Source organism: Hylobates moloch, unplaced genomic scaffold (assembly GCF_009828535.3).
Source record: "Hylobates moloch isolate HMO894 unplaced genomic scaffold, HMol_V3 SCAFFOLD_12, whole genome shotgun sequence".
NCBI lineage: Eukaryota > Metazoa > Chordata > Mammalia > Primates > Hylobatidae > Hylobates > Hylobates moloch.
In genome coordinates this window covers 17,315,765-17,387,853 of record NW_026652287.1, presented here as the reverse complement: position 1 = coordinate 17,387,853, position 72,089 = coordinate 17,315,765, and the positions used below count along the sequence as shown (strand labels likewise).

General features: G+C 44.4%; 1 pseudogene; it reads right to left on the bottom strand.

The window, feature by feature from the left end:
• Positions 1-50,955: 50,955 nt before the first annotated feature.
• LOC116479393 (ubiquitin-like) lies at positions 50,956-51,339 on the bottom strand (annotated as a pseudogene).
• Between the last annotated feature and the right edge of the window lie 20,750 nt (positions 51,340-72,089).

The window sequence follows — 72,089 nt, the reverse complement described above, 5'->3', positions numbered from 1 at the left end:
CACAGTAATATTTAAGATAACACACGACTCTTTTCCTTTATTCACCTCCCTTCCTGCTCTGCAGGGTGCCAAGTTAAGGCTGCCAGGACTAAGCTGGCCTCAAGGAGATGGGTTGTGTCCAGGAAAGAATATATACTCAGAAGACCCAAATCTCAGCTGGAGTCCTTCCCCTGCCATTTACCAACCCTCCAAGAAAGGAAAGTCACTGTTCTTTTAGATTTCATCTCTATAAAAAGGGGCTAAAATGCCAACCTTACACGGTTATTGTGAGGATCAGAGGAGACAATGGTTATAAAGTAGTGGCACATAGTAGGTCTTCAAATAAGTGTTGCTTCCCTCTTCCCCCTAACTATTGGATATTTACATTAGAAATTTTTGTAGAAATGAAGGTAAATTTAGCAAATATTCTGGACAAGGAACCAGAAATACCAAATCCTGGTAGTTGCTCCTTCCCAAAAGAGTGTCATCACAATGCCAGACGTATGGGAAGCAAAATAGCATTGTGTTATTAGTTGAGGCTTTCGTGATAAATCCCACGGCAGGGCTTAAGAGTCACTGGGGCTGGGTCACACCACTGTGAACAGTTTCTTTTCTAAAGCTTGCAGTCTAAACAGCCTCAGGCCAAAGTCAACCTTGAATCTAGCTCTCTTTCACCTTGTATTGCCTCAACTATAAACTGACACTAGACATGCAGGGGCAGGGAACAGTTTCAAAGAGGTGAGGCTGTAGCTCTGTGTTACCTAGCCAGAAAGACATAAAAGAGAAGAAAGACAAACAGACAGAGGATAATGCCCTCCCCTAAAAGCTCCAGCCCTAGAAAATGAAACCCAGCCAGAGTCCTCAAAGATTACAAATCAGATCCAAGTTATTCCTGGTAATAGAGGCAGTGTTTCTTGCCCTTGTATCTGATGAAGAGCATGGCGGTGGGGTGGGGAGGAGCCTCAGACTACACTTAGAAGGCTCCAATTGGCCTAATTACCTAAAGACTCATCCTGTGATAATTCCAGGCTGGCTTTACAAAGCCCTTGAGGATGTAGGTAGCTTTGTACAGTTATCTACCTCCAGTACAGCTTCTTGAGTCCAACCCGGGATACTATGATCAGAAGGTCCAGCGTGGGCCCTGGGAATCCGCATTTAACAAGTTGAATGCACAGTCAGGTGCAGGAGAGACTCTTGTGGTTGGTGATTTGTTTATCCAGTTGTTTAGTTGATCTTCTGATGACTCATCCATTTCTCAGTCTGTTCCTATTTATGTTTTCCTCCTGGGTCTTGCCATTGGCCCTTTCCTTAATAACGTCTGCTTCTTCTTGGGTCCAGTGCCATGGCCTCCTCTTAAGAAATCTTTCCCTTCCTATCCACTTGACATTCAAAGCCACCATCTTGGTGAAAGTGGATTTTAGTAGGGAATACCATTTCTGGTTATGTATCTTTGAGACGGTTTTGTGACTTAGGAAATGTGTGTCTATCTGACAACTGAGTATGTTGGAAAAGTCTGGTAAGAACTTATCATGGAAATATGTGCATAATAAGAGCTCAGACATAAGGTTAAGGATCAAAGAACAACAGACCAAATGTGTAAATTCATGCATGCACACACACAGAGAAAATACAACCAAAATATGGAACATTCTGTGCATGCACATGAAACCCATATGGACCACAGAAAAGTCAATACACACATTGACCTACATTTCTCTAGGCAGGCTGCAACCCCCACAGAGGCATCTAGTTTCCTTCCTCGGGGTAAGACAATAGAATAGCAGCATGCAAAGCCCACCAGCATAATTCACTGTAACTCCCATTCTTTGCTCACATTCAACCTTAATCCATCAGCCTATCCCTGACCTTTTACTCTAAATTCCTTCTTTAACTACTCTATCCTTCACCACCTCTCCAGCCATCCTTAATCCTCCTCCATGGTACAGGAGGATTATTAAGTGAATCTCAGGGATGACATGACCACATCTTTCAAGTAAAGTCACCTTCCAAGGCTATCTATAGAAAACATTATGATGAGAGAGAGAGAGAGAGAGAGAGATCAACTGATGATCTGTCTATCTATAGCACAGAAACTACAAGCCATCTCAGGAATATCAATACAAGTAAAATATCCTAGGCTTTTCTATTTAATGTCTACCTCCAAAATGCTCAGTCATGTCAGAGATAAGGAGAGATGTCATCTGCAGTCTATGACAGAAGCATGGAGGTACACAAGTACATGCGTTAAATTGGAAAGTAATGTAGAGATGGGAAGGAGTAAAGCAGTACATACACGTGTGCCCCATGTGTGCCAGCCTCCTATGCTGTCAGCAGAGCTCCAGCTCCAGGTGCCAAGAGGAGACTGTGCTGTCTCAGCTACTGTGTGCTCATCTGCATGTGTTCTATTGCAAAGAGACATGTTGGAGATGCTCCTTCAACAACTTGCACTGAGATGTGTTTCTGCCCAGGGGTCAGGCATAGCAGTGCCCCCATAGATTTCCAGACCCATGAAATGTTAAAATGGAAAAGCACTAGAGTGTCCCAAAGTATAGTCTAGGGAATATCAGCTGCATTGCATGTAAAATCATATAAAGGAGGGAAACAGAGAGATGGGAAACTGCCTCAAATAAAGTGAAACTTGTTTCTTTCTTACAGGACTTTTCAGAAGCTTTAGTGTCTAAAGTTCATTGTGAATTCTGAAAGGGAGATAGAGGAGTCAATGCTTCCCAAGTTGACTTGAGCACAGAATCTATTTCTAAGATTCTGCTTTCAGGACAGCTGTCTTGTGAAACATTTTGAGACAAAATGCAAATTCAATCTAACTCTTTTCACCCACTCGACAGGTGGAAAAACTAAGGTCCAAGAACAAACAGATTAGTCGTAAATGGCACACTGGTAGTCATAAACAGCACACTGGTCAATGGAAGCCCATGTCTACTGACTTCTGGTCTAGGATCACATCTTCACATGTCTCTCATGACATATGAGATTCTGGGTGAGGAATTTAAGGCATTCATTTACTCAGTGAGTGTTTCTTAGGCACCAGTTCTGTGCCACCTTCTGGGCTGGATTCTGGAAGCACAAAACAAACAAACAAACAAAAAGGCATGATTCCTGCATTCAAGGAGATTATAATTTACTGGAACACATAAGAAAGCAGTCAATTATCGCACAGGAAGTCCCTGCTTAGTTTCAATATGCACAGTTCCATATTCGTAGTTCCAATATGCATAGATTCTACTTATTGCAAATTTTAAATAACGTCAGTTCCCCAATGACATGGTTTAAATTTAAGTTACTGCAGTATATTAATTGTGTGATTGTATAAAATACAACCTTTGCTGCCTTTCAGTCACAGCAGAAATAACAGATGTGTATATTGAGCAGTGACTGATCATGCCACTCTGTTCCAAGTCTGCAGGCAGCTGGTCACTGTGGGTCTGTTATTCAGGTCAGACATGGACAGCAAAACATGTCACTGTGTTGCCTCCTTGTCCCTTAGGGATCAACCTGCATGTCATTTTATACAACTGTATCATCAAAAGAAGGAATTGACCAACAAAGATGAAAGTGAAGCAAGAAGTCTGGTAATGTTGGAAGTTAAATTTACATAAAATGTAAACAGTTACAGAAAACAGATAGCCGACTGTGGAAATATGGACACTGCCGCCATGTGAGGGACTCTGGATAGACAGCTAGTGGAACTTGGTGAAGGTGAACTTATTGACATAAATGAGGAAAGTGATGAAAAAGCTGAAGGTGTCCTAGAAAAGGTAATATTAGTAAGAAATTTCACATTAAAGGAACTCTTGGAGATATTCCACAGCATTGAAAGGGCAAAGAATAAAATGCTGGAAGTGAATTCAAATCTTGAAAGGAGACTGACTTGTCAAGGTGTTGAAGAGACGTTCACTTTCCTTACAGATCAAGTGAACGCAAGCGTTGTTCAAACCACTAGATAAGATTTTAACAAAGAAATAAAACATAGTTCTCAATATTTTTTGTGTTTTAAAGTACAGGGTACAAAATAAGAGTTTTAATTGTTTGCATTTTTCTATACACTTACATTCAACACTAAAAGGATTTTTTACTGTTTGGAGAAAAAAATCAAAGGTCACGGCACAATTGTAATTTTTCCTATTGCTTAAGATTGCTTTGCATGGTTTCAGCCCTCATGTTTCCGCACTTTTGTGCAAAGAGAGGGCACCTGTACATAAGCACACGCTAGGCCTCAATTTTTCTGCTTTAAGAGAAAATCCATTAGCATACCAATAGAAAAGCAGAGACACACCCAGATGAAGATGATTCCAGACAGGTTTAGTTTTGAAGGTTCTATACTTAAAAGCAGAAAGATGTAGGTGGAAGGCAAGCACAAAGTGTAGTACAGAAACCTGGAGCTAGTGGCTGCTGACCTGTTACCATCCCTGGGCCCCCAGGGACAATGGAAGGAAGCTAACCAGAACCCAGAAAAGAAAGTGATGTTGAGCAGTGTGCCTCTGTTTGAGGAGGAGGGCCAGCCTGAGAGACTCTCCAGGAAGGGGGGCAGGGGACTGAATACCCCACCCTCACTCTCCTCCTCCTTCCCTATTCCCATTGGCTGAACTCACCGTATTAGCCTGTTCTCACACTGCTGATAAAGACATCCCAAGACTGGGTAATTTATAAAGAAAAAAGAGAGTTAATGGACTCACAGTTCCACGTGGCTGAGGAGGCCTCACAATCATGGTGGAAGGCAAAAGGCACATCTTACATGGCGGCAGACAAGAGAGAATGAGAACCAAGCAAAAGAGGTTTCCCCTTATACAATCATCAAATCTCATGAGACTTATTCACTATTATGAGAATAGTATGGGGGAAACTGTCCCCATGATTCAATTATCTCCCACAAAGTCCCTCCTACAACATGTGGGAATGATGGGAGCTACAATTCAAGATGAGATTTGAGTAGGGACATGCCAAACCATATCACTTACTTGGAAGCCAGAAGGCTTTGTTGACTGTGTATAGTCAGCAAGTGGCAGCCCCTGGGACACAGAACAGGGTACAGAAGGGTAATATAAGATTAGAAGGGCCAAAAGGAAGAGATCTTAAATAGGGCTCTCTTTAGAGAAAATTATTTTATGTAACAGGTAGCCAAAACCTCCCAAATTAGCTTAAACTCCAAAAGGGAATTAGGAGAAGGAAAGACAGCTGTCTGGCAGAAGTCAGTGCAGGAAGGACAGTTTGGCTCTAGGGGGAACTAGAAAGGCATCATGAGCCCAGACAACCTCTCTCCAAGCTTCTGTCTCTGTGATCACCTGGTCTTTGCTTCCTTTTGCCTCTCCATGGCCAAGAGGCTTTCTCTATCCTCCCACATCATAACAGAAATTAGCATCCCATACCATGCAGCCACCAACAGAGACTAGCTAATGTCTCTTTGTCCTTTGAGAAAGAACCTGATTGGCCCAACTTGGTTCTAAAGCTGATGCCTGATCCCATGAGCTGCAACCAGGGAGGATCACATGATACTAGCATGGCTGCTAAGGATCATTCTGGTGGATGAGAGTCACTTTCCCAGAAATGAAGAGTTATGGGCTGGGCAGCAACCCAAAAGGTGCTCATAACTGCACTTGTTCTATTTTTATTCAATAAACTCTTAAATATACAATATTTTTTAATGTGCCAGGCACCATTCTAAGTCTTTCCTTCATTTACAACAACCCTATAAGACACAGCCTATTATTGGCTCTTTCTATAGGTGAGGAAATTGAGGCATAAAGATAGTAATTTTTCCAAGGTCACATAGCTGGCAAGTGGCAAAGTTGAGATTTGAACCCACACAGCATGACCCCAGGATTCATGCTTTTAACTAGTATGTTCTATTATCTCTGAAGTTTAAGTAGAGGGAAACAATGGTCTCTATCCATTTGCTTCTCGAAACTTTTCAAGACTTAAGGTAAAGGGGTACTCCACAACCCTAAAAAGTTGTGTGTTGAACTAACAGAGTAAACTATGAGCCTACAGTGGTGAAGGAATTGATCCTCCCAATCCACCCCATCTCTTCCCAAAACCCCGACTTCTATTTGCAGGTTCAGAGAACAGAAATGAAAGTGAGACCGAGAGAAATAGAATTCTCACTCTACTCACCATCTGAAAATAAGTATCATATAATTCAGAAAACAAAGCATCATAGCAAACTATAAAGAGAAGACAATGCCCAAGAGCCATAGAGTTTAATCTTCCTCTTCCAATAGGTGTTATGACAGCAGATCTACACTGGATCTTGGCACCTTTCCCACATGTTTCTGTTCAAGGGCCCTGAGTCTACTCTGGGTAATTTGGGCCTGTCCTCTTTGAGGCAAACCAGCCTTCTCTGGGGAAACCTCATTAAGTCCCATTGCTGCAATTAGGTGGCAGATGCTGGTGACTCTCAAAACTCCCTGCTGTTCTGAAAACTAAGGAGCCAGCTGCCCACTGGCCATCTCCACTTGGAGGTACCACACAGGCCCTTCAAATGCAACATGTCCCAAACCAACCCCATCATCTTCTTTCCCAGACTCACCTTTCTCTATCGGTCCCCACCTCAAGGAATATCCATCATGTATCCAACCACCAAGTCTGAATTGTAGGAATCATTCTTGACCTCTTCTTCTCCCTAACTTACCTTTCTCACATCTATTTAGTAAGTCCTGCTTATTTGACTTCCTGAATATCCCTGAAATTCTTCCACTTCTTTTTGTCCTCTCTACCACTTTCCCACTTGAGGCCACCATCTTGGTTGCTTGGATGACACCAGTAGTCTTCTAGCAACAACCATTGCCTCTCTTCAATCCATTTCACAAGCTGCAACCAGAGTGACCATTCTGAAGTGAAAATCTGATTATAGCTCAGCTTTTCTTAACTGTCTTCAAAGTTTCTCTATTATTCTTGGATCAAATCCTAAAGTTTCTCTATTATTCTTGGATCAAATCCTAAATCCTTAAAATGGTTTATTTGCCTGCACAATCTGGTGCCCAGTCACCTCTCCAGTCTTCTCTCATACTACCCTTCCTTTCACACAGTGTACTCCATGTAGACTAAACTCTCATTCATTGCACATGCCTCTGGTAGGCAGCCCCAAAAATAGTACCAATGATCCTTCCTCCTGAATTCACACTTGTGACTGTGGACTCAATTCCCCTTGAGTGTGGACTGGACTCAGTGACTCACTTCTTTTTTAATCTTTAATTTTTAAAAGCATAATTTCAACTTTTATTTTACATTCAATGGATACATGTGTAGGTTTGTTACATGGGTATATTGTGTGATGATGAGGTTTGAGTTATGACTGATCCCATCACCCAGGTACTGAACATAGGACTCAATAGTTAGTTTTTCAACCCCTTCCCTCTCTCCCACCTCTAGTAGTCCCTAGTGTCTATTGTTGCCATCTTTATGTCCGTGAGTACCAGTGTTTGGCTACCATTTATAAGTAGTGACTAACTTCTAATGAACAGAATATGGCAAAAGTGATGGGATGTCATCCCAAGATGAGGTTACAGAAAGACTCTGAAATTTATTATATACTCATATTCTCACTCTCTCTCTCCTGCAATGAAAGCAAGCTGCCATGATGCTAGCAGTTCTTTTGAAGATGCCCAAGTAGCAAGAAATTGATACCTCCAGCCAACAGTCAGTGAAGGCCTTATGCAAAGATACATCAGATTCCAAACCCACAATACTGATATAATAAATGTTTGTTATTTTGCTCTATTACATTTTGAAGTGTGGCATTTTTACACAGCTTTGTGTGACTAATAAAACTCCACAGATTCTCTTGTTTCTGAACTACTGCCCATGCTCTTCCCACCTCCTAGATTGCTCTTTCCACTCCTCCAATTGCAGCCCATTTCCCCTAACTCCAATTAATTCTCAGATCTCAGGTTAGATGACACCTTGTCCAGGAAGTCTTCCCTGACTTTCCTCATCATAGTGTGCCAGTAAGCTCTATAAGGGCAGGAACCATGGCTGTCATGATTCACCTTGGATCCCCTGTATTCACAAAAACACATAGATGTATGATGAACACTTCCCAAATGAATGAAGGCCATAGAAAGGCTTTTCCTCTCCATGCTGAGCTGAATTTTTTCCTTGTGCCAAGCAAATGACTCAATATCATGTGGACACTGACTATGTCCTGAGTTTCTAGAAGTCGTGTTTTTAATGTATGCGGTTGTAATACTGACCTCAAATCTAATATTTATACTGACTTTAAACAGCTCCTCTTCTCCTTCATTCTCTTTTTCATTTTCACAGTAACCATGGGAGGCACGATTATCCTCATTTTATGCATATGAAAAGTTAAAAAAGGACTTACTTAAGTTTCATTGACAACCAACTGCAAACCCCAGGTCTCAGAACTGGTCTCCAAACTCAGCATAGAACTGCCTTCAGGAGAAGGATACCAGATGAACATACACCCTAATTATCAAATAATTTTTTCTAAAAATAAATGCAGATTGCTTCCACATATATGACTGATGGCCGTACTTCATCACCCAGGCATGTCGGTAAGCAAATAAACTACAATATGAAATTTCTAATCTCTAAGGGGGGTCAGACAGCAGAATCAAGGAAATAAAGTAAAACATAATTAAATCAGATCCGGAAAAAGGGAAGTTATGAAAAAAATCAGTAAAAAGTAAAGCATTTGAAAAGAAATTAATTTTGATGTTTTCAGATACATAGTGGTAAGCTTATAAATTGTTGGGAAAGAAACTACAGTTTAATAAGCAAAATAGATTTTTTTTTTTTTTTTTGAGACAGGATTTCACTCCTGTCATCCAGTCTGGAGTACAGTGGAGTGATCTCGACTCACTGCAACCTCCGCCTCCCAAGGCCCAAGCAATTCTCCTGCCTCAGCCGGCATGTCCACCATCCCACTAATTTTGTATTTTATAGAGACAGGGTTTCACCATGTAAGATTAATTAAAAAAAAAAAAAAAAAACTTCACACTACAGGCTGGAGTGCAGTGGGGTGATCTCCGCTCACTGCAAGCTCCGCCTCCCAGGTTCACGCCTTTCTCCTGCCTCAGCCTCCCAAGTAGCTGGGACTACAGGCGTCCGCCACCATGCCCAGCTAATTTTTTGTATTTTTAGTAGAGACGGGGTTTCACCGTGTTAGCTAGGATGGTCTTGATCTCCTAACCTCGTGATCCACCTGCCTTGGCCTCCCAAAGTGCTGGGATTACAGGCGTGAGCCACCCCGCCCAGCCTGATTTTTTTTTATTCTATAGAAACTCTACTCACTTCCTACCAGTAACATTTTTAAATCACGGTTTTGAATTCAGTACAATTCAATTGAAAAATCACAATAACACCAGTTTCAGAGTCTGTACAGTGGGGAAAATACTTTGTAAACAATGACTGTTGCTTCTTAAATGCCTGTGAGTAGCTCAGATACATTTGTCTTATGCTGACTGCCATTCAGTTGTTAAAAAGTTTCCAGAATCTGTGCCAAAAACTGGGAAAGTAAGCCAAAGGGTGCAGCAGATACGCAAGTGAGCTTGTGTGGCCCTCATATTTTTAAAATTAGTTATCAGTACTTATTTAGTTTATTATTATTATTATTATTTTTTAAACAGTTTTACTCTGTCACCCAGGCTGGAGTGCAGTGGTGTGATAGGCCCACTGCAACCTCTGCCTCCCAGGTTCAAGCAATTCTCCAGCCTCAGCCTCCCAAGTATCTGGGATTACAGATGCCCACGACCACGCCCAGCTAATTTTTGTATTTTTTGTAGAGACGAGGTTTTGCCATGTTAGCCAGGCTGGTCTCGAACTCCTGACCCCCAGTGATCCATCCGCTTTGGCCTCCCAAAATGCTGGGATTCCAAGCATGAGACACTCCATCTGGTCAGTTATCTATATTTACATATTAGAGGAGGTTCATTAAAATCCAGCTTTACAGCATCTAAACCCACATCCTCTTATGACAAATGCTGGCCAGAGCTCAGTAAGGACTTCCCCTCCTTCCAGGGCATGTGGCTTCTGTTTCTCCAGGATTCATTGCTCCCTGTTTCTTCTGCGCCCAGCCTGTACCAGGCATTTACAGTACTTGCCTGGCTCCTGTGGGCATGGGGTTGAGACTCCTACACTGAAAACGATGACCACCAATTTCTTAAAATCCTATTGGTTGAAACAGAGATTTATTTACTCAAGTGACCTATAGGAAAAGTGAGGTTTTTTGTTTGTTTGTTTTTTAATACAAAATGGAACCTGGGTTGGCCAGGTGCGGTGGCTCATGCCTGTAATCCCAGCACTTTGGGAGGCCAAGGCAGGTGGATCACTTGAGGTCATGAGTTCAAGACCCACCTGGCCAACATGGTGAAACCCCATCTCTACTAAAAATAGAAAAATTAGATGGGTGTGGTGGCAGGTGCCTGTAATCCCAGCTACTTGGAGGCTGAGACAGGAGAATCGCTTGAACCCAGGAGGTAGAGGCTGCAGTGAGCGGAGACTATGCCTCTGCACTCCAGCCTGGGCAACAAGAGTAAGACTCCATCTCAAAAAACAAAAGTGGTACCTGGAACCCATCAGCTGCCTTTTCTTTTGCTCTCTCCCCTCTGCCCAGGCCCCCAACCTCTCCATCATGCATCTCCACTTCTCTCTGTGTCTCTTGGCTATTTTTTTCTCCTCTTATGAGGTCAATTTCTCCACAACATCAGTTGTCAGTGGCCCAAAATGGCCACTTTGATCTGGCATCTATTTCCTGGTCTTTCAAGTTAGCTTTCACAGCTCCCCTGGCACAGTGTCTCATTGTACCAAATCCGATTTGATGAAACAGGAATTGGATTGGCATCGTCATCTATTCCACTCAGGCCAGTCAATTTCTGGTCACAGTTGCTGGTCACTCAATGAATCAAGGTGTCTGGGGCCCTGCCCTAATAACAAGAGCATATTTTATGGCACAAAATATGGCCACTCAGGGCACCAGGGATTCTAGGCAAGACACACTTCCTTCAAGGGTAGGCAGGACTTGACCACCTCCCAAAGCCCTCACCCCTGCACCAATACAGCCACCAGCTTCCAAAACAAGGTCCCCAGTCTTAAGTGATTTGTCTCTCTGCTCCCACGAGGTGTGGCCTGACCAGGACCCGGCTTCCAGAGAGCAGAGTTGTGGACAAAGGAGTCATACACTTTACTTGGCCACCGAGTCCTCTGCCACATGCACGAATGGAAGCAGTTAGTTTCTGTAATGAATTTGTAACGCTCCTTTGCTTGTTTCCTCTCAGTGCCTGATGGCCTTTCAAAACAGTGTGAATCCACTGAGAACCATAATTGTGCTGCTTGTTAGCCAATCTAGGGGTTCATGCCCACTGCATCCCCTGACCTAGACAAGCCATTGTGCCTCCTCTGAAGTGGCCATAACAAATTTGCTTTATTGGCCTGAATTTGGGAACTCATGTTATTTGCCTTTGAGATAGAACAAAGAGACTCTCTATTTTCTCTGGCTCCTCCCACCTTTGAGATGGCCAAAAGCAGAGCATGTTTTCCAGGTTTCAGTTCACCCTGCAGAAACAAGGAGATTCTAGCAGTGTGAGAGGTAGACAGGTCTAATGGTTGAGTACACAGGACCCACCTTGTATCCCAGCTCTGTGACATTCATGCTCTGTGGCTTCGGGCAAGTTGTTTCACCTCTCTGAACTCCACTTCCTCCATTGGTTCAATAGGGAGCATAATACCTCCTTGGTTTGTTGAGAGGATGAAGTGAGAAATGCAAGCAGCCCACATGGCATGAGTTGATGTACAAATACTATTTATCTTTCTCTCCTCCTCAGCAAATATTTATGGACCACTTAGAATGTTCATGAGCTGGGTGCTACATGAAAAAAGTTGAAGCAGCTTAGCATTCGTGTTGGGCCCCGTGGCTCGGCCAATTTCTGGCTGTGTGTCTGGGCCAAGTGACTTCACCTCTCTGAACCTCACCTTCGATGGATGACGGCAATGAAACCCACTTGCTAGGATGGTCATGACCATGTCTGCTATTTGCACCATCGCGTTTCCCATCCCTGGCCAGAGCTAGGAATGTATCAGTTGACTCAATCTGAGTGAGGGCCTCAAAGGGTGAATGAAAACTTTCTAGGACAGAGAAAAGAAGATAGGTGTTTCTAGTGGAGAGGATAGGATGAGAAAAATCACAGAGGCAAATGTATCTGGTATCATAAAGAAATGCTGATAGGTCTGGCATCTTTAAGGCTGCAATTTGTTATCCTTTTTGGGGGAAGCCTAGAGATAGACTTTCGCAAAATCAGATAAAGCTGTCAGGACCTTCCCAGAGGTAGACACACAAGGTTTAGGTGTAGACTTTTAAGAAAAGTTGTCAAATAAAAAATACAAGTGATTCAAACATCTGCATGTTCAGGGGCAGAGGAGAAAATGAAAAAATATAGTGTTTCAGAGAACCTATATATAATGCTTCTTCCGAAAATGTAATAATTTGGGGGATTCTTTAAATTTTTTTCCTCTAAATTCTTTACATTTTACTAGGTACAATGAAATGCAACCGTGGGTGAGATTTTTCAGAAGAAAAACATACCATTGGTTCTAGATAAGGAAAGCCATTTGGGCTGGCCTACCCTTGTTGAAATATAGGACTCACAGTGGCCTAGTCATGCTGCCTCTTTGTCCTGTTTGTCCCCTCTCATTTCCTTTGCAGAATTCATAGTTGTCCTTAGGTACTCTGCCTGGATAGGAAAAAAGATCACTGTCCACTGTAGGTTTAAGTACAAAACTGCAGCCTTTGTTGTGATGACCAAGTAAGGACCACCAATCCTACTGACCACTTCCATGCTTCTCTGAGTTGAACAGAATACATTTGACCAATAAGGGCTAGTTAAGAGTTCCATAATGAATGGTTGAAACTGGAAGCAACATTAAGCTGGAAAGTAAGAAGGTAGTTCATATGCTAATGGCAATTAATTTATGTATATATTTGTACTAATAATGTCAAATTAGACTGTGGTGGGCTAGCATGGAGTCACAACTGGCATTCAAATTGGTTACATTCATGTGAACTGATTGTATTTCAAGATTCGAGCAATGATCAGCAAATAAACTTTTTCTACAATTTCTTGTATGCGAGCAGGACGGTTTTTACTTTATTAAAAAAAAAAAAAAGATTTCTCCCCCCAAGGGCTTTGCCTTCCCCAGGAGTGTCCCAGGTTGAGGTTTTGAAGCCAAGGGCTATAACATGAGGCAGGAAGGATGGGCTGGAACTGTTTGCTGAGGACTTAGGCTTCATGGTGAAGGTGCAAGACCATGGGAGGTTTATATGGGGACAGGAGCCAGTAGTTGGGCTAGAATCTCTCTCCTTCTCTCTCCTAGTCTCTCTCTCTCTCTCTCTTTCTCAACCCACTTCTGTGGGCCTGAATGAAACCCCAAGTCCCTGATTGAACTTTATGGCTGATTATCTAAAAATAAATTTTATGGTCTTAAAATATCCCAATAATTAGGAACACTAAAACCTGGAAACCTACAAGCATCATAGCCACACACTCTTGTGGTGAGTGTTCATTATTTCAGTATGTGTATTAATTTCCTGTGGCTGCCATAACAAAGTACCACAACCTGGGTGGCTTAAAACAACAGATATTTATTCTCTCACAGTTTTGGTGACCAGAAGTCCAAAATCAAGGTAATGGCAGGAACAGTTCCTTACAGAGGCTTGGAGGAAGAATCTGTTCCATGCCTCTGTCCCAGTTTCTGTGGCTCCCAGCAATCCTTGACGTTCTGGGACTTGTAGATGCATCACTCCAAGCTCTGCCTCTGTCTTTACATTACCTTATTTTCTTAGTTCGTTCTTTCTTTCTTTCTCTCTTTCTTTCTTTCTTTCTTTTTCTTTCTTTCTTTCTTTCTTTCTTTCTTTCCTTCTTTCTTTCTTTTTCTTTCTTTCTTTCTTTTTTCTTTTTTGGGACAGAGTCTCACTCTGTCGCCCAGGCTGGAGTACAGTGGCACAATCCCAGCTCATTGCAACCTCCACCTCCTGGGTTCAAGCGATTCTCCTGCGTCAGCCTCCGCAGTAGCTGGGATTACAGGCCTGCACCACCATGCCCAGCTAATTTTTGTATTTTTAGTAGAGAGGGGGTTTAACCATGTTGGCCAGGCTGGTCTTGAATTCCTGACCTCAGGTGATCCACCCACCTTGGCCTTCCAAAGTGCTGGGATTACAGGCGTGAGCTACCATGCCTGTAACTTTATTTTCTATGTATCTCACTGTGCCCAAATCTCCCTCCTTTTTCTCTTATAAAAACACCAGTCAATGGATTTAGGGCCTACTCTAAATGGATGATTTCATCTCAAGATCCATTTGCAAAAATCTCATTCCCAAATAAGGTCACATGCTGAGGTTCTAGTTGAATGTGAATTTTCGTGGGTGGGAGGACACAATTTAACCCACTATGGATGTATCCTTTCAGAAATTACATTACATAGACCTGCCTTTGTAGAGTAGATTTTAAAAAAAGAAAGAAAGAAATTACATTATAGACAGAATTTAATATTTCTCATATTTAGTTATTTACAAAAAAGATCATATTACACATCATGTCAAAGTCACACAGCTAGGAAGTGATAGAATCCAGACTCAAACTCGTGCTTAGGGACCTGCATTCTCAGCGGCTGTGCTCCCCTGTCATTGTGTGCCATGAGAGGTTCTCTTCCTCCCTTTTTGCTGGCCTCTTAGGTTGTGTCCAGTTTGGGCTCTAACATACAATGCTTTATGAATATCCCATACATATAACTTTGTCCTGGTGTGTATTTTTGTTACATAAATTCCTAATCGTGCAATTGCTGGGTCAAAGGGTTTCACTCCTTAATGCCAGGTTCTGCAGGGCTAATTAAAACCCTATTGGTTGATCAGGGGGCCTCCCCCCAGCCCCATCAGTCATCCCATCCTCAGCCTCCTTTTCCTCAGAAGGAGGCAAAGGGAACTAATTTCCCACTTCCTGCAGGTGACAGAAGGTAGTCAGTTTTATGCCACAGACTGGGCTCGGGCAGAGGTCTTGTTTCCAGGAGAGAACAGGCTTCAGATTTGGACAATCTCAGCTCAAATCTTTGCTATGCCTCTCACTAGCTGTGTAACCCTGGTTGAGTCACTCAACATCTCAGAACTTTTATATCATTATATATGGCTGGGCACATTGGCTCATGCCTGTAATCCCATAATCCCAGAATTTTCGGAGGCCGAAGTGGGCAGATTACTTGAGGTCGGGAGTTCAAGACCAGCCTGGCCAACATGGTGAAACCCCAGCTTTACTAAAAATCCAAAAATTAACCAGGAGTGGCAGCGCACACCTGTAATCCCAGCTACTCTGGAGGCTGAGGCCCAAGAATCACTTGAACCTGGGAGGTGGAGGTTGTAGTGAGCCGAGATCTGCACTCTAGCCTGGGTGACAGAGTAAAACTCAATCAAAAAACAAAACAAAACAAAACAAAAAACAAAACAAAAAAAAACAGAAAAAAAAAAAAGAAAGGAGGTCAAAATGTGTACCTACAGAATTGTCGGGACACTTGGAAAGAATGGATATAAAGTCCACAATGCAATGCCTAACACTCAGGCTATTGTTTTTTCTCTGCTCTTATATTTACTTGAAAGTAATACATTTTTTCCCCAGGCCTCCCCACCCCTTCCTCTAACATTTGATGGAGAATGCTGAACCAGGCACATGGGAGGAGACACGCCAGGCTCTAGAACTGCCTTCCATGTGAATGCCTTTGGGTCCGTTCAAACCCCTTCAAACTGAGACTCTCCACTTGAGATTCAACAGCTGAGGAGGTCAACTCACTGACAATGAAGGGCAAGGAGGACATTTATCCGGCTTAGCCTCAGCATAGCTGTCAGGAAGCTAAAGGGTTCTCTCTCTCCCAGAGCTGGAATATTATGTTATCATTATCATTATCATCATAATTTTGACAGTGGAGATGGCATCAGGGAGCCATTCTCACACTCACGCAGATAAAGGCATCACGGACCCAGTCTTGTAACTCTAGAGGAGCACTGTCCCTTCTGAGATTCCACTATTGGACTGGAGCCTGCAGTAGAAACATATGTCTAGTCTAATATTTACTTCATGGCATAGAGGCTGCTTATTAAGCATCTGCTATGTGCCGGGCCTCATGCAAGATGCTAGACACTCAGCAAGCAATACAGACAAAGACCCTTCCCTGGCAGAGATTAGAGACTGGCCAGGAGAGATAGACACGAGGTAAGGGTTTGGTTTGGTTTTTCAGCACATGAAGACAAAATGTGATTTCTGCTATGAAGAGAACAGTGTGTTGTGTTTGAGAATAACAAGGGAAGGAGAATAGTAAAGGATAAGATCTGGGGATGCCCAGTGGATTGAAGGAGGCCTTAGAAAGCCGTGTGACGTTGGGCTAAGTCCTTACATCTCTTAGTCTGTTCCCTGCTATTTATTTACTTATTTATTATAGAGACCGGATCTCCCTCTGTCACCAAGCTGGAGTGCAGTGCAGTGGCATGATCACAGCTCATTGCAGCCTCAAACTCAAGCGATCCTTCCACCTCCGCCTCCTAAGTAACTGAGATTACAGTGTCTTTACAAAAAAACGGAAAAAAATTAGCCACCACATCTGACTAATTTTTTAAGTTTTTTGTAAAGACAGGGTCTCCCTTTGTGGCCCAAACTGGTCTCAAACTTCCGGCTTCGAGTGATTCTCCTACCTCGGGCCTCCCAAAGTACTGGAATTACTGGTGTGAGCTACTGGTCCCGGCACCCCGCAATTTAAACGAGAGGATACCTTAGTTGTCTCCTGAGTTGCTGGGGCGGGAAATGACATCTCTTAGGCAATGGTACCAGCACAGAGCCTGCCCTATGCTTGCCTTTAAGTGGGACTAATTCCACTACATTGTCTGATCCTGGATTTAGGCTTCCAAACCCCCAAGCCCTTGGAACATTACAGTCTGTGCTGAACACTTGGGGAAAACAAAAGGAACCCCAATTTCCTATCACCTCAGGTTAAGTGTTTTGGAGTTTAGAAAGTTCCCAAGTGGGCTTTCCAGAGCAAACCTTAAATTTGGGAAGAGATTCTACCTGACTTTTCTTTTTTTCCTTAAATATTATATCCCAGCAACATGAGTGAAACAGTCCTTATTGCTTTTGCATTGTTGAATTTACTGTTGCTATAGTGACTGCTAATGATAACGATGATGGTAATGACGGTAATGATGATATTGAAGCCTGTCTGCCCAACCAATCTATTAAGCCTTCCCATATAGCATTTGTTACTATCATCTGCACCCTGCAGGCCTTAAAAAGGTTTTCATACTGCATATAGCATATGTAGAGGGTAATGCACTCCCAATTCTTTATTCTGTACAACATGTCAGTCTGAAATGACCTAAGTCAATGTTATTTGTAGAAACTTGTAAGTCACTTGATGGAATCACTTGAAAAGAGAGAGGGAGGCAAAAATATTAACATAGATTTAGTAGATAATCACAAGAATATGATCTACCAAGGGAAAGTGTTAGAATTCTTGTTAATAAGCCTTTGTAGAAGAGACAGAATAAACATAAATCTACAGGACAAATAAAACAAATCTATCGTAATGTGTAGCGAATACAAGAGTGGGTTCTTGTGGGCTAGAATAACATCTCTCATGATGGTGTCATGCTGAGATGAGAAAAAGGGCTGTGTCACCAACAACATAGATGGACGTGAAGGTGATCCATCAGGGCTACTAGGTGAGGCCTGAAAAAGCAACCTCAGTGATGAAAGACACCAGCGTGAAGATGCGTGGGACGAGTTCGAAGGAACAGTTTTTTGAAACGTGATGGGGGTGGAGAATGGCGAGGAAGTGATATTTGTAAATTAATGTATTATGTTACATAGTAAGAAATCTATTTATTTATTTTTATTTTTTATTTTTATTTTTTGAAACTGATTCTCATCCTGTTACCCAGGCTGGGGTGCAGTGGCATAATCTCGGCTCACTGCAACATTTGCCTCCCAGGTTCAAGCGATTCTCATGCCTCAGCCTCCTGAGTAGCTGGGATTACAGGCGTGTGCCACCGCACCTGGCTAATTTTTGTGTTTTTAGTAGAGATGGGGTTTCAGCATGTTGGCCAGGCTGGTCTTGAACTCCTGGGCTCAAGCGATCCACCCTCTTCGGCCTTCCAAAATGCTAGGATTACAGGTGTCAGCCACCATGCCCGGCCACATAGTAAGAAATTTAAAATATAGTTTCTATAACTAATTAATAGATTAAATATTGCAAGTCATTTGATTATTTCATCTTCTCATCCTTATAAACTGGGACATTTAAGTTGTTTAAAAAATTGTAATTTCTTTAGGAAAACAGGTTGAGGCCTAATTGGCATCATCTATTTCATTTTTAAAGTCTAAGCAGGGCTGGGCATGCAGCAGGTAATAGTGAAGAGAATGAATGAATGAATGAATGAATGAATGAATGAATGAGTGAATTAATGGAAAATTTGACCGCTCCCTGTAAGACACATCACCTCAAACAGACTCAACTCCTAGCCATAGAGGAGATTCACTTTCATTTGGAATTAACTTAATCTTTGCATGTAGGTCTTGCCTTTCCCAGAATTTAGCACCCTAAATAGTCAAGAGGAAGCCAACTGGTCCCTCAGCCACAGGGCACTTGGACCTCAACTCCTCCAGAGCAGAGTAATCCAAGCTAGACAAACTCTGCCCCCATCAAAGGAGCTTGGGGTTGCACACAGACAAGAGTTTGGCGTGGGATTCTTGAAATCCTTTCTTTTTGGGAGAAACAAGTACAACTCAAGACTGGGACTGTCGTTTCAGGTTCCCTTGATGACGTAGCATTGAGGCCTCAAAGGATGATGGAGCAAAGCAAGAGATAGAAAGGGAGGGAGAAGGTGAAAGCTTTCACAGGAAGGCAACTGGTAATAATCCAAGCTACCACTATGCACAGAGGCCTCACCTGCGCCAGGCACTGTACCCAAGGCTTTACCTGCACCATCTGGCCAAGACCATTAGCCTCATCCAATGGCAGAGCCAAGCCATTGGGCAATACAGATCAAGGCCACACAGCCAGCCCAGGGAGGAGCAGGGGGTGCACCAGATCTACCTATTTGCAAAGTCTGAGCTTTTAACAACAGTATTCAAACTGCTTCTAAAATTTTGAACTGGCAACTGCAACAGCAATAACAAAATCAGTGAAACTAGCTAACCCATAGACTTACTGTAAGTCAGGTACTGTTCTAAAATGCTTTACACTCACTGGAAACGCTATCATTATCCTCACTGTACAGATCAGGAAACTGAGGCACAAAGAGGTTAAGTTGCCCAATTCAGCCAGGAGCTAGGAACTTTCTCAGGACTGTCCCACTTTTAGTACGGAAAGCTAAGACCCTTCAGTCTCATGCTAACTAGGACAGTTGGTAGCCCAAGCCAGGAATAGGCCCCAGTCAGTGTCGCACCGAAGGACATGCTCTTAACAAGCTCCTGACCCTGCTGCAGGAAGTAGCTTGGTGTAACCGTGAGGTGCATGAGGTTTGAAGTCAGGACAAGTGCCAGGCTAGAGTCCAGACTTTGCTTTGTATTAGTCAGCCTCTAAAATGTAGTTTTCCTTATCCGTAAAAATGGGAATAGTAGAATCTGTTTCATTGTGTTATTTGAAAGGCTCTCAGCGAGGTCATTCCTGCTGGGCCTAGGGCTGGACACAGGGTGGATGCCCAGCCATGATTAGATTGCATGGTCACCCCCATCATGGCAAGAAAGATCATCACGTTATTCTGGATGAAACAATGTCAGCACAGGCAGGCAGGTGTGTTGAGAAAGGATTAATCTAAGCAGCTGCTGAGGCAAAGGGAAGGGGAGCCGGTGTGACCCTTATGTCATACCAGATGCTGCCATCTCCCGTTCCAGATGCCAGATATCCTGGCGGGGCAGGCCCAGCTGCCTTGGAAAGGAGGCATCTGTTTCCCACTCTATCCTGTCTCCGAGGCTTCAGCATCAGCCTTAACCTCCAGAGCCCAAGGAAAGCTCCCCTGGCTTCCTCCCTCTTCCCTCTGCTATTTGTGGTCCTTGTGGTGTTCTAGGGACCAGTGATACTGTTCTTATCCATCACATATTCTCTTCCCAAACAATGGGAATAGGATGTTCAGCCCATCAAACCTCTGACTGTCTCACTCTCTCCCAGAATTGTAGGATGGAGAACCCTGCCCAGCCTCAATATTCCATTGCTAACTCAACCAGCACCTACAACAAATTCTGCATTTCTTCACCTCTCATGCTATTCTGATTCCAGCTCTGTTGAAAGCCATCACTCAGTCATTCAACAAACGCTTAGGGAGGCACAATGAGTAAGTGTGTGCTCCCAAGCCAGGCTGCTCAAGGTCATGATGGCAGCTTCACTGCTTACCAGCTGCCAGATCTGGGAGTCAAGTTCATTAGCCTCTCTGTACCTCAGTGGCCACATCTGAAAATGGGCTCAAAAATAATACTCATCAGATCATGTTGTATAAATCCTTGGAACAATGCCAGGTGAATAGTAAGTGCTTAATAAATGACACTAATCATTATTAGTTGTATTATAAATGTTAATGTTAATATGTCTTGCACTTTCTAGAAGCAACCCTTTTATTATATCCTTGTTTCTGGGCCATGATGAATGTAAACACCCCCTAGGGAGAAAATATTACAAGGAGATGAGTATTAAGATTGAGAATCCAGAAGTGGTGTAAACACAACTTCCTCTTGCTGTCACTGTCCACCCTGCTCAGGACTAGCTACAGGAGCATGTGACCAGTGCTTTGGCACAGGGCCCTGCATTAGGAACGCCCCATGCTTGAGGCTCATATCTTACGGTTCATGCTGAATTTAGTGGTCTGTGTAAATCAAGTCCAATGGACAAGGGAGCACACATGGTGCCTTGGATCCTGGGCTCATGAACTATCCCACCTCCCGCCACCTCATCCTTTTCCTGGGGTGGCTCCTTGGCCATCCTCTCCTCTGATTTCACCTCCACCTTCTCCTCCCTGCCCTGCCCAGCAGTCGCTTTACCTTCCACTCAGTGGGGCCTGAATATGGAGACAGTCAGGGTAGGAGCATGCACCTTGCTGCATGTCCACCTGGATCATGGTGACTGCCATCTCACTCTGGGCTGGCAGTACCACCCTCTGCCCAGCTGGAGACTGGCCAGAGGCTGCAATTCAATAGGGACAAGCCTCTCATTTATGCTGATTCAGGTATCTAGCGCATCCTGGTGCAGAAGTTGCAGTACCCTTGAGGGTTACCCATCCATCAAGAGTTGGGGCTAATGGAAAGCAAGGATGGCAGGAGGGAAGAGAGGATGGCAGGAGGACCTAGCAGCCATCAGACCTGAATGAGCTTGTGCACACCCTGCATGGCAGGGTAGGGTTCCTGGGTGCCTGTGAGAGCATGTACCAACCTAAGAATACCAGGCCTAAGAAGCATGCCCTTGACTGGCTCTGTCCCTAGTGTGACCCTCTGCTCCTCCTTCCAACCTTCCCAAGCCTGGCTTATGTTGATCTCTTCTGGCCAGCTTCAGGCACCTTCCTGGAAGAAGCTACAGTGCACAAATTGGGCAATTTTGGCGATTCTGCATCAGAGTGAAATGCCAGGTGCTCTGGTATCTGCATTTAAAACTGGCTTTGCAGAATCAAAATATGAATTCTAAAAAAAAATTATTCTAATAATGTAACTTTTTTTTCTTTAGATAGAATGCATTTTCCTAGAATACCATGATGAGTCAAGAGAAAGACCACAGAAGAAAGGAAGCGGCTTTATATTTTTGTAATTTCAATGGCCGTTTTCCCTGCTTTTTGAGCAGGGACTCTGCATTTCCATTTTGCACTGAATACCACAAATTATGTAGCCAGTCCTGCATCCACTGTACTGAGGAATTTTGAGGTGCAATTTTGCTAGCAGAATTTATACCTCCTCTCAGTGTTAACAAATATTCCCTTTCATGTAGAAGCAAAATGAGGAAAGAAAATGAAAAATGAAAGAAAGCAATGAGAAAGGAAGAAAACCTCATCCTGCCACCAACATCATCCCGCTGCATCCAGGGCTGGGAAACAGACTGCAACACTTGGACAAGTCAGTTTCCCTCTCAGAGGCTCAGTTTCCTGATCTGTAAAGTGGGCACAAGTATACAGTCTTTCTCTTAGATTCTTCGAAGGATTTAGTGAGATAGTGCTGAACTAGATGCTGTGCTTGGTATAAGTGCTAAATAAGTGGTATTTCTAGCCTTTACACTATAATGGTAATAATAGCAACAAGAAGAAGCAAATTTAGTTGTAGTAACGGTATAAACAGGTGCTAGGAGCCGATGAAAATTATTTTCTCTCCAGGCTCAACTTGTGAACAGATTCTTCTGCTTGTGAGGGATACAGGACCTTCCTTATCTTTCTCTCATACCTTTTCTGTTGTTATTTCTTTTCTAGGTCACTTCCTTTCCTGTGCAGCATTTGTCGCCCCACAGATTCCTGGCCCCAGCTAGTCTGGGCCACTTCTGTCTCAGGCTGTACCACTCAAATCCTGGCTTATAATTACAGCAACATTCACCAAGCCCACATTTCATCACATACCCTGGAGAGGCCAATGGCTGTGTTTTGTGTCATTTCTGTATGATTATTACGACAACAAAGAAAGATACCATGAGAATACACCTGAATTTATGAATTAAGGCAAGGGATATTCACCAGGGTCAGGCACTGAGCTCTTGTTTATGCAAGACATTAACTCAGCAAATCCTTTTTATGGCTTCAGTAAAGAGCAACACTGCAGTTCAGCTTTCAAGACTGCAAACGCTCAACTAGGAATGAATTTTCATCCTCCCTTCACATTTGTCCAGTCAGAAGACCAGGCTACTTAAGGCTCCCTCCTCCAATTCCTCTTCTTCCCTCGACAACTCAGAACCAGCCACACTCACGTAACTAAAAATACATATGTCAAAGTGCCCAAAGGGGTGGACTCTCATTCACTGCTGGTTAGAGTATAAATTGATTCAACTTTTAGGGAGAGTAATTTGGGAAAGTAATTATCATATAGATTCGTTCAATTTCTGAGACAGCGATTTGCCAGAAGAGTTATCGTAAGCCTCAACAAGATCCTGATTCCTATAGATCCAACAATTTTGTAGCTAAGAAAATAATCTGAAAGAGAGGCAAGGGTGAATACACAACAACGTTCATTGTAATATTATGCTTAAGAGTTAAGAAGTAGAAACAATTGAATTGCTGATATCATGGAAGTGCTAAGTCCATGTTCTGGTTATCTCTTGCTATACTAAAAAAAAAAAAAAAAAAATCCTCAAACTTACTGACTTGAAACAGTAAAAATTATAAATATTTTAAAATGAATCTTCCATGTGTGCAGGGTTGTATGGGAATGCCTCCTTCTGGTTCTCAGTAACTTGGTCCTCAGATGGGTTGACCCACAAAACTAAGGGCTGGAACCGCCTGAAGCCCTGGTCTCTTGACAGTATTTCCGATATGGTGGCCTTAGGGGACTCTGACTTCTTCAGTGTGGCTCAGGAATTCATGAATTGTTTTAGAAAAAAATGAATTGTTTTATTTTCTTCTTTATATTTTCTAAGTTTTCTAAGGTTTTCACAGGCCATATTGGACTGTGTTTGGCTCTCATGTGACTTTAAGAAAGTTCATGTTCAAATCATCACTTCCAGCTTCTTTGAAGAGTTCTGGCCACCCACAGAGCAGGAGGCTGGTGCAGTACTGACAAATCGAGGGCTATAGACTCCCCAGTTTGTCTTGCCCCAGCTGGCTTGCCTTCCTGCATTTACAATCCCTGTCTGCCCTCTGGGGGCATTCGAGTTTGCAAGCCCCTAGTCCATATTTAGAACTGAAAAGCAAGAATGACAGCATCATGGGACAAATCTAGGGGAAAGCACATTGAGACAATTTGTTTGTGGAGAGAAAAATGGTGTCTTGGAAAAAAAGGGAACAATAGACGCTGGGGCTACTTGAGAGTGGAGAGGAGGAGGAGGGTGATGATTAAAAAACTACCAACAAGGTACTGTGCTTATTACACGAGTGACAAAATAATCTGTACACCCACCCACCCCAACACACAATTTATGTGTACAGCAAACCTGCACATTTTCCCCTGAAACTAAAATAAAAGTTAAAAAAATAAAATTAGCAATATTATCCTCTGAATTACTTCTGCCAGAAGCTCAAAAATCCACAAATAGACCCGCTGTTACATACGGAAAATCTACTACCTACTCTCAATAGTCCCCAATTTCAGATTGTAATAAGACCAGCATTTTGCTGAATCTCAACTCTTTTTCTTAGTCAAACCAATTTATTCAGAGGCTTTCAGAAAACAAGGTTTCAAAGTAATTCTAAAAGCCTACATGTCATTATAGAAGTGTATGACTTTTCATGGGCCCTGATACTTGAAATTGATGTGTTTTTATTCATTTTCAAGTGAAAACTATGGATTATATTAACACATCTTGAAAATACATCCAGTGTTCTAGAGCCATTGTATAAAATACAATCTATTGGGAATATAAATATTTTCATAAATTCTATTCTATTATGAATGTATTTTTTTTTTTCTAATGGTGTCTTGGATGTAAAACATCCATGATTTCCCTACACCTTGTGTAAGCTGGTCCTAGTTCAAGTCAAGTCTCCATCACTAGCTCCAGGGGATCGTTCCCACCTCACTCTTTCTCCCCAAGGCATATGGTAGGTGGCACATGATAATGGGCCACTGGCATCACCAGCAATGCAAACAAGTCCAGAGAAAGGTTGAAGAGCCAGTGGAAGAGACAGAAATATGAGAAGAAGAAAGATGGAGATTCCGTCTCCAAGTAGGCACCTTGGGTTGGGAAGAGGGAGAAAAAGAACAAAATCATCAGTAAAAGAAAAGGGTGTGAAATGGCCATTTCATGCCTTCTAGCAAGCAAGGTAGAATGCAGTGAACCCTGGCCACCCTAACCACTCCCACCCTTGCTCATTTGCCGGCAACAAGTGTTGCAGACACCCAGAGGAAGCCTGCAAGCCTCCTTCCAAATTACAGTTAACCCTTGAACTTGGGAGGTTGGGGTGCTGACACTAAACACTGCGTATAACTTTTAACTCCCCCAAAACTTAATGACTAATAGCCTACTGTTGACCAGAAGCGTTACTGACAACAGAAACAGCTGGTTTTGTTAACACATATTTTGTATGTTATATGTATTATATACTGTATTCTTACAATCAAGTAAGCTAGACAAAAGAAAATGTTATTTTAAAAAATCATAAAGGGGCCAGACGTGGTGGCTCATGCCTGTAATCCCAGCACTTTGACAGGCCAAGGTGGGAGGGTCACTTGAGGCTAGGAGTTCGAGACCAGTGTGGACAACATAGCGAGACCCTGGTCTCTACAAAGAAAATGTAAAAAATTAGCCAAGTGTGGCCGGGCACGGTGGCTCACACTTCTAATCCCAGCACTTTGGGAGGCCGAGGCGGGCGGATCACAAGGTCAGGAGATCGAGACCACAGTGAAATCCCGTCTCTACTAAAAATACAAAAAATTAGCCAGGCGTGGTGGCGGGCGCCTGTAGTCCCAGCTACTCGGAGAGGCTGAGGCAGGAGAATGGCGTGAACCCGGGAGGCGGAGCTTGCAGTGAGCCGAGATTGCGCCACTGCACTCCAGCCTGGGCGACAGAGCAAGACTCCTTCTCAAAAAAAACAACAACAACAACAAAAAAAAATTAGCCAAGTGCAGCGGTGCATGCCTGTGGTCCCAGCTGCTTTGGAGGCTGAGATGGGAGTATAGCTTAAACACAGGAGGTCGAGGCTGCAGTGAGCCATGATCTCACCACTGTGCTCCAACCTGGGTGACAGAGCAAGACCGTGCCTCAAAAAAAGAAAAAGGAAAAGAAAATCATAAGGAAGAGAAAATACATTTAGAGCACTGTACTGTATTTATCATTACCACAAGTTTATGTCATCTGTTTATAAGATGAATTGTCTGTCTGAAATGGCGGGCAATTGCAGCTGCAGACCACAATCTAAGATACATAATAAGCAATTCAGCTTTTTCTTGTAATGTCATGACCTTCCTCTGCTTCTTGTGAGCACTTCCAGCATCACTAGTGGCACTTCATATGGGTCCCACGGTGTTTTTCAAGGTTTATGGTATTGCACTAAACATAAGGAAAAATACGTGAGAACCGGGAGAGATCACTTTTTATTGCAATCTGCAATTTACTGGAGAGAGGCACTGCTCACTTGGAGATGATGATTAGTGTTGCATAGCATTTTAGGTGGATACTTACACTTGAGCTCATTGCAATAGCAACAAGGGTGGCTACAAAATTATCCCAGTAGCAAAGTATGGGCTACAGTTAATTTTATGCAGTTATGACTTAATACTGTATCTTTATCTTTGTTTATATTTCTCTTGACTATGAATGCCATCTTGTATGTTCTTTTTGTTTGCATAAGTTTTGACAAATTTTAACGTTTTGTAATAAACATTTATATTTTATGGTAGTAAATGATAAAATAGACTAGTATCTACATATATTTTATGTATTGTTACCATATCTAACTTTTTCTTAATTTCTTTGATACTTAGGCAATTTTTCTGTGAGTTTTTTCAAGTTGCAACAAATCTCCAAAATGTTTTTCAATATACTTATTGAAAATAATCAGTGTATAAGTGGACCCACGATGTTCAAATCCATGTTTTTCAAAGGTCAACTATCTATTCTTTGGAGTAACAACTTCATGATATTTACTATATGTACAAATCACCTAGGCCATTTTGTATTCAATATTCATCTTTGTATTAAGTTGAATTCTTTTAAAACTAAGTTTTGTTCTATGCACTCCCTCTGAGAAATCATGGCGTTTACGGCTAGTGTGCTACACCCCCCCCACACACACACAATGAGGTGGTGGGTCTGGTCTGCACAGGCACATGAAAGCCACTGTTAAGTTTTCAGAACTTTTGGTAGGTGTTTATTAACCGCAGCCATCATCAAAAATTAAATTATATGAACTTACAATTAAGTTATTCCAAAGAAAAAATGATAAATACTTAAAACTCATTGCTTCCTGATTATTTTATGTTATTCTATTGTCACTACACTTGAGGTTATTTTCATCTAGTGTGTTTGTATGGTGGAAATACTATATAATAATTTGCTAATCCACATTTCTTCCAAAGTCTGCCTTTTGTGACATCACAGTGGCAGCCTGACATCTACTATGGTGGCAATATTTACATCATGGAAATTAGCAATTGCTGTAGTTCACGATGTTTTCCCCTGGAGAGCTAATTGTTAAGCATTTACCAGCACACCACACCTTTGTGTCATTATTAAAAACATAGTATGTGTTAGGATAATATAGTAATATATATATATTTCAGAGTAAGCAGAACAAGATTAGCTGCAGACCAAGCCTGGCTGCAAATTTAAATATATGTATACATTTGAATATATGCATATATTTAAACATGGTGATATATTTAACTATATATTCAAATATATGTGCATATTTCTCCAGTCCCTAAGAAGATCTTAGGTGCCACAGTCGGAGGACATGCAGTATTTTAACACTCACTAGCCCAACGGTCACTTGCTAGGGAAACTGAGACCCAGAAGAGATAGTGAGTTTCTTGAGACCACGTGATGAGTTCAAGGCCATCCCCAGCTTCCCTGCATTTCCCTCTGCTCAATGCTGCCTCCCTCTGTGGCTGATGTCAAGTCTCATCACTGAAGCACAGTGTTCAGAAACAAGTAGAACAAGAGGGAACAGCTCGAATGAGGAGGCGGGGGTTGGGGGCTTGGGGGAGGAGCTAGGGGGCTAAAAGGGTCATTAGAAATTCACACAATTAATTAGACAATGCTGGGGACACAGCCGTCTGGATAACCCATTGATAAGGATGGCAGGGGGCCTATTCCCCAGGCCCCTTGCGGGTTACCACAAGCAAAGCTCCATGATCCACCTCCCCCTCAATATCCACCCCAAACCCGCTTAAATACTTGATGCAAAATTAAAGCCTGTTCCAACTTTTATGAACACTGTACCAGTGTCTGCTGGTGCTGGGCGCCCACCACCCCCACCATTTCCCAAGGAGCCCCCGCCTCTGTCCTGCGCAGCCTCGTCCTCCATCCAGCAGAGTGCATTAGGACAATTAGCACCAGCCCACTGGCGCCAATTAGCAACCAATAGTGTCTATATTATGGAGAGGGGGCAGCAGGGGCGCCTGTGTCTCCAGCCGGCCTTCACACTCAATTACATTAAGTGGAGGCTCCGAGCTGCGGTCGGTGGGCAGTTGCTGGAGTAATTGTGTCTTCTCAGTTGCTGCAGGCGATCTTCTCCCGGCTCCCTGATCCCCGGACTGACTCCTCTTCCTTGTCCACTTACATCAGTATACACTCTTTCAAAAGGGAAGGGTGGGGGAGGGACGGAGGTGGGAGAGGGAGCTACAGCGCCCAGAGAGGCAGGAAGAAAGCCATGGAGCCAAATCATGATATGAATCATTCATTCAGTCAACAAATACTCACGGAGTGTCTACTGTGTGCCTGACCTGTTTCTGTAGTCACGATCGGCTTCGTCATTGGCAGGGCTCAATGCAAAATGAAACTGTGAGACTCACTACTTGAAAATTATTTGGTAGTTCAAAATGGTGGCAACAGAGCACTGAGCCAAGTACACGGTCCTCCTGGGCAGGCATCCTTCTGAGCACAGGGGTCCTGTGTGACCACACAGGTCATGCATTTGGAAGCTGGATCTATCTGGGGCTTTGGGGTACAGAAATGAACAAATCTGAACAAAAACATCTGCCAGTGGGGACTTCCCACCTTAATGGAAGGAGACAGTCAGTAAGTGATCAACAGAACAGACTAGGAGATTAGCTGGGTCTTTAAAAGGTGATGGATGCTATAGGAAAACGAAAAAAGTAGAACAGAGTAAGAGGGGTCAGGAGGTCCAAAGGGAGTGGGGCAAGGTACAGGATTAAGCTGGGTAATTGGAATAGGTCTCATTGAGATTGGAGTAGAGGTTTGAAGGAGGTGAGAGAATGTGCCCTCTTCTTCTAGGAAAAGAGCCTTGTCGGTCAGGAAACAGCCAGTGCAAAGGCCCTGTGGCAGAGATCTATTTGCCATGTTTAAAGGGTGGCAAAGAGGCCAGTGTGGCTGGAGCAATGTAAGCAAGGGGGAGACCAGAAGGTAAAGGAGACCCCAAGAAATAAGAGAACTGGGGAGTGGATTGTGTAGGGCCTCGATGACCATTGTGAAGATGTTGGCCTTTATTCTGAGTCACTCAGGAGCCACTGGAGAGCTATGAGCAGAGGAATGAATGATTAGTTATTTTTATTTTTATTTTTAGAGACAGGGTCTCACTGTGGTGCCCAGGTTAGAGTGCAGTAGCACCATCATGGCTCACTGCAACCTCGACCTCCCAGGCTCAAGCAGTCCTCCTGCTTCAGTCTTCTAAATAGCTGGAACTACAGGTGTGCTCCACCTTGCCTGGCTAATTTTTGAAATTTTTGTAGAGATGGGGTCTTGCTATGTTGCCCAGGCTTGTCTCAAATTTCTGGGCTCAAGCAATCCTCCCACCTCAGCCTCCCAAAGTGCTTGGATTACAGGTACAAGCCACTATGCCTGGCCTCATACGTCCTCATCTAAATGATGACTCTGAAAGCTATGTAGGGGCCAGATGGTGGGGCAATAAACATAGACACAGGGAGGCCCACGAAGCATCTAAAACGGGGGTTGGCAAACATTTTCTGGAAAGGGCCACATAGTAAAATTTTAGGCTTTGTGAACGATATGATCTCTGTCACAAATGCCCAGTACTGTTACTATAACACGAAATCAGCCATATTCAGTGTGCGAATGAATGGGCAGGGCTGCATCCCAGTGAAACTTTATGGGTGCTGAAATTGGGGTTTCATATAATTGTTCTGTGTCATGAAATATCATTTTTCTTTTGCTTTTTTCCCAACCATTGAAAAATGTAAAACCCATTGTTAATTCATGGCTGTGCAATGAAAGGGCAGCAAGCTAGATTTTTCCCAGGGGCTATAGGTTAATGATCCCTGCTCTATGAAGTAATACAGGAGAGAACAGTGTGGAAACAGGGAACAACATTCAAGTGGGGAGAGAGTAGATTCTGGATCTATTTTATGGTATAGCCAATAGGTCAACAGTAGAGTGTAAGAGAGAGATGCCAAAGATGACTCCCAAGGTTTGGGGTCTGAGCAACCAGAAAGATAGATTCAACATCCATCCAACTAGAGAAGGCAGCGGGAGGTACCAATATGGGGGAGGTGTGGGAGAGAATGATAATAGCTATAATAGCTATTGATTGCTTATGTACTTGGGCATTTAAGATGTGCTCAGCTTTTTATGAACACTGTTTCATTTAATCCTTACATAAACATATTTTGTAAGTTTGGCTCCATTGACATCTCAGCCCATTTCACAGATGTGAACACTGAGTCTTATAAGAGCAAAGTATTTCTCTAAGATCTTCAGCTGGTAAGTTGCAGAAACAGGGGTTTCCCACTCAGGAGCCTGGGCTCTGCCGTATTACACAACCCACACTGCTTTGGACATCTTACTTGAAGCAAGAAACTTTCAAACAGAAAACAGAAGCCTTCCCAGGCCCAAGTTTTGGTTTTGGCTTTAACTTCAATATTGGTTCAGGAGTGTATGTTTCAACAAGCCCCTCCTCTTCCCTGTGCCACAGTCTCCCTTGTCTTTGCAATGCTGCTCTGGGACCAGGACCTTCTCCAGGTTATTCTCTCATCTAACACACGCTGACATCATGATTACTCAGTTCCAAGCCAGGCAACCTGGGCAGGGAAGGTCTAACGGCCTTAGGAAAGAGTTAATTCTCTGTGAAATTACCGGGGATTATTTACATCTTTACATGGTGTTTTGTATCTTTAAGTGCTTTCTGATTGCTTACAAGCTAATCCCAGGTGGAGGCCAAAGGCCTAGGAGAAAGCCCTTGTCAAGTTGAAGCTAGAATCTGGCCTGACGCAGGCATCTGCTGGAAACGCAGACTTCCCCACCCACCTCCCGCAGGCTCCCTCTCCTGAACCCCCAAAAACTGTTACCCAGTTACCTTACCACTGGCCTCCAGCCTCAGTAGCAACTAGGCCGGTGCCACATATCCAGTGTGTAGCTGACCACATAAGGAGACAAGTGAACAGCAGCAAAATACCTCTTGCCCTTGGGAAGCATGCACTCTGGCTAGGGAATATGGGACTAACATATCCTAGAATCAGTTTCCAGGAGCTGCTATTGGTGGCCTAATGTAAAAAGTGGCCACTGAGCCCTTCAGCATGGCATTCTTACTCCGGAGATACCCAGTGGTGGACGGCCACGTTTCTGCCAGCGTGAGACTTTCTGCTAGTCTGTGCAACGGGTGGGCAAAAGACTCCAACCATATCTTACTGGAAAGAGGACTTGAGCTCGGTTGTGAAGGGATTCCTTCATGGGCCAGCTCTTTCACTGAGCTCCTTTGCTGAGCCAGCCAGGGTGCCCAGGTCTCTGCTCTGCTGGAAAGTTGGAGGTCAACAGGAGTGTGCCTGTCCTTAGGAAGGATAGCGGGAAATACATTTATTAAGTGCAAAATCAACTCTGGTTTTTACCATTACTTTTTAAGGCCAAAATTGCAATTACTTTGCACCAACCTAATAATTCATGGCCCTCCCCAAGAGAAACTATAAAAGAAAACTGAAAATTGACTCAGCTAGAATTTGTAGATAGAACCTCAGCAACATTGGATTATCTTTTGTGGGTCGAGGGGAGTGTAGCATGTAGGAAATAATAGGGAGGTTGAAAGGTCTTCAAGAACGGGATGTCCAGTCTCATATATTTCCACACCTAGGTATTATCATATTCTCTCCTGATGCCTGTGGGCATGTCTTTAATGCTCCAGACCCTCAGTCTCTCATCTGTAAAATGGAGATGAGAATCTCTCCTCCGAATGGGCCATTCAGATGAGAGAATAAAATAACAAAAGTGAGTAATAGTAGTCATTGCACCAATAGAAAGAGCTAACATTTATTGAGCACCTAGTACATGCCAGGAACTCTGCAATACTTCCCATGAGCTGTGTCATCAACTCTTCTCAGCCACCTTTTGAAGCAAGATTTTGTACCAGCCCTGTTTTGCAGATGAAGAAACTGAGACATAGCATAGTAAATGATTTGCCAAAGTTACTAGCCCAGTTAGTAAGGGCCACAGCCAGTATATGAACCCAAGCCTGATGTAAGAATACTGTAAATAAAGCACCTGAGTTTTTAACAATCTCTTGGATAAACTCCTCATGATCTGTACTGACAGCCTTCGTCCTGACAAATGTCACCTTTATCATCTGCTTTTGCTGCAGGAATAAGTGTGGCCTTTTGGGGAAATCAGTCAAGGCTTCTTTTTGCTTCTCAGTGAATATGGGGCAGACAGAAAACAATCTCCATCCAGCACATTGTGGCTATTCGTCAGCTGTGTTAGCTTTGGTCCTCCAAGATGTAGTTGCCAAAAAGATATGAAACTTACAAGGACATTTTTACTGGAAAGATATGTGAGGGAAAACTGGGGAGGAGCTGGAAAGGTTGGGAGAGCTGTCAGGCTACAAATAAGTCTGTTCTTGAGTGAAAGGGAAAGAGAAGGGAAGCTGAATAGCAGAGTGCTAGGCTCCCATGTCATCTAAGGAAGCTTCCTCAAGATTGTCATGGAGTTCTCCAGCCCGAGTCGGCCATCAGAGCAGTCCCAGGTCTCCCACAAATGCACCTGTCTAAGACTTCCTGCAGCTGGGAGCCAGTGAGAAGCATGGTCTCCCTATGAATGCAGCCTTAGATTTCAGAGCAGCTGCCTGGCTCTCCCATGGTGCAAGATCTGCAAAGCGCACTACCCTGACCACTGCACCTGTCACTCCCTGAAGATGCCACATGTTTGAACACTCACAAGGAAACGCAGAGCCAGAAGTCAGTGAAAGGAATGGCCAGTCATGTCCCCCAGCTACCACGGATTGGCTCAGTGAAGAGAGGCTGTGGTCACCTCTGCATGGTTTTCTGGTACAAACACAAATTTCCTTTCCTCTGGCTGCATTCCTAAAATTAATTAAATCTTGGCTCAAGAAGGCTTCTTCATGCCAGCAAGGTAGGCACCCAAGTAAGCCATGATTGGTCCCTTCTGACCATTTATCGAAGGGCAGCCTTCCAAAACTCAAGGCCAGATAAGTGATGCAGCAAGTGAGCCACACCAAACAACTTACCACCAGACCTCAATTTTTCCACATGAGAAATGGAATTTTGCAACCAAAAGCACACAGGAATTAGTGTCTAACAGAAAGCATTCAGTCCTAGCATCCCTGCCTACCCCCGTTCCCAACCCCAAAGACTGGATCGCTGTGCGCCATTTCTTTTCCTTTTCTTTTTTTGTTTTTTCTTTGAGACGGAGTCTTGCTCTGTCACCCAAGCTGGAGTGCAATGGCGCAATCTCGGCTCACTGCAACCTCTGCCTCCCGGGTTCAAGTGATTCTCCTGCCTCAGCCTCCTGAGTAGCTGGGATTACAGGTGCCCACCACCACGCTCGCCTTGCACATTTCTTTTGTAGGATATATGGCCACTGCTGAAAGGCAGTTTGTGCAATGATCTGTTAAGGATCAAGTGGTGAAGATTTAGGCCTCTAGTGCGCTCCTGCCTGAGTTGGTATCCCATCTGTGTCACTTAATCAGTCTGTGCCTCAGTGTCCTCTCCTGCCAAATGAGCATAATAGTAGCATCAGCCTCCTAGGGCTGTTGTGAAGATTAAATGGATTCACATAGATGAAGCCCAGGGATCTGATGGATACATGGTAAGATACATTAGAAGGAAACAGTAGCTGTTAGCTTTTTAAAATGGTTACTGTCTCCCACTTGGAGATGGGGCTATTGAAAGTGAAGGAGACTGAATAAATAGACAGAAGTCAAATAGGCAGCCCCTGATGAAATCTGGATAGGAATTCAGGTCTCTGTGGCTGGCATTTGACCTTCTCAAATTCTGGGTGGATCTTGGAGGTGTGCATGTTCCCGTGTTCATTTCTCACTGTACTCTTTTATGCTCAGGGCCTCTCCATTTTCAAACTATAGGATCTGATCTCAGGGCTCTGGATTACCCAGAGGAAAGACAGCTGAATGGGCACCTCCTTCTCCGTGGGAAGAAGCCATGGATGCCTCATCCTCTGGCCCAGCCTAGGCTGGGAACACTCCAGACCTGCCCCATTTAGAGCCCCCAGGGGCCCCAGGCTCCTCCCTGCTCACAGCTTCCTGCTAAGTCTTGGTCAAACTTATCTCCTCTGCCCTGTATTTTAATTTTTCAAAGTCCAGGCTTTTTCTCTGTCTTTCTCTCATTCTTTAAGGCTCAGTCTGACCTTTCCCCCTCCACTGTCTTCCTTTCACTCAGCTTCCTATCCAAATGCAAGCTTTCCATGCACCCACAGACTCTGTGTTTTCAAGTCTGTACTCCCACACTTGTTCAGCTCATAACCAGCATGAGTACACATCCCATATATGTATCTACTCTGCACCAGTAGGCATATTGCATGCACTGTGTGCACATCTCCATGATCACCCATGCTGGCAATGTGTGCTAAACCTGTGCATGCCTGCCAAGCACACCCACAGAGTGAACACACATGGGCACACACATGCACATACGTAAGAATGCCACTATAGTAGCTAACATTAATTGAATGTTTACTACACGCTAGGGACGTTTCTATGAAATACCTTCTCTAGTCCTCACCACAACTCAGGAAAGAGGTAGGATAATCACCTCCATTTTACAGATGAGGAAACTGAGGCTCAGAAAGGTTAAGTAACTTGCCCAAGGTCACACAGCTAGAAAGTGACAGAGGTGAGATATGAGCTCAGACTCTCTAACACAGAGTCAGCAGATTATGGCCCAGGGTCCAAATATGACCAATCACCTGTTTTTGTAAATAAAACTTTATTAGAAAATAGCCCCGGTCCGTTCATGTATATATTGTCTAGCTCTGCTTGTGCTACAAGGGCAGGGTTGAAGAATAGTGACAGAGACTAAATGGTTCACAAAGCCAAACGTATTTGCTATCTTGCACTTAATAGAAAAAGTCTGCTGAAGCCTGGTCTAATTCCAGCGTCTTCCTCTTACCCACTGTACCCGATGGTAGTTTTCCTGGTAGAATACTGATACACAGTTTCCATTTGAACTAAACTTGCAGTTAAAAAGAGGGGTGAGGAGAGTTGTTCTAGCCCAGCTCTCATTTGCTTTATAGATGAGAAGACTGAATGCAGAGAAGCTCAAGGCCAAAAGCAAGGTCAACCTGAACTGAGTATGAACACACACACATCCCATGTTCTATTTCTTGTGCTCAGTCTGCAAAGCTAGAACATGTTCCTAATTCCCACCCATTCTGGCTGAGTGCTCACATGTAATGCATGTGTGCACACGAGCTCACGTTTACAGCTGAGTGTGGGTGCCCTGGCACATACCACCCCCCCACACACACACACACACAGTGGGCTCTGTAACATGCCCACACACTCAGCTTGCAGAGAGACACCCTATCACGCTGCTCTGCACTGTGAAAAGCTACCCTGTCCACAGGAAACCGCTGTAACATACAGACAAGATGCCTCCTTCCTTTTCACTCAACAAGCACACACAATCGATGGGATAGAATGCTGGCATGTGTCCTGCCCCCGCAAAGCTTAGGGTGGTGCAAAGAGGCAGGGGCTGGTGATCAGGGCATCCAACTGGTAGCCCCACATCTGCCTCGGGTTTCTCAGGGCCCTCAGTCTTCCCACGTGTAAAATAAAAGGGGTCAGCCACCGCTTCACATTTTTTAGGTAAATTCATTTAAAGATGAAATTCACAACATAGTTCTTACTGGAAAACCAGCATCACTTGTCAAAAAAGTAACTACAAAAAAAGCAGCAAGTCAAAAAAGTGACAAGACAATGCACAGAATGGGAGAAATTATTTGCAAATCATGCATCTGATGAGGGAATTGTATCAGAAGATACAGAGAACTCCTACAACTAACTCAATAATACAAAGGACAAAGACCCCAATTTAAAAAATGGGCAGGCCAGGTGCAGTGGCTCGAGCCTGTAATCCCAGCACTTTGGGAGTTTGAGGCAGGTGGATCACGAGGTCAGGAGATCGAGACCATCCTGGCTAATACGGTGAAACCCCGTCTCTACTAAAAATACAAAAAAAATTAGCCAGGCATGGTGGCAGGCGCCTGTAGTCCCAGCTACTCAGGAGGTTGAGGCAAGAGAATGGCGTGAACCTGGGAGGCGGAGCTCGCAGTGAGCCGAGATCGCACCACTGCACTCCAGCCTGGGCAACAGAGCAAGACTCCATCTCAAAACAAAACAAAACAAAACAAAAAAGGCAAAGGATCTGAATAGACATCTTTCCGAAGAAATTATACAAATGGCCAATAATCACATGAAAATATGCTCAGCATCACTAGTCATTAGGAAAATGCATACCAAAACCACAATGGAAGAACATTTCATACCCATTAAGAGTGCTATGATCAAAAAGACAAATAAAAAGTGTTAGGGAGAATGTGGAAAAGTTGGAGATCTCCTATACCACTGGTAAGAATGGAAAATGGTACAGCCACTATGGAAAACTGTCAGTTTCTCAAATGTTGATGACCCAGCAATTCCCCTCCTAGCATATACCCCAAGATAAATAAAAACATACATTCACACACACAAATTAATTGTACACAAATGGTCATAGCAGCATTATTCATAATAGCAAAAAAAAAGTAGAAAGCCAAATGTCATTAGCTGAATAGACAAAATGTGGTTTATTCATGCAATGGGATATGATTTCACCATAAAATGGACTGAGGCATGGACACATACCCCAACATGGATTAACCTTGACAAAATGACACTAAGTTAAAGAAGCCTTTTATTATTCCATTCATATGAAATGTCCAGAATGGGAAACCTACAGACACAGAAGGAAAGTAGATAGTAGATTAGTGCTTGCCCAGGGTTGGAGGAGATGGGGGCAGTGGGGGTGATGGCAGAGAGGCATGAGATTTCTTTTAAGGATGGTGAAAATATTCTAAAATTGATTGTGGTGATAGATGTACAGCTCTGTGAATATGTTAAAAACCACTGGATTGTACACCTTATGTGAGTGAGTTGTATGCTATGTGAATTTCAATAAAGCTGTTAAAAAATAAATGTAATGAGGCCGGGCGCGGTGGCTCAAGCCTGTAATCCCAGCACTTTGGGAGGCCGAGGCGGGCGGATCACGATGTCAGGAGATCGAGACCATCCTGGCTAACACAGTGAAACCCCGTCTCTACTAAAAATACAAAAAATTAGCCGGGCGTGTTGGCAGGCGCCTGTAGTCCCAGCTACTCGGGAGGCTGAGGCAGGAGAACAGCGTGAACCTGGGAGGCGGAGCTTGCAGTGAGCCGAGATTGCGCCACTGCACTCCAGCCTGGGGGACAGAGAAAGACTCCATCTCAAAAAATAAATAAATAAATAAATAAATAAATAAATAAATAAATAAATGTAATGAAAGCAAGTGCATTATTAAATTCTAGTTGGATACAGTTGCCCACCTAAGGTGTTTCACCTGTGGCTGTTCTCATTTTATTAAAAAAAGATTAGCAGCAGTAGGGAAAATGTTAAAGACATACTCCAAGATGGGGAAACTTTCTTTTTAGTCCAGATAGATTGAAGGAAAGTTGAAAAGAGGATAATCTCTACGTGATATAGAGTATCTAATTCTGGTTCTCAGCTCATCAAATCCTATCTCAGGTAACCCGGTATACCTGCCCCATCTTTAGAATCATTGAAGATAGCTGTAGCCTCTTACCTTGGCTTTTCGCTCCTGCCCTTGTCCCCTTTCAGCCTGTTATTAGCAAGGCTGGCAGGGTGATTGTGTTAAATATTAAGAAGCAATAGATCACACCCCTCCTTTGCTCAAAACCCTCCCATGGCTCCCATCTCACTCAGAGTAAAAGCCAAATTCTTACGATGGCCACAGGGCCCCATGTGCTCTGGTCACCATGTCTCCCTAACTCCCTGACCTATATTTACCTTCTGTTCATCCTTCTGAGCCCATGGGCTTCCTCACTGCTCCTTAAACACACTCTCTACCTGACCACTCTGGGGCTTTGCAATGCCATTCCCTCTGCTCAGACGCTCTTCCCCCAGGCAACGTGCATGGCTCACTTGCTCACTTCCTTTGAGTCTCTGTTCCAATGTCAACTTGGCAGGGAGGCCATCTCTGACCACCCTATTCTCTACTCCACTTCCAGCCTCGTGCAGTTTTACCCTCTTCCCTGCTTTATTTTTCTGCCTAGTCCATATCACGAGCATATTATTTTGCATCTGTTGATGACTTCTTTCCATCAGGATGTCAGCTCCATGAGGTCGGGAACCTTGCCTGTTGCATTCACTTCTATCTCCTAGAACAGCGGCTGGTACAGAGTATGTGTTTTAAACATATACATTCAATGAATGAGTGAAAGGCTGAGTGATTGGAAAATCGTAGACTAGGTGACACTTCAGTATCCCTCTAATCCTAATGGTCTATAATTTAATTCTTTGTGATGGAATATGATTCAACATTAGAGCTAGGAGTCTGGATACCCATCCTGTAGGGTCCTGTCATTTTTTCCAAATCACTCATATGGTCTTCCCTATGAAGACCATAGTCCCTTCAATTCCCCAATAGGGGAGAACCCTTCCTGCCCAGACCTGCGGAAGATTGCTCAGATGACATTACATATCTTTTATTGAGCTCTGTGTGTGTCACATCCTCTGCACGCATCTCTCAAAGAAGTCTAACAATACTAATAATAAAAAGCAACAGTAATACGCCGTGATTGAGCTCGGACCACATGCCAGGTTCCATTGTAAGCACTTGGCATAATTTATTTAATTCACACAACACCAAAGAATAGGTAGAAGTATTCTCCCCACTTCATGGATGAGGAGACTGAGGCACAGAGAGGGGGAAAGCAATGCCCAAAGACACACAGTTGGTAGGAGGAGGAACCAGGATTTGAACTCTGGTTATCTAATTCCAGCGATCACACGTCTAACTTCTCATGACACTGGAAGGTGCTATTATTGCCCTATGAGAAAATTGTAGCTAAAAAATAAATAACTGATCGGATATTTAAAGCCAGGTCTTTCCAACTCAAATGGTTGTAAGGAGAAGAAAGAGGAGGTGGAGAATAGGAGAACTAGGCTGTTCCTAGTGCTTAATGTGTCCCAGACCCTATTGTAGAGACTTCAAGTGCATTGTTTTGTTTGAATTTCAGAGCAAGTCAATGCAGAGGAGAACACTGAGGCTCAAAGAAGTTCAGTAACTTGGCCAAGGTCACACTTCCCTATTTCCACTTTTGGACTAGTAGTCAAGCACTTATCCCCCAGAGCCTCCAAGAAAAGGCTGTTGGACCAAGATGCCCCAGTTGGACAAGGTCTTGGCCAAACATCCATCTCCAAAGGCCTGAGAGAAGAAGCTGGTGGGCAGAGCTGCCCCAATTCAATCCAGTTGAACTTCCATCTGCCTTTGCAAGGACTCAGGGCTCAAGGGCAAAACACTGGTAAGCTCCTGAAGCTGGGGCAAGGACAAAAGAGAGCTAATTAAGACTGAAAGCAAGGCAAGGACCCCAAGCACTGCCTCCTTTTACTTTAGAGAGACCAGATAGTCTTACATTTCACTCATTTATTTGCAGACATCTATAATGGCATCTTCGAGAGACCTGAGTGCACCTTGTCCGAGTTGAAGTACACACCCTGAAGAGGAGCCAGTTATGAAGGACCAAATGCACATATTAAAATTAAACATCACAAGATTCTCAAATTATTGGTTATTAATGCCCAGTGGTCTTACTTGCGCTGGGATCCACACTATTTCTGTGCACATTTGGAAGACACATTATCATGGCAAACTGCCAGGCTGAGATGAACTGTGGGTTCATCCAATCACCAAATGGTTCATTCATTTATCCCTGAGATAATTTCCTCAGAGAGGAAAAGGCACTTGCCTAAGGTCACACTGCCGGTAAGTGGCAAAGCTGAGGTGTAAACTCAGGCAACCTGTCTCTAAGCACCTCACATAGGTGGTGCTTCAGTGTTTGTGTGCACTCAGACACTTTCAATGAAATTTTGGCATGAAAAGGTACAGCAATTGCGACGTGAGCTAAAGGCGGTTATTTTCCCTCTGCTGAAACACGAAGATTCATTGCTGATTCTATGAGTTGGTCTTTACTGCTCTTGGTAAGAACGACCTCTCAACCTGTGTAGGGAAGGTGGGGAATCACTGAGTCACTGAGATGCTGGAAGATTCACTTTTTTAAGAGCATGAATGAAAAGCAGTTATTCAGATGATCAAAAACCCTTCACAAAAGGATTCTGTGCAGGTGTCTCTCAATAGCAAACTTCCTTCCTCTTGTCTTAGAAATTCATTCACTCATTCATTTAGCAAATGCTTATCAAGCCTCTACTGCATGTCTGGAACTCTTATAGGCACTTGTTCATAACTGTGAACAAGACATAAAATCTCTGCCCCCAAGGGGCTTGTATCCTAATGGGGGAGACAGATAACATGGTAGGCTGAGAACTAGTGCCCCGAAAGATATCCACTTTTGAATCCCTGGAACTTGTGAATGTTAAATACTTTTTACCATGTTTTACCCCACATGGTAAAATAGAAATAAAAATAAAAACATCTTTGCAAATGGGATGAAGTTATGGGTCTTGAAGTAGGAATGATCCTGAACACATTAATTATAAGAGGGAGGCTGGCCAGATGCAGGGGCTCATGCCTGTAATCTCAGTACTTTAGGAGGCCGAGGGGGGTGGATCACTTAAGCCTGGGAGTTCGAGGCCAGCCTGGGCAACATGGTGAAACTCTGTCTCTATAGAAAATACAAAAATTAGCCAGGTGTGGTGGTACATACCTATAGTCCCAGCTACTTGGGAGGCTGAGGCAGGAGGATTACTTGAGCCCAGGAGGTTGAGGCTGCACAGTGAGCCATGATCAGGCTGTTACACTCCAGCTTGGGAGACAGAGCAAGACCCTGTCTCAAAAAAAAGAGGAAAAGAAAAAAATAGGGAGGCAGAGGGAGATTTGACACACATAGAGGAGGAAGTGCTGTGAAGATGGAGCAGAGAGAGATTATAAGCCACCACTGCTAAGATTGGAGCGATGCTAACACAAGCTGAGGATACCAGGTATGATTATCAATCCCATTTTACAGATGAAGAAACTGAGTCTCAGAGAGGAAAAGGAACTTGCCTAAGGTCACACTTTTGGCAAGTGGCAAAGCTGAGATGTGAACCCAAGCAGGCTGCCTCTAAGCACTACACACAGGTAGTATCTCAGTCTGTTTGTCCCTCACCAATTAGAACCTTCCTCCAGGACTTGAAAGAGACACGGAACTAATTCTCCCCTGGAGCCTCCCGAGGGAGTGTGGCCCTGCCGACACCTTGACTTCCACCCAGTGCTACCGATCTCAAACTTCCTACGCCCTGAACTAGGAGAGAATACATTCCTGTGGTTTTAAGCCACCAAGTTTTTGGTAATTTGTTACAGCAGCCATTAAGTGAACAAACATAGATTAAAAAAATCCGATGCATAAACAGTACCGGGCCGGGTGCTGTGCAAATGGGACTGAATGCTCAACGGGACTTTTCAGAGGCATCCCCTGCATCCAGTGGGGCTCTCCCGTCATGGAAAGTCCAATGACCAGGAAAGGCTTCACTTCCTGGCTCCACTTTCCTTCTGCTGAAACACAAAGATTCATCGCTGATTCTACGAGTTGGCCTTTGTTGCTCTTGGTGTGCTCCCTGTAAGCACAATCCCAAGAGCCAATGGAGCCTTCTCCCTGCATCCTGTTTAAGCCCAGCAACTTCCCTCGCAAATTAGAGGCTTCCTCTTCAGCAGGTCCGGCTTTCCCCACACCTGCCGAGGGAAGCACGTGTCGGCCATTAGCCTCTCTTCATGCCACCGCTTCGTGTCACTTCATTGTTCCCCAGTTGGCAACAGCTCTGCAGAAATGACCCCATTTGGAAATGTTTGTGGGGGAGTCTGAGCAAAAGATCTACACAGCCCTCTTCTGGGAAAACACGAGGGTTATCAGAACTACCATTTCTCAAGTACCCATTTCATGCCAGAGCTCCACCTCCTCGCTGCTCAAGATGTGGCCCGTACACCCCCACGTCAGTATCCACTGGGGGCTGAGGACCACACCTCTCATTCCCTGCCCAGACCTGCCAATTCTGAAGCTGCATTTTTAGTGTCTTTTGCTTGTTTGGTTTGAGACAGGGTCTCACTGTGTCACTCAGGCTGGAGTGCAGTGGTGCAATCACGGCTCACTGCGGCTTTGACCTCCCGGGCCCAAGCAATCTTCCCATGTCAGCCTCCTATGTAGCTAGGACCACAGGCATATGCCAACATGCCAGGCTATTTGAAGATGTATTTTAATAAGATTTCTGGGTGACTCATGTGCTAGTAAGAGTAGGAGCTTTCCCAAACTACCACTAGAGATAAGGCCAGAGACTGGGAGCCCTGGTTTCCATTATCAAAGTGCAAGGCAGACAGTCCTGATTTGCCTGGCCATTCGGAGCTCAAAGCAATATTCCTAAGGCCCAGGATATCTCAATTTTGCTCGTTTTCAGTGTCCTGGGTCACTGGGAGTCTTTGCTGTCCCCAGGATCCACTTCCCAGTTTTCCAGTAACTTTCCTTATTTAGGGATCAAGTCAGGTCCACCCCTAACATGTGAAGTCTCAAGGTGTAGAGGCCATGAGGGTGCACCTTGCAGACCTCTAACTACAGGAGGTGAAGTTGACTGAGGACCCCAGCACTGAACGACGACATTCATCACCGTTTTGCTCAAGAGGGGCTGCATTTCCCAGGGCTGCCCCCAGCCAGTGACTGACAACAGCAGGGACACTAAGGCAGGTTTGCTCCTGATACACATTGGACTTTATGGATGATGGACTTTGGCTTGAGGATCCACCTTCCTCCCCTCATGGCTTTGCTGAACCTCCTTAGGCTGCACCATGGTCTAGAACACTTCCACCTTGCGTTCCTTCCCTCTCTCCTTTACTGTGGGTCAGACCTGCATGGTTCACCCAGCCTTCTGCAGCTGGCTCCAGCTTTATTTCCTCCCATAGGTATTTCTCTTAATAAAATGCTTGCATATTTAATCTTACCTTGGTATGGGATTCTTGGAGGACCCAATTACATGCAGGGCAGGAGGACAAACTAAGTCCCACAAGGTCCCAAGCTTTCTCCCCACCTCTCCAAGTCCAAGGTGGGCAAGCTCTGCTCATAAGATGCCCCTAGCATGCATCTCACTAGACTCAGCCTTTATGTTCCTTGAAGGAAGCTGAGGCCAGGGGAACAGCTTTGAATTTAGATTTCTCAGGCTTCCAGAGTTTCCCGTGGGAACATGAAGTGTCAGGAAAGCAGCCCAGCTTCTTTCCACTGCAGTTTTCCATACCCCCAGGACTCAAGTGCACTCAAGGAGTATCCTGGTTTCTACATCCAAACTGCATCCATATCCCACCACCCCCTTAACAACTGTCCCTCAGGTCTAGGACCAGAAGCATCAGAATCTGCTGGGAGGACAGATGCAAGGAGGTCTATGCAAAGCGTGGACTAAGGCCTGGAAATATAAAAGTATGGAATTCAGGGATTCCACATACCCGGAGCAAAATCTTCCCTTAGGCCCCATGGACTTCCCAACCTGTGGGAAGGGACATAGCCCAAAGAGGCCAGAGTGGAGTCCCCCAAGGCTAGGTCTAACAATTCATTGTATTCAACTGTCTCCCACCCTTAGTCCCTGAAGCCAGCATGGACCCCACCCCAGCTCCCGGGGCAGACATATCACCTAGATATTAGCCACAGTGATTGGTTCTTGGATGGCCAGCTGACCTAATGAGCCTCACAAAACCTCCCAGTGAGAAAGCTAGGAAAGAAGCATGTGTTCCACGTGCTGACCCTGGGCTTGGGGAGATAGCGATTCCCAGAGCACTGCTGCCATCTTTCCCCCTTAGAAGATGACCTGTAGCTGCCAGAGGCAGCTGTAGGGAGTCCAGGAATGAAGTCAATACAGCAGAAGGCAGAGCCAAGGGAGGGGGAAGAAAACAGAAGGAATTGCAGCCAGTACCAATCTGAACCCTCAGCTTCCTTCAGTTACGCAGGTTCATCCACCACTCAAAACAGAATAAACCCAAACACATATATGTGGCCTCTACCTTGAACTCCAGTCTTATTAAGAACAAGAGTAAGCAGCTTCGTGCAAATTCTGTTCTCACTCCTAAAAAACCCAAAAGCTCACCAAAGAAGAGATATATTTGCCAACTAAGCACATGAAAAGATGCTCACCATTATTAATCATTAGGGAATTCGAATTAAAACCATAATGAAATAGCACTACTTATCCACCAGAAAGGATAAAATTTTAAACCAGAAAAAGAAAATGAAAGAAACTGGCAATATGGAATACTAGAAATGATGTGAAACAACTAGAACTTTCATACACTGAAAGTAAGAATGTAAAATGGTACAGCCTTTGAAAACACAGTTTGGCAGTTTCTTTTGTAGCAAACATACTCTTACTAGGTTACCCAGTAATGCTATTCCAAGGTATGAACCCAAAAGAAATGAAATATACATCTACAAGAAGACTTGTATGTGAATGTTCACAACAGCATCCTTCATAATCACCAAAAACCGAAAATGGCCCAAATGTCTCTCAATAGGTGAATAAATAGACCAAATATGGAACAACCATACTGATATGGTTTGGATCGGTGTCCCCACACAAATCTCATGTTCAGATGTAATCCCCAGTGTTGGAGGTGGAGCCTGATGGGAGATGATTGGATTGTGGGGGTGGATTTCCTCCTTGGTACTGTCATCAAGATAGTAAGTTCTTGAGAGATCTGGTTGTTTAAAGGCATATAGCACCTCCCCGCTTGCTCTCTTCCTCCTGTTCCGGCCATGTGAAGTGCTGGCTTCCTCTTTGCCTTCTGCCATGATTGTAAGTTTCCTGAGGCCTCCCCAGAAGCCAAGCAGATACCACCACACTTTCTGTACAGCCTGTGGATCTGTGAACCAATTAAACTTTTCTTTATAAATTATCCAGTCTCAAGTATTTCTTTATAGTAATGCAAGAACTGACCATCCCAGTGAAATATTACTTGGCAATCAAAAGGAGCAAACTACTGTATACACAACAACATGGGTGAATCTCAAAAGCACTATGCACAGTGGAAAAGGTCAGACACAGGAAGCTACACACGGAATGAATCCCTTAAACGACATTCTGGACAAGTCAAAACTATAGGGACAGAAATCAGATCGGTGGCTGGCAGCGGTTGGGGTGAGGGAAGAAGAAAGAAGAAATCTTTCAGGGTGATAGAGGGGTTCTATAGCTTGGTTGTGGTGGTGGTTACATGCCCATAAATATTCATGAGGAATCATTGAACTGTACATTGAAAAAGGGCATATTGTATTTCACTGAATGTAAATTATATGTCAATAAACCTGACTTCATATATATACTGATATGTTTGGATATTTGTCCCCTCCAAATCTCATGTTGAAATACAATCCCCAGCCTTGGAAGTGGGGCCTAATGGGAGGTGTTTGGATCATGGGGGCGGATCCTTCATGAATGGCCTAATGACATCTCCTTGATGATGGGTGAGTTCACGCAAGATCTGGTTGTTTAAAAGTGTATGCACCTCCCTCTCTTTCTTGCTTCCATGCTCAATGTGTGATATGCAAGCTCCCTGTTACCTTCTACCATGATTGCAAGCTTCCTGAGACCTTCACCAGAAGCTGAGCAGATGTTGCCGTCATGCTTCTCATTCAGCCTACAGAACCGTGAGCCAATTAAACCTCCTCTCCTTGTAAATCACCCAGCCTCAGGCATTTCTTTATAGAAATGGAAGAACAGTCTAACACACACACCAAGTGAATACCAGTGCTTATCATGTGTTCCAAATCCTTTACCTGAATTAGTTCTTCTAACCCTCCCAACAGCCCTACAAGGTGTGAGCTATTATTATTACCATTTTACTGATGAGAAAACAAACATAGAGAGGAGTTACCTGCCAAACGTCACCCGGCTAGCAAGTGGTAGGCTTGGGACTCAAATCCAAAAAGCGTGATTCAGAGCCCGTGCCCATCCCCACTGTACCACAGTTTGCAAATGGGGGCACAGAGGCCAAATCATTTACTACATTCACCAGCGAGGTCAGAGAAGGGAGAATGGGAGCAAATAGGATTTAGGAAAAAAAAAAAAACCTTGTTCCAGCCCCAGACATGCTGATTTTCCCACAGTTGCTGCTCCAATTCTTCTGGCTAATTCTTCAGTGCCAGCCAACTCCCTCTGGGCCCCTAACTCGAAAGCCCAGCAAGATTCTGTGAGAGAAAATGACTGCTTCCTAAAAGCACCCAGTGGATTTCCCTGACACATCTTGTCGGCACTCAGAATGCCCATGACAGCTTCTCCTGAAATATTTTCCAGGTGAGCTCTCTGACTGCCCCAGACTCTCGGACTTGCTTCTGATTACTCCTGTTCCCTCACGGCTGGAATCGCCTGTTGACAAGACCTCTCACTCCTTCCAGACCCAGATCTGACCTTCCCCAATTTCTTAGATCAAATGCAGAAGCAGGTGCTTAAGGAGGGTCACTGGATGGTGTTAAAAGCCAATTTCTCCTCCTCTTAACAATGCGAGTTGGAAGGTGGTGACCAGAGGGGAAACATTTAGAGGCAATGTTCCTCCAGGTGCCATTTCCACACAGTGGGCCTGGAGCAAAGGCTGCTCCAACAGCAGGAAAAAAACCCACTGGGGGCCGGGCGCGGTGGCTCACGCTTGTAATCCCAGCACTTTGGGAGGCCGAGGCGGGTGGATCACGAGATCAGGAGATTGAGACCACGGTGAAACCCCGTCTCTACTAAAAAATACAAAAAATTAGCCGGGCGTGGTGGCGGGCCCCTGTAGTCCCAGCTACTCGGAGAGGCTGAGGCAGGAGAATGGCGTGAACCCGGGAGGCGGAGCTTGCAGTGAGCCGAGATTGCGCCACTGCACTCCAGCCTGGGCGACAGAGCGAGACTCTGTCTCAAACAAACAAACAAAAAAAAAACCCACTGGGGCTGCCCGCTGGGGCTCTGGGCCTGACACAGGGGCACATTGGATAGATATTGCCGGGTCTGGAACTTTGTAAGGGGTTGCAAACATCTGTGCTGCAATGTTCTTCCCAGCTCAACTAGAAAGATGTACTAGACTTCACACAAAGGCTCCCCCAGGAAGTTGAAATGCAGTTTCCACAGACCCTTAAAAGTGGCAGAGTAAGAACATCTGCCAAAACAGGAAAAATGTTTAACAACTTGACAAGGAATTTTTAAAAATCTGCCCCAGGGTTTGTCTACTGTAAATCTGTTAAAGCAGGGTTTTAGCCCAGGGATAGGAAGGAGTTGGAAATCTTGGTTCTAATTCCATTTTGAACTTGTCTGTTCTCAAACCTCTTTGTCATTCCTCTGTTCTACTTTCTTCTGACTATCAGAGCAACTGGTTGCCTGTTGAGGGCGGCCTGTGACTGATTGGTTGTGACTGTTGTATGTTAAGAGGGATTCTGAGTCATGTATGGACTCAATCAGAAAGAGTGTTGTGATTGATTAGTGATGTCTGCCAGGACTGAGGCAATAGGGAATGATAATGGGCAAGCCACCTACTTCCCATCTCTATTATATACAAAAAGGAAATGGTAAAAGGAGGAAGACATCAGAAAAAAAAGTATCAAAAATAAATGCAATTTAGTTTACTAAAAACCACCAGATACCTTTTAGAACCTGTTTCTGACAAGCATAGCCCCAGCTACTGACTCCAGTGCCACCCCAGAGAGTCCACTAAACACTCAACACCTGCAAAGCATAAAGCATGTGGTCTTCTTCTGAGAAGAACACAGTTCTTTCTGCATAATGATGTCATTATTGTACTCTGTGATCCCACTACCCTGGCCACAGTTGATTGGTTAAAACAGTTGGAAACTTTAGGCCACAGGCACCTGTTTGGGTAAATAAAGTTTCATTGGAACACAGCAACACTCATTGGTTTGTGTATTATCTATGTTACTTTTGTGCTCCAACGATGGAACTGAGTCACTGTGACAGAGACTGCATGGCCTGCAAAGCCGAAAATTTTTATTCTCTGGCCCTTTTCATTAAAGTTTGCTGACCCTTGGATTAAAGAGTTGCCATTCAATATAAATGTAATTGAAAGAGGGGTTCATAATAAAAGTCAGCCATCTATAAGTTATCTTGAGGATAGTCACTGTCATGCCATATTGGCTGATGACAAATTATTTCAGTCATCAGATTCTCTCTCTTTCCCTCTCTCTCTGAAGGAGATACAGGGTGAATTGAGGTTAGTAGAACTACTGCTGGATCCAGAATGGAAGTGAAACACTGGTCTTGTTTTCCACGAGGCTTGCTCTATAGCCTAGTCTTGGAAACACTGTTATTCCCTATGCTTTCATACTTCTCTGCATTTTTATAAAATAAACTCTCATGACCTAAGGTTAGGAGAGTTAGGGGATTTCACTTCTCATGCCACCTCTAGTAGTGCCTGTCTAGTACAGTGTCTGCAAACATGAAGCCTGGACAGGAAAGAGTACCATGATGGATTAGTGATGTCCGCCATGGGTCATGGAAGGAGAGGAGAGAGAGTAGTGTGTGATGTGTATTTAACAGCTAGGGCTTAAGTTAATCTTTGGTGCCTTCTCTTTGCAACCTAAGAGTCTATCTCCTATGGCCACCTTATTACCACCTTCTCTCATCTTCCTTGGAAGTTGGATTTAAAATACATCATTCTGTTTGTGAATATGCACCCTTGTGCCGTTTTCTCCAGAGAGTTTCATGTATAATCTTTATTTCCTCAGTCAAACAACAAACATCTCCTCAAACATGCTTAATTTCTCTTATTTTAAAAGACTCCTGGCCAGGCATGGTGGCTCACACCTGTAATCCCAGCACTTTGGGAGGCCAAAGCGGGCAGATCACCTGAGATCAGGAGTTTGAGGCCAGCCTGGCAAACATGGCAAAAACCTGTCACTACTAATAATACAAAAATGTAGCTGGGCCTGGTGCCACAGGCCTGTAGTCTCAGCTACCTGGGAGGCTGAGGCAGGAGAGACACTTGAGCCCTGGAGGCAGAGGTTGCAGTGAGCTGAGATTGCACCACTGCACTCCAGCCTTGGCAACCAAGCAAGATTCCATCTGAAGAAAAAAAAAAAGACTCCAGCAGCAGGTGCCAAACTGGGCACAAAATACTCATTTAATGAATCCATGAAGCTTCTAATTTGATTGAAGCTGCCAGCTTTCCTCTTAGAGCTCTGATTCTCTATTTATTCACATCAACTTTGAGGAAGACATTCCCTCTAGTTCATCTAAAAGTTTCCCTTAACAACTCAATCCCCTTTATTCTTGTGCAGTGCCATGGATATCCTATGCCCCACAAGTCCAGCTGGCTTGGCTGGGAGCCACCTGGCTGCAGAGTCACTGTGTGTCCGGGTGCAGTGACTATCCACGAGAAGTTGGACTTGCCCTTTGTTTCCAAGTTCTAATCCTGACCCCTGCCTGCTTCCTTCTTGGCTTCTCTCCACCTCTAAGCTTACCTCACTCTCCAAGGCCTCCTCCCACCCACTCTGTGACCTTTCTCTCTAAAATATGGCCTACACAGTCTCTATATAACAAAGGCTCATTTGGCTGGTGACAATCATTCCAAGCCTTCCCAGGACTTTCCAGCCTCCAGATCCGAAGGTTATGTTAACTTAAACACCCACAGGTCTCTAACTCATGTCCCCTACCTGTGGAATTGCAGAATCATTTCCTACTCACCTGCCCTTACTAGTTACTGCTTAGATTGGCCAGGAGTAGCCCTCATGTAGTAAGTTTATTCATGATCTTCTTGGTGCATGCTTTGTTTTTGTTGTTGTTGTTTTGTCTATTTTTGAGTCAGAGTCTTGCTCTGTCACCCAGGCTGGAGTGCAGGGCCATGATCTCAGCTCACTGCAACCTCCGCCTCCCGGGTTCAAGCGATTCTTGTACCTCAGCCCTGCAAGTAGCTGACACTACAGGCACCTGCCATCACACCTGGCTAATTTTTGTATTTTTAGTAAAGATGGGGTTTCACCATGTTGGCCATGCTGGTCTCAAACTCCTGACCTCAAGTGATTTGCCCACCTCAGCCTCCCAAAGTGCTGGGATTACAGGTGTGAGCCACCGCACCCAGCCATGGTGCATGCCTTTTGTCACCCAGGGCCCTAAAACAGAACCGCCTGGACCCTAGTCTTATACAAATCTCCATGACAAAAACTGCTTCTCATTTCCCCTCAACTCTCCTTCTACACAGAAGAAATGCAGTCGGCTCTCAGGAAGGCAGTCTAGAGCATGGTTAAGAGGACGATGTTGCACGAGACAGATGGATTTAAATTCAGATTTCCACTCTTTCCTGGCCACTCAGATGTTAACTAAACTCTCTATGCCTCAGTTTCCACATGTGTAAAGTGGAATATTAATACAGTAATCATTAACTTATAGAATTGTGTAGGTGTATTCATTTTCTAGGGTTATTGCAAGAAATGATCACACACTGGATAGCTTAAAATAATCGAAATCCATTCTCTCATTATTCTGGAGGCCGGAAGTGGGAAATCAAAGTGTCCACAGGGCTGGTTTCTTCTGAAGGCTGGGAGGGAGGATCTATTCCCTGCTCCTGTCTTACCTTCTGGTGGCTGACAGTAGTGACAGTAGTCCTTGGAACTCCTCGGTTTATAGACACATTACCCCAAACTCTGCCTCCATTTTCTTTTTTTTTTTTTTTTTCTGCTCCAGTCAATGAAAGGGACACTTTATTGATCCCCAGGGCCATGAGGCCCTGCAGGGAAGGAAGAACCTTATTTGACCTTCTTCTTGGGGCACGGGTTGTCGGCGTGGCCACACTTCTTCTTGTGGCAGTTGACAGCACGGGGGTGAGCACAGCACTGGCACAGATCATCTTGTCGCAGTTGTATTTCTGGGCAAGCCAATGGAGGGAAGGCTTAATAATGCCACCTCGCAGGCACAGCACCAGGCGCGGGTGGACTCTTTCTGGATATTCTAGTTGAGAGACTGCAGCCATCCTCCAGCTGTTTGCCCACAAATATCAGACACTGCTGGTCAGGCAGGATGCCCTCCTTGTCTTGGATTTTGGCTTTGACATTCTCAATGGTGTCACTGGGCTCCACCTCAAGGGTAATGGTCTTGCCCGTGAGGGTGTTCACAAAGATCTGCATCTCTGAGTCTGCAGCTCGGCCTCCTCACGAAGAGAAAGAGCGCCTCCATTTTCACATCACCTTCCTCCATGTGTATCTCTCTTCTGTGTTCCTCTTACAAGGATTCTTGTCCCTTAGGGCCTACCCTGATAATCTAGTGTGTTCTCATCTTTGAGATTCTTAATTATATCTACAAGACCTTTCTTTCTTAAAAAATTTTATTTGTAATTTATTTTTAATTTCCATAGGTTATTGGGAAGAGGTGGTGTTTGGTTACATGAGTAGGTTCTTTAGTGGTGATTTGTGAGATTTTGGTGCACACATCACTCAAGCAGAAAAACTAAACCCAATTTGTAGCCTTTTATCCCTCACGCCCTTCCCACCCTTTCCCCTGAATCCCCAAGGTCCATTGTGTCATTCTTATGCCTTTGCATCCTTGTAGCTTAGCTCCCACTTATCAGTGAGAATATGATTAGGTTACTCCAGGTTACTAAGAATGCCATTAAGTCATTCCTTTCTATGGTAGTATTCTATCATATATATATCACAGTTTATTTACCCACTCATTGACTGATGAGCATTTGAGCTGGTTCCACATTTTTACAATTGTGGATTGTGCTGCTATAAATGTGTGTGTGCAAGTATCTTTTTCATATAATGACTTCTTTTCCTCTGAGTAGATACCCAGTAGTGGGATTGCTGGATCAAAGGGTAGTTCTACTTTTAGTTCTTTAAGGAATCGCCATACTGTTTTCCATAGGTCTTGTATTAGTTTACATTCCCACCAGCAGTGTAGAAGTGTTCCCTTTTCACCGCATCCACAGCAACATCTATTAATTTTGATTTTTTGTGTATCTGCAAGACCCTTCTTACAAATAATGTCACATTCACAGACTGTAGATGTTAGCATGTAGACATATCATTTTGGGGAGCACAGTTCAACCCACGACAGTAGGATTATAAGAAATGGTGCATATACTATGCTTAGCACCATGCCTGCCACAGAGCAAATAGTTTCGTTCTTACCATTCTTTCAAGGGCCAGAGCTAGGCTCTAGATTTAAAAACAAATATCTCTGGTCTTCTCCATTTCCCTTCTCTCTCTCTCTCTCTCTCTCTCTCTGTCTGCTTAGTTTGAAATCTGCCAAAAGTTGAGCCTGAAACAAGGACTTGGATACAGGTAGTTTTATTGGTGGTGGGGGTAACATGGAGGGGAAGGGTCAGAGTGGGGAGGTCAAGATGACCTCGGGACTCAGGTGCAAGGGAATGGACAGAGTGAGCCAAGGAAGAAGAAGAAGCCAATGTGAGGCTACTTTTTTTGTTTTTTGTTTTTTGACAGTCTCACCCCGTCACCAAGCTGGAGTGCAGTGGCACAATCTCAGCTCACTGTCACTTCTGCCTCCCAGGTTCAAGCAATTCTCCTGTCTTAGCCTCCCAAGTAGCTGGGACTACAGGGATGCTCCAACACACCCAGCTAATTTTTGTGCTTTTGGTAGAGATGGGGTTTCACCATGTTGGCCAGGATGGTCTCGATCTCTTGACCTCATGATCCACCTGCCTCAGCCTCCCAAAGTGCTGGGATTACAGCTGTGAGCCACCACGCCTGCCTGAGGCTACTTCGTATATGAAGCAGCTGTGTAGGCAATGGGATTAAACCCGTTGGAAGCTGTGAGAAGTGTACAGAATACATCCCAGAAATGTCCTGTTGATGGATCAAGGTGAGGCATTTAGACCCCAATTCCACCTGCCACTGGTTGAGGGTCACCCCCAGTGACTCCTTCTCATGGCTTCGGCAGCTTCCTACAGCTTCACAGAGGCCGTGGTACGCACTTGAATAGCATACTGTCGATTTGAGTCTGAGTTTGCAGGAACCTCTGCCCGGCAGCTGCAGCTGCATTCAGAGGTGAGCAGGTATGACAAGGAACACCTTAAATCTGCTTAAGGGGGTATGATAAGGAATACCTTAAATCTCCTTAACTCCTCACTAGAAGCCAATGCACAGATATCTTCCATGATAGGCTTATTTTTTTCATGTTGTCACAGGTTGAATTGTGTCCCCTAAAAAGATACATTGAAGTCTTAACTCCCATACCAGTGCATGTGATTGTATATGGAAATAGGGTCTTTGCAGATGGAGTCAAGTCAAGATGAGGTCCTCAGGGTGGCCCCTCCTCCAATATGATGGGGGTGCCTTAATAAAAGGAAGAGAAATGGCAGAGGCTGCCATGCACAGCGGAAAAATGTGAAGACACACAGGACAAGGTCCACGTGATGATGGAGGCAGAGATTGGACTGACGCATCTACAAGCTAAGGAATGCCAAAGATTGCCAGCAACCAGGAGATGCTAAGAGAAAGACATGGAGCACATTCTCTCCTAGAGCCTTCAGAGAGAACACAGCCCCGCTAACACCTTGATTTGTAGCTTCTAGCCTTCAGAACTGCAAGAGTATCCATTTCTCTTGTTTTAAGTCACCCAGTCTGTCGTGCTTGGCTACGGTAGTCCTAGGAAATGAACAAACATGCTCATTAATTCATTCTAGCAAGGCCTGGGTGCGTTTTATGCGATAGAAAGGGCTCACAAGTTCATTACTTAAACCAATCTTTGAGCCTCATTTTGGCTCAAATAGAACCCCACTGGCCATGGGAGTGTTCATGGGGAATCTGGGTTGGAAACATGTGTTCTCTTCCAAATTGCTGTGCAGCTCACCCACACCATCTGCCAGCATTCTTCACCACCCCCCAGCCTTACTGCAGACCTGTTCCCGAGACAGCCCTGCTCCCAACATCCCTGAGAGTAATATCTTGACCAACTCAGGGACCACCTTATAAAAGACTCAAGACTTCCTTTGCCAGGTACAAGCGCATCCATTTGCACTTCTTTAAACTGCATGCTATTCAGCTGCCCTTCCATCATCACAGTGGACTCCACTTTGAATCCTCCCAGGCTAGAGTTGTAGAGTGCATGGGCCCTTGGGATTATCAATCCTCATCCTTCCCACTTTACTCTTGGAGAAATATTATAACTTTACCACCTATCACCCTAGGCCTGAGTCCTGCTCCAGGGTGGAATAGGAGTTCTGACTTTCTCCTCCCAATCCATCTGTTCATTCTGACCTTGGTCACATTCTCTTTTTTTCGGGGCAGTGGTGCTGGGAGCTAGGGTCTTCATGCCATCTTTTCTGCTTGTGCCTGGATCGTAGCCTTAAAGATTTTATCCAGAATGTAATGTAGGCAGGAAATTCCCACCAATACCAAGGGGCTAATGACAGCCATTGTGTTTCCTTATGAAAAGCAGGGGTCAGCACCTTTAGTTGGGGAATAAATTACGAATTTGTCTTCAGTGTGATTCTCACAGTTTCTGCTACTGTGCTGGGTGTACTAAAGACAGTTGACACCCTACCCCAAAGTCAGTGTAGAAATGCAGAGAAGCTTGAGAACATGAAATAGGAGATAAGAACAGAGAGAACGGGAGAGCAGAGGGAAGAAGAAGAGAAATCTTCAAGAACACATAGAAAACTATCTGCTGGTTAAATTCCAGGCTTTGAAATGCAAAGAATGGCATGTTCCAGTAGTTTTTTATAGACCCATGCTCTACAACATTAGAAACAAGCACAGCGGACACATAATTTCATGGTTACATCCCGATTTGGTTATTTTTGCCAATGCAGCTAAGGGATACCCTGATCAGTAAAATCCAGATAATTTCTAAAGCTGTTGCATCAAATCCTTTGGCTTAGTCCTTCCTGCAGAACACAGGATCACTCCCTGACATTGCCAGAAAATTTACTGCAGACTGGCATTTCACCTTCTTTAAATGATTCTGACCACTTTCCCCAAATACAGAGGTGTTTCCAAAGTAGGAAGAACAGATAAATGTGCCAGGCACAGCATGCCTGTAGTCCCAGCTACTCATGAGGCTGAGGCAGGAGGATTGCTTGAGATCAGGAGTTTGAGACTAGCCTGAGCAATGTAGCAAGACCTCATCTCAAAAAAAAGTTATAAAAAAATTATAAATCAATAGACTACACTGCATCTTCACCCACCTCCAAGACACACAAAGGAATTCTTGTTTTCATGGTGCATGCCTGGGTCATTTCTGCAGGCGATTCATTAAAACACCTGGTTTGGAGTCATAAATTGTACATCCGTAAGTATATCTATGTTAGTTACTGCTGTGTAACAAACTAACCCAGAACTTGGTGGCTCAAAGCAACAACCATCTTACTTGAGTCTAGTTGTCTAGAGACGAGTTGTCTAGTTCTACTGATGTGGGTTAGGTACAGCTGTCTTACTCATGCATCTGTGGTCAGTGGGTAGATTGGCTGGGGGCTGTCTGGTTTAGGATGTCCTCAGCTGGGATGACTCATACCTTTCCAGCAGGGGGTGTTGTCATGGTGGTGACTAGCAGAAAAAAAAAAATCACTGTTTCCAGTGTCTGAGGTGAGTTTGTTACCACCCCATTGTCCAAAACAGGTCACATGCTCAAGCCACAAACTGTGTAGGAGGGCACTACCAAAGGTTATAGGCACAGGGAGACATGAAAATGAGATCCATGTGTCCAGTGAATTTACTAGAGGGTAGAAACTGCACAGGTAGCTATTCAACAATAGTATGCTAGCTACATACAGAAAACAAAATGAAAAGTTTGGAAAATTATCTGATCATCCCCTTGATCAGTCATCAGACAACATTTTAGTAAAGAGCTAGGTAGTAAAATGGTAGGCTTGCAGAATGTGCAGTCACTGTCACAGCTACTCAAGTGTGCCACTGTAGCACGAAAGCAGCCATGGAGGATACATAAATGAATGGGTGTGGCTGTGTTCCAATAAGACTTTATTTGCAAAAACAGGGGGCTGGCCCATGATCTTGGTCATCATTCATGAAACTGACATTTGCTGGGGTCAGACTATGGGCCAGGCACTGTGGATGTGAAGATAAACAAGACATGTCCCAATGAGCTTTCAGCCTAATGTGGAGACTGGCATACCGTAAGAGCTCAACAAATACGCACTGAGTTAACACTAATGGGAAGATAGGTAATAAAGAAACACAGTGGAAAGAAATGTTGCTGGGGCCATGGAAGTCTAGACAGAGTGCAAGGGATAGGAAAAAAGAGGCTTCCAGGAAGAGCTTCCGTTTGAAGACTGTCTAGGCATTCTCACAAGCATATCTAGGGTACAGTTCGGAATTCCAGGCTGAGGGAACAGAGAGATTAGAGACCAGGTGATGAAAAAGAACTTGGCGAATATTTAAGGGGGGCTGGACCAAAGGGTGTTTCATTTAGCTTTCAATTTTTTTGGCTGGGTCTAGATTCTTTTAAGCCTAAATTATTCGAAGGTTCAAATTTCCGCAATCCTTGGGGAATACCCAGTACCTGAGGTATTGTGACAGCATGTCTTTTCGCCCTACCAAATTTAAAGAAGCGATATGGTGCATAGAGAATGAACCAGATTAGGAATCAGAACTGGGCTCTAATTTCTCTCACTCCTCTCATTGCTCCCTGGATAACCTTGACCATTTCACATGCCTCTTTATGTCTCAATTCCCCTAACTACAAAACGGGGGAAATAACGTCTCATAAGATCGCTGTAAGAATTCCAAGAAATATCTACGATGTGCTTAAACACACTGCCTGGTTGGGGATAAACACTCAGAAATGCTAGCCATCCTCATCTTCATTCTTATCATTGCTGATCATCATTGCCATCTTCATTAACTCTTCTCTCTACCCAATCCGTCCTTGAAACTCCCTGCCCCAGACACTGAAGCCTCCAGAGATGAACCCAGAACTGGCTCCAGAAACAAGTCCCCCACCTCCTGCTGTTTGTTGGGTGGGGTGAGTTGGGGGACGCTGTCTGAGTCTGAGTCTCTGTTGTGTGCACCGCCAGCGAGGATGCCTGGAGCAGGGCTGGAGACAGGCAGTGGCGGAGGCTGCGAGTTGCTCGCCAACAAACAAAAGTTGCCTTTCATCTGATTCAGTGCTCCCGAAGAGGAATCACTTCCTCCTGCCTGGGCGTTTATGAAAGCCGACAGCAGAGGCGAGAAAACAGCCAGCTCTTTCTGCGCGTGATAAAACCATTACAATCAATTTAGGCAGCTCGCAGGCGCGCAGACAGACTCTGTGTCGACTGGATTCTGTTACTGGGAGTGGGATGGGGGGAGCTGGGGCGGGGTGGGGGGCTCGAAGGGGGCCTTCTGGGAGACTGGAGCATTCGGCCTTCCGCGGATGGGCCCCATTACGGCTGCAGGCTGGCGCCACTGCTGCGGGGGCCCGCTACCCAATGAAAGTGTCATCCAACTGGAAGATGGGGGGGCTACCAGTGTTAGCTTAACTCCTGCGGTCTCGCAGACTAATTGCTCACGGTGGAAACACGCCTCAAAGTGCTTTGGCCTCGTCAATAATAGGGTATCAGATGCTTTCCATTCCGCAGTGCATTGATCTGTTTCCTCCCCAGGCCTCCTCCTGGCTCCGCTCCCTGGCGTCCCCCAACCGGTGCTGCCCTGGCTTCTACCTCTGATGGCTCTTCTTTTTTTTTTTTTTTTTTAAGTGTTTTCTAAGCGTGTGTTTAGCATGAGTGGTGCCTAAGTGCTAATTGTTACACCACAGATTGATTGGCGACGAGATGGCTTGCCAAGTTCCTCCAGTCTCCTGGGGGGAGGAGGGCGGGGAGGAGGGCGGGGCGGAGGGAGGAAGGGTGGGGAGGGCTTAGGGTGGGGGTGGCAGCGGTTGTCGGAGGGAGGAGGAGAGGGGAATCCTTGATACTTCTGAGTTCCCTCTGAATCTATGTCTTTCTGGGTGGAAACTTGTGCCTGCCGTCGGGGAGACTCAGTGAGAGGGCGACCTTTACTGATACTTTGTTATTTGAGAAAATGGCATTGCTTTCTTTGCCAGTGCTGAATAAACCCTGGAACAGGCTGCCGCTGATGGAATCGAGCAGGGAAGATAAGTAGTGGGGTCAAACGTCCTTGCTGTCCCGGGCAGGGAGCACATTGTTTTATCCAGGACACCCCCTCAACAACCCCCAGTCCAGGTCTAGGTTAGGAGCCCTGCCAAATGCCCTGAGAACTAGAAGTCTGTATTTAGCCCATCATCCCTTTGTGGAGTTACTTATTATCTGGTGCTTTCCACTGACCTGTTTTCCACAATGGTGGGAACCTAACGCAGAGCTTCTCAGGTTCATGTTGCCCCAAAAACATTTATTCTCATTCATCCAGACCACTGGGTTTTGAGGTCTTTGGAAAATGGGGTTAGCTGAGCCTGTCAAGATTCCCGCAGGTGGGACTCCTTTGACACCTAAAATCCTTCCAAAGGCAATGCTGGATGCTTCCTTATAAGGCATAGAAACTCTGTCTTGGCAATGAATACGCTGAAACACTTGCACCTGACAGGTGAACCTCAAATTTTTGGGTGTGTGCCTACTTAAAATGAGACAGCACGGAGTCTATTAATCCAGTTGTGAAATCCAAACAGTTTTGGAGAGCAGCTTCTGACCCACTTGGAAACTCTATCCTCCAGGTGGTAAGTGAGGGGCCTAAGAGACATAGGCGGTGAGGTGCACTTGGAAGGCAGACAGCCTGAGCTCCACCTCTCATCCATCTGGTGACACTGGACAAGGCACTTGACTTCTTAGTGCCTCAGTTGGCTCACTTGTAAAACAGGGATAATGGCAATGCCCAACCCATCTCAGAAGGGCAAAATGAAAGGCCATCTGGTGATTAATAAATATTCCATCAGCCGTGGCTGGTACAATCACTGCTTTGTAATCTTTCTTCTTTGTTCTGAAATACTCAGCATTGTATAGTCTTGTTGCTGAAAGTATGCTTCATGAGCAGTGACTTCAGCTCATCTAGAAACTTTTTAGAAGTGCAGAATCTCAGATACTGCCCCAGACCTACTGAATGGGAATCTGCAGTTTTCACAAGATTCCCCAGGAGATTTGGGAGCACACTGAAGTTTGGGAATTACCAACTTATACATACTAGAACCCCTTCTTCCCCAACCCAGAGCATCGTAAATGCACAGCTTATATTTGGACTTCTTGGGGAGGACAAGCATGACATTTAACAGCTACCCCAGGATGAGACAACTTCACTTGCTTTACAGTGGACGTGACCACGAGCTCTCGTCAGAGTTTTACCCTTTGGCCAACCAAGAGCTACAGGTATCTAAGGCTTGGTTCTGCAACTTTCTTTTGGGACAAGCATCCTTGGCATTTTCCTAAGAGATTGGCTGGCTTCCTGGAAAATGACAGCTCTGGACAATTCCTCCCTGAAAATACCCAGCAGAGGCACAGTTTACCTGCAGCCTTCCCCAGTTGATGGAGTATCCAGGCAGGCAGTAGAATAGGATGGTTCAGAATATTGTTTATGGGAACAGCCCTGAGTTCAAGGGCAGAGAACAGCTTGTGGGACATAAACCCATTAATCCACCTCTATCCATTCTGTGCCCGCCCTGGGACCTTTGCATGTGCAGCTTTTGCTGGTCCCTGCCTCTTTCTCGTTATTCAAATTTGAACTAAATGTTACCTCCACGGAGACACCTCCCTTTCTGACCTCCTAAAGCAATCATCCTCTATGTAATGACCCTATTTCTTCTTCGAAAGCACTTACCAGTGACAGAAGTTACCTCATTTGTTTCTGTGTTCCTAATCTGTGTCCTCCCATCCACCAATTAGAACATAACTCCTTGGGGACAGTAGTTCTGTCCTTGTTACCAGTGAACCCACAGTGCTTAGAACAGCAGATAGTACAAAGTAGATGCTCCAGAAATTATTGTGGACTGACTCCTTCAAGTGTCTCATCTGTAAAATGGAGATAAAAGAGTGACTTATTTGCTTAGAATGGAAGTGAAGTGACCATATAAAGCTCATAGATCAAGAACATATACGTGGCCAGTGCTCAATATATAGAAGTGGTTATTTATAGCAGCAATAGTGGTATAATTTAATACTGAAAACAAGCTCAAAGAGATATTTGCTTAGCTCTTTGACGTAAATACTATTACTATTTCTACTACCACAACCAATAATAATAATCTAACAAGACAGTCACAAATGTGAATGCCAAGCCCACTCTTATCTCAAACTGGTATTTTGGTTTCTGCATACGTTTGTTTGGGGACAGAAGTTAAAATACACAGAGATGTGAATTCCGCAGTACCAAATAAATAGTTGGGGAATTAACAAACGAATTGTACTTTCCAACTACCTGTCCTTGGGCAGGCTACTGCACCTGTGCAAGCCTCAGCTTCCTCATCATGTCATTTGGGGTAGTAATAGCTATTTCCTGGAGTTGTGGTTGTAGTGAGGATAGAGAGAGATACTGTGTTTGAAAGTAGTGGTTCGGGTATATGGAACTCCTTCAGCAAATATTGTCTTTTCTAATTTGATTCTCTCTCCAGCGCCTGTGGTGGAAACATATTTGGAAGTATTTGCCTCATTTTATAGACAAGGGAATGATATTCAGAAAGGTTTGAAAGCTTTTCCAAGTTTCTCTCCCTCTTTCTCCCCCTCTTACTCCGTCCCTCCTTCCCTCATCCCCCTCTCTTTCATACACACACTCTTCTTAATTAGGGAAATAATGAAAACTCAAAAAAATTTTTTAATCCCAGCTCATTCCCAGCAAGAAAAGGCAATAAGACTCCAACCCAGTTCCAGCCATCAGCTTTGAAATTTTCTAAGTCTATAGCAATGATATTGGTTAACACCAGAGGGTGTTTTGTTTTGTTTTGTTTTGTTTTGTTTTGTTTTGTTTTGTTGAGATGGAGTTTCTCTCTTGTTGCCCAGGCTGGAGTGCAGTGGCGAAATCTCGGCTCACTGCAGCCTCTGCCTCACAGGTTCAAGTGATTCTCCTCCCTCAGCCTCCGAGTAGCTGGGATTACAGACGCCCACCACCACGCCTGGCTAATTTTTTGTATTTTTAGTAGAGACGGGGTTTCACCATATTGGGCAGGTTGGTCTCAAACTCCTGACCTCAGGTGATCTGCCCACCTTGGCCTCCCAAAGTGCTGGGATTACAGGTGTGAGCCACCACACCAGGCCTGAAAGTCACTTTAAGACCTATAAACAAATCCTGGAAAAATAATTATTATCTGGGAAGGACTGCTGATCATGTTGTCTTAGGTCACTGGTTTTCGGACCATTTCTTTAGCTTTAGTGCTATTTGGTCATGCAGGTTCTTACTCATAGGGAGCCACAAATGATGATAATGATGACAACAATGATGAAGACGATAGCTAAATTTCTGAGCAGTCACTATATGTCAGGAACTCTATGTAACATTCTAGATGCATTTTCTCATTTAACTCTCAGAGTAAACCTATAACATAAGTATTATTTCTGTCTCCCTTTTACCAATGAGGAAGCTGAGTCTTCAAGAAAGAAAGTCGCTTCTACAAGGTCACGGAATTAGTAACTGGCCAGCCCTAGACATGAAGCCAGGTCTGTTTAACATCCATCATGACACAGTGACCTCTGATCATGTTCAGTAGAAACTACTGAAGAATCTTGGGGAACTTTTGGTCTCTGGGGAACCTAGTTTGAAAAGCACTAACCTCAGTCCTTTCTAAATCCAAGAATCTATAATTTTAGTTTGTTGGGTATTTGAGTCTCATCATCTCCTCTGGTGTTCATTGTAAAAGCTGAAAGAGGAAATGAAGAACTAACCAAGAAAGACATAAGAACAAAAGCCCTATTGCTATTTCTTCTCCAGTGCCCCTTTGGCCACAACTTAGAGGGTAATTAGCCTCCCATTGCAGGCAGGCTGCATTTTGGAGAAAATTCCTAGGTTCAAATCCTAATTCCACTGTTCTAATTGCTGTGTGACTTTGGGCAAGTACTTTGATGTCTATCAGCCTCAGTTTCCTCATCTGAAAAATGGAGATAATGATACCAACCTCACTGAGTCATTATTGGATTAAATGAGATGGTCCATTTAATTGTTAGCCCACTACCTGGCTTATGGTAAGTACTCAAAAAAAAAAAAAAAAAAAAAAAAAAACTACATGAGTGAGAGATTACCTCTTTATTCTGTGGTTGGCAAGGTAAAAGACAGATTTTTCTGAACTTTTCTTTAGTATCTAAAATGTGTGACTATACTCGTGCTTTAAAAATTTTCCATAACAGCTAAGTAACTTTTTTTTTCCAAATTAAATCTTCAACAGAGACCATATAAAAGGAAGACAGGGTGGAGAGCCATTCTATTTGAAGTAGCAGCCCTCCTGTCAATAAGCCCTTTAACACAACCACAGAATCCTTGGATTCTTGTGACCCAGTTTAAAAACCACTAAGCTACCCAACTTCATGTGTCCTGTGCTCAAGAGCAAAGCCCCTTTCCTCCTCCCCACCTGCTCCATGAGGAGACTGAATAGAAGGACCTATGGCTCCAAAATCATGTTGCTGTTGTGGCTATTGTTATTTCTATCTTCTGTTTCTAGAAATTTCTAGAATTTTATGATAAGGTATAATTTAGGCCAATCTTATTTATTATGCAACCAGTCTGAATAAATGAATGGATGCATAGGTAAATAAGTGACAAATTGATGAGTAAATGGAAGTATGAATGAATGAATAGATGGGTGGGTGGGTGGGTGGATGGATGGATGGGTAGGTGGTGGGTGGATGGACGAATGGATGGATAGATGGGTAGGTGGTGGATGGATGGATAGGTGGATAGATGGGTGGATGGATGAATAGATGGAATAGGTAGATAAATGTGAGGTTGAATACATGGGGAAGTATGGGACGAATGGACGGATGAATGGGATGACGAAGATGGATGGGCTGGGATGGGATAGGATGGGTGGTAGCCAGGTGGAGTAGTGAATGAATAAGTGAAAAATTGAGATAGAGGTATAAGTGGGTGGGTGACTATGATGATGGGCAAATGGATGGACAGGTGAGTGATTGAGTAAGTAAATGGATGAGTGTATGGATAGATGGATGGATGAATAGATGTATGGATGAAGGATAGATGGATGGACAATGGATAAATGGACAGATAGATGACAGATGGATGGACAATGCATAGATGGATGGGTGTATAGATGGATGAACAAATTGCTCAGCAGAGGGATGAGTACTAACAGTTTAACCTGTCCACGTGAGCACTGATCGTGCACTCTGTTACAGTAGAAATAAAGTCTGACTGAGAGGTCTGAGAGGGAGTGAGTGACAGGAGAGAGACTAAGTAGTGGCCACGGGGCTCAGTGATAGGTGCCACCTCACATGATATCATTTAATCCTTACCACTGCACCAGAGGGGAAAAAATCCTATTCCATTCTGCAGAAGAGGAGAGTGGGGTTTAGAGAATTTCAATAAACTTGCCCAAGCCTGTGCAGCGATTAAGTGGCAAACCCAGGTCCCTGTTATGACACCATCATACTTTCTGCAAAGAGATTCTCCACCTGTAGATAATTTTCCAGAAATGTAAAAGAAAGTTATTAAAAGCAACATAGCTAAAGGAAAAAAAAGGAACAGCAGAGAGGAAAGGGAAAAGGCTTAAGGGTATGAAAAGACTAACATTTATTGGGCACCCATGTATACCAGACTCTGTGCTTTCCATATGCTTTCTGGCTAACTTTGACAGCCCATTAGGTTGAGATTCTTAACTTCATTTTGTAATCAGTAAATTGAGGCTTAGTGTGGTTAAAGAACGCTGCTAGAGACCTATTCTAATTTGTCAGGTGCAAAGCTGGGATTTGAACCCTCACCAGGTTGGGATTGGAACCTTGACGAAGCTGCCTTGAAGATCCGTCCTTTTGCTATCAATTTCACGAGATGGAATTTCTAAAAATAAAGGAAGAAGAGGAGAAGAGAGAGAGAGGAAAGGAAAGAATAGATACAAATATCCAAATATGGAAGATAAGGAAAAGAAACATGACCAAAAGGAGGAAAAGAGAGGAAACCAATTTTATACAAAGAGAAATAAAGAGAAGATGAAGAAGAAAAGAAAAGGCAGAAGACGACAAAGGACCCTTTTCTTGATCCGCTCCTGTCCAGAGAAACCGCAGCACAAATTGCAATGGACGGTTCCCCCTCTCGCAAAGTGCCTTTTAGCTTGCGCGCCTGCCTCTGAGGGCCGGGGCGAGAGAGACGGCTGGCGTCGGCTGCAACGAGGCTGAAGGCGCTGGCAAGAAAATCCCAAGGAAAGCTCAGTGTCCGGGGTCATCCGATTAAAGGAGGCAGTGAGGCTGCAAATGGAGGAGACAGGGGGAAGGGGAGAGAGGAGGGGGATGGCGAGGGGGGCCGCCGACCCCCATGACCTTCTGCCTGCGCTAACCTGATATAACAAATAGTCCTGGAAAACAAAATAGTATTAACCCCTGGAGCCAGGTCAACCCCTTCTGCATTTGCCTGGGCCTGTTGGACTCTGCTTCCTAGAAGGTTTAACTCTTTCGTGGTGTCCTTTCATCGCCACTTTATTGCCCCACTCTCAAATTCATCCAGATTCACCCGATTAGATGCCCATGGGAGGTGCGGAGGTCTTAGTGTGGTCAATGCAGACACAGAGAAAGTGTCTCCCGCTCTTCAGAAACTGGGCAAGAGCTTCTGGAGAGAAAAATGATCTCTAAATTTTTCATCAAGTCTGAGATTGTATATTGACTCGATTCTATTAAAACAGCCATCTTTCTTCCTATTCTCCCTCTCTAGTCTGAAAGTTAAATTAATATAAAGCCTTGCTAAGTGTGGTTCATGGACAGGCAATATCAGCGTTACCTGGGAGCTTGCCAGAAATGTAGGATCTCAGGACCCCACCCCAGACCCGCTGAACCAGAATCTATATTTTAATAACACCCCTAGATAAATGGTATGCAAATTTCAGTTTCAGAAGCACCCATAAACCCATTATCCACCTTAAGAAATAGCTTTCCATGGCTGGGCGCCGTGGCTCACACCTACAAGCGTGTATTACATACAATACTTTGGGAGGCCAAGGCGGGCTGATCACTTGAGGTCAGGAGTTCAAGATCAACCTGGGCTACATGGCGAAACCCTATCTCTACTAAAAATATAGAAATTAGCCAGGTGTGGTGGCACATGCTTGTAATCCCAGCTACTCAGGAGGCTAAGGCAGGAGAATCATTTGAACTTGGGAGCCAGAGGCTGCAGTGAGCCGAGATCGTACCACTGCACTCCAGCCTGGGTGACAGAGTGAATGAGATTCTGTCTCAAAAAAAAAAAAAAAAAGAAAAGAAAAGATAAAGAATAGAAGAATAGCTAGAAATAGGTTTCCTCTTTAGAACATCTGCCTGAATCAGAAATCGAACGCACACACACACCTCAAACACAACAATGGCAGTCTCTTTGTTGTTTGTTTTTGAGATGGAGTCTTGTTCTGTCACCCAGGCTGGAGTGCAGTCTCAGCTCACTGCAATCTCTGCCTCCCAGGTTCAAGTGATTCTCCTGCCTCAGCCTCCCAAGTAGCTAGGACTATAGGCATGTGCCACCATACCTGGCTAATTTTTGTATTTTTAGTACAGACAAGGTTTCACAATATTGGCTTGGCTGGTCTCGAACTCCTGACCTCAGGTGATCCACCAGCCTTGGCCTCCCAAAGTGCTGGGATTACAGACGTGAGCCACTATGCTTGGCCAATGGCATTCTAACTTGACCAAATTATCAGGAGTTTTGATGTTTAGGAGAGGGTCAAAGAAGTAACCATGTTAATTGATCAAGTACTATAACTAAAGTGAGTATTAAACTTGGTTTCTGTAGAGTAGACAGAGGTTGTTTTTGTCATTCCAGCCTCACTTTCCCTGTTATTCTGGTAAAAGTGCCCCCCTTCTTTGAGGCTACTCCTGCTCACTCACTCCAAGTGGTTCTGATGGGACCATCACCCTGACCTCTGATTGGAATCCTTCCCTAGGATTTTGTATGCTGTGTGGCCAAGTAGGCTGGAATATGTGGAGCCTGGGATTCCTGTAGCCAGTCACTTCTCCTCCTGGCTGAATAGTCCACAAATGGATAGAAGGCCCATCTTCTGGTAGAGAGAAAAGGAAAAACACAGAAGAAAGCCAAACCCAGGAATAAGGAGATAGGGAGAACACGGGCCATCCTTTGGGTCCCTACAGCTTCTGAGGTAAGCCCCACTCTGGACTCCTGAATATGTGTGTTCAATAAATCCCCTTTAGGGCCCAGCGTAACCTGAGGAGGCTTTTGGTTTTTGCAGCTGAAATAGTCCAGACTCTGAGCCATCAGCTTACTCTGTGACCTTGAATTTCTTGGACTCAGCCACCTCATTCAAGCTGCTTGCAGCCCTGCCATGATTTTCTGTTCGTCTGAACTATTAACCGCTATGGTGAAGCTGCCGTGGCACAGAGACCATCCTCCAAATTCCAGGGCCTTGGAGGTCTCAGCTGCAACACCTCCTTCCTGGGGAGATTCTCCCTCACTCCCAACTTCCAGATTGCCTGACAGTCACTCCCATAACAGTGCCATTTGCAATACTCATGATGATGAAAACCTCTCCCTGCAAAACTACAAGCTTCAACTACAAGCACTGGTTGTGTCTCTCTTGGTTGCCATTAAATGCCCAGGGTCCTGCCCAGAGGAGGCACTTCATAACTCCTTCTTGAGCCAATGAATTCTAAATATGTAGAGTTGTCTACATTAGCAATGGATGGAGAAGCCAGAGAGAAGTGGGTGGGGGGAGAGAATACGTCTCCTAAACTTTCCCTTCTGGGCAGTGCGTGATAAGCAAAATCTATAACAACCAGTATGGCATGGGAACTAATGAACTGAAATGGAATCTAGCCATATACAACCCACATGAACAAAATGTTTCTAGAGATTATGTCCCTCTGTCTGGATTCCAACATACAGAGCTCAGAGTACTAGGAGTGATTTCAGACCCTGAGGGGTACTCAGACGTTGGGTTGAATCCCCCTTCTGCCAATATCCACTCTATTTTCCCTCTCCAAGCAAAACCTTCACTTCAGCACCTTACGTGCAGAAATGCCATGTGCAAAAATCAGTCTGCTATTGGACTCCAGAGCTAGAAAGGTTCCTTGCTGAGTCCAAACCCTTTATTTCACAATATGCTTAATAGGTTCAGAAGATGATATAACTTGCCAAAGCCAAGTAATAGCAAAATCAGAACCAGAACCCACCCCTTCTCATTTTTTCTATTATACTACCCTAGGAGGATGGACAAAGGATTGTAACTCCATTTGAAATGAGTCCAGAGAGCCAACAGGGCTTGTTTGATGACTCACAGTGGTTAGGGCAGAGTGAGAGCAGGGATCCAGGTTTCCTGACTCCACAAGCCATATGTAAGCACTTCTCTTATACTTTCTTCTCGTCTTTATCAGTCTTTGTCTTTTTCCCTCAATCTGCGCTCCCTGATCATTTCCTGCTTCTCTCTTTATTTTTCTTCTTCAGACACTGCTTAAACCCTCTGAGAGTCAAACACCAGAGACTCTGCCTGCCTCTGGCAACATGGACAACTAATACTGGTAATGATGAAGATAACAATGATGCCAGGGGTGGTTATTTACTGAGCTCTTGCTCAGCACCAGGCACTATGCTGAGGGCCTCCATAGATTATCTCATTTAACCTACAAAGCAACCTTATGGAATAATATTATGTGCTCATGCACAAACAGCTATTTATTAGATGTCCACCATGCTAAACATTGGGCTAGGAGCCGATAACAGGTTAGTGAGTTAGTTCTCTATTGTTGCATAACAGATATTCCCAAGACTTAGTGGCTTAAAATAACAATAGCCATTTATTTTCTCACATCATCTCTGTGGACTAGGAACTCAGGAGTCACTTAGCTGAGCAATTCTGGCTCAGGATCTTTCATGAGGTGGCAGTCAAAATATCAGCCAGGGTTGCGGTCCTCTGAACGTTGGAGCTGGGGGATTGGCTTCCACCATGGGACACTCTCATGGCGGACAAGGTGATGCTAGCTGATGGCAGGAGGCCTCAGTTCCTCATAAGTGGACTTCTCACTAGGGTTGCTTGAGTGTCCTCAAAATATGGCATCCGGCTTACCTCAGAGAAAAATCTCTTAGTCCATTTTGTGTTGCTATAAAGGAATAACTGAGGCTGGGTAATTTATAAACAAAAGAGGATTATTTGGCACACAGCTTTGAAGGCTGTACAAGAAGCATGATGCCAGTATCCACTCAGCTGCTGGTGAAGGCTTTGATGTTGCATCAAAACATGGCAGAGAAGGTCAAAGGGAAAGTGGGAACGTGCAAAGAGAACCCAAACCTAAGGGGCATCCTGGCTTTATAAATACCCACTCTCTTATAAATGAATCCATTCTCAAGAGAACTAACCCAGTCTCACCAGAGCATGAACTCACTCACCACCGCAAGAACAGTATCAAGCCATTCACGAAGAATCTCTCCTCGTAATCCAAATATCTCCCACTAAGCCCCACCTCCAACACCGCCACACTGGGGATCAAATTTCAACATGAGATGTGGTGGGGATGAACTAGAGCCAAACCATAGTAGCATGCGACCCAAGAGAGGGCAGGTCGAAGCCACAGTGTCTTTTGTGACTCAGGATCAGCAGGTACCAAGATAATTTCCACAATATCCTATTGGTGACCCAGATCAGCCCTACTCTGTGAGGGAGGGGACTTCATGAGGACATGGATGCTAGAAGATGGTATTATTGAGGGACATCTTTGGGGGTGGCCACCAGAGCCAGTGAATGGCTAGGTGCAGTGTCTCATACCTATAATCCCAGCACTTTGGGAGGCTGAGGCAGGAGGACTGCTTGAGGCTAAGAGTTTGAAATGATCCTGGGCAACAGAGTGAGACTGGATATCTACAAAAAAAAAAAAAAAATAGAAAAACTAGCAGGGCAAGGTGGCTTGCACCTGTAGTCTCAGCTACTCCAGGAGGCTGAGGTGGGAAGATTGCTTAAGCTTGGGAGTTCAAGACCTGCCTGGGTAACATAGTGAGACCCTGTCTTTACAAAGAATAAAAATAAAAAAAGACACACAAATGATGTTCATGGTGCTCACTATCTATTGGACCATCGTGACATTTTAACATTAAGGAAATGAAAGGCCACAAATAATAAACAATTGACAATTGATTCAAGGTCCATATTTAGGAGTGTAAGAGTAGAGAAGTGAAGCTGCCCCCACCTGATACCCTAACAAGCATTCCCTATCTTTCCCACCACTGGGCAACCAGGCTTCTGGAGTGAAGCGAGCCACTGCGATTGCGGCTTGGCAGGATCCAGCACCCAAGGCTTGGCCAACCTCCAGCAAGCTCACCCCTCCTGCCCTCTCCTTGGATCATTTATTCCAGGAGCCCTGCTATAAATATCCACTTAGTGAAATGCCTTGCTCCTTGGGCACCCTCTTCCCTGCTCCCCGGCCACCTGCACCCTGCTCAAGCAATGCCAACTTGCAATCAGTCTGCAATCTGAGTCTGCTTTGCACACCCAGCACCAACTGGCTGCCCAGGCTAGTCTGCGGGAGCATGCTGGCATGCCCCCAAGGTTGCTATTGTAAGTTAATGGCACAGCAATTGGTTGTTAAAAACTCTAATTGACATTAAATAGGTGATGTTATCCGAGAACTTACAGGCTGCTCCAATTCTATATTTTCTTCTTTTCTTTCTCCATTCCTTCTAATGCCTTGCAGTACCCACAGAGGTCAGGAGTCACCTGGACATAGGCAAGAGCTTAGGGCCAGAGGACAAGTACACTCCAATTGTCGCTGCCTCCCATCCACAGCACAGATAAGCCCAAGATTGATGGCCTGGCAAGAAAAGCAGGGCTGGGGCTGGACTCAGCTTTCTCCTTCTGGGCTTCCTTAAGTGTCTCTAACCTAAAGATCCAGGAGGTCCTGGGAGTCAAAGATGGAAAGGTTGGGAGTTCTGTCTTCTGTGTGCAAGTTAGGATTCAAGCTGTGTTTACTCTCTATGTGCAATGCATCATTGAAAAGAAACCATGGTATTTCTTTAGCACTGGGTGCTACTTAAAGTCGTTTTTTACTTTTCATGCTTTCTATGCTTGATGGCTAATAAGAAGTAATTGCTTATAATTACTGAACATAATTGATGGAAGTCAGATACTGAGCTAAGCCCTTGTATTCATTATTTATTCAAGGGGCTCTTTCAACCTGTTGCAACCAGGAACCTCAGGCTCAGAGAGGGGATGTTACTTGCCCAAGGACACACAGCCAGAAAGCCCAGAGCAGAGGTTTGCATGCAGGCAGCCAGCTTCCCAGTCCAAGATCTTCTCCCCTGAACCACACTGAGAGGTGGTGGCAACCCAAGGACATCCCTGTGGTGGGAATGGTGGAAGACCACCGTGTTCATTTTCATTCATGTCCTTCTTCCAGGACTGAGTGAAGGAAAACCTCATACCCTCTATACTATGGAACTCAAGGCTTGCTCCTCAAGGAAGACAAGTATTTTTCTCTCCAGATCCGTCTTTTTCTTTGATCCAGGTTCATGGACTTGGGGGTTTGGCATTCACTGCGCCACAATGCAAAGCCAGGGTGGATTCTGGAGAAGTCAGATGTTAAGGGACTTTAAGAGAAGCCCCAATGGAGTTTGAGAAGAAAGACCCAAATGTGTGGTTTTCTTGGTTCAGTCTACAGCTTCCACAATCCATCTGCTGGTTGAGAGAAAAACTCTCAAAAGTCAGAGTCAGGGTTAGCGTCAAGGGAAAGAGACTTTGTAAAGGTACCAACAGCACCTGGTCCCAGACATTATGCACTTACTCCATGCATAATGTCAGGCACTCTACATGGTTTACTTCCGGCTCTCTCAGCAACCCTGCAAGGGAGGCCTTATCATACCTATTTTATACATGAGAAAGCTGAGCCTCAGAAACGACTAGTTCCATGGCTTCACGATGGGCACCACCAAGGGTTTGGTGGGGGAATTGGCAGATGGGGGCAGTGCCAGGCCAACAGGTCCCCCATCCACTCTTCAGTCTGAGCAATGCCCATAAACTCGACTGACCTTTTTGGATAAAAGCTTGCATGGTAAAAATTTAAAGATTAGAAAGCTCACTCTGATTAAAACCACAAATCTGTAACTCCATCCCAGGGCAGGGAATGGCTACCTTGTTCGGGTTAGATTACCAGTGCCCACCAAATAACAAATAATCATTGAACATTAAGTCACCTAGAAATGCCAGATCTTTCATTTATATTATTTCATCTGCCAGTGACCTAAGAAGCCATCTCTTACAGCCCCCAGTTTGCAGAGGCTGAACCTCAGAGAGATGAAGTTCTTACTAAAGGTCATAGAGTTATTAGCAAGTAACAGAGTCAGAGAACGTCTGTTCAAGGCCATGAGTGATAGGCCAAATCATGACCCTCCAAAAATGTCTGCATCCTCATCTGGGCAACATGTGCATATGCTGGGTCATATGGCGAAAGAGATTTTGCAGATGTGATTAAGTTAAGGATCTTAAAATGGGGCGATTACCCTGGATTATCCCCATTAAATTGCAAGGGTCCATCAAAAAGTCAGAGAAGGAGGTGTGACCATAAAACCAGAGAGAGAGGTGAGGATGCTACGCTGCTGGCCTTGAAGGAGGAGGAAGGGGCCACAAGCAGAGGCATGCAGGCTGCCTCTAGAAACTGGAAAAGGCAAGGAATGGATTCTCCTCTAGAGCTTCCAGAAGGAAAGCGGCCCTGCTGACACCTTGTTTTTAACCCAGTGACACCCATTTTAGACTTCTGTCCTCTAGAACCACAAGATAATAGTTGCATGTTGCTTTGAGCCACTAAATTTGTAGTAAATTGTTATTAATAACAGCAGCCATAGGAAATTAATGCACCAGG